Source organism: Cryptomeria japonica, chromosome 11 (assembly GCF_030272615.1).
Source record: "Cryptomeria japonica chromosome 11, Sugi_1.0, whole genome shotgun sequence".
NCBI classification, from domain to species: Eukaryota; Viridiplantae; Streptophyta; class Pinopsida; order Cupressales; family Cupressaceae; genus Cryptomeria; species Cryptomeria japonica.
This window is the reverse complement of record NC_081415.1, coordinates 519,824,917-519,897,005: the sequence shown is the minus strand read 5'-3', so window position 1 is coordinate 519,897,005 and position 72,089 is coordinate 519,824,917.

The window sequence follows — 72,089 nt, the reverse complement described above, 5'->3', positions numbered from 1 at the left end:
TTGAAGGATCAACAATGGATAGGTCCTTCCACTGTCCTAAATTTCAATAGTCAGCCACAGTGGTACCAAATTTTTCCTTACACTGATCCTTAAACTTGCCCCAATCAAGATTGTCACTAATGGGAGAGTCTAACAACCAAGTGTCTTCCCAAAATTTAATAAAAATGCCCCTCCCCACCTTCCATTTAACTCCTTTGAGTATTATGTCTCTAGTTCTTGTGACATTTTTCCAGATGTTGGATCCAATCAAAATATCTCCAGCCTTGAGGAAACTATGAAGGGTCGGAATCTGTCTTTTGTAATTATTATCCCATATCAGATTCCATTCTCCCTTAGTTTTACAACCTCTCCATATCTTCTTAGCCATGAGAAACTCATTCATATCCCTGATTCTTCTAAGACCAACTCCACCTTTTCTTATAGGTTTGCACACCTTATCCCATGCAATCAAATTCATTCTCTTCTTTTCCTCAACCCCAGTCCAAAGAAAGGTTCTTTGGATTTTTTCAATTGCCTCTTCAAACTTAATAGGAATTATAAAAAGACTAATGGCATAAAGAGGAATACTCTGGAGGGTAGATTTCATAAGTTGAACCTTTCCCGCTTGACTGAGCAACGAGCCTTTCCATCCAGCTAACTTCTTATGAAATTTATCCACCAGAGCACCCCAAAAGGTACCAAGAGGAACCTAACATAAAGGGAGGCCAAGATAGGAAGCAGGGAGATTCCCAATTTGGCTGCCTAAAATAGCACTAATCTTTGTCTGTCTTCTCTCTGGAGTATTTATGAAATAAACAAAACTTTTAGACCATTTAATCAATTGACTAGTTGCACTCCCATATCTATCCAAAGCTTTCTTTAGGCTTCTAGAATCTTTCACAGAAGAATTGCCCATAATAATTGAATCATCCACAAATTACCCTAACTATTTCACATTGAATGCACTTAGGTTTTTAATATATTTTTACAATTTTTTGATATCAGGCTCCATAATCATTCAACAAAAATTTGCAAGAAGAGTATCTACTCTTGAATTTTGACCAAACATCATAATACCACTAGCCAATCATATAAATGTCATCATTAACTATTATGCTAAAGGTTTTCAGAATTATTTGCTTCACAGGAGTTTGAAAGGTCTAGAATTATAGCTTCCCTTGAACTAATACTTTCATTTAGTTTTTGGAAGATCCATTTGCACCATCTAGAGGTACAGATCTATCATTACTTCACTTTCTTCTTTCTTCCAAACTTTATCCATCTCCTTTTTCTGAACCATATCAACCTTCTTTTGTGGAGTAGATCTTACATTCCTTCCTATATAAAACCTAGCAATGTGTCATGGTTTATTGCAATTATAGTATGGACTCTTGCCTTGCAATACCCATGGCCTCAAGTACAAATCAGAGTTATCCTTCAAGGTCTACTTCACAATCATTTGGATCAATGTCCCAACCTTCAAGTTTCATTTTCTCTAGATTTGATTTGGGATATATTATATCTTTAGCCATTGCTTCAAACCCCATGTATTCAAATATAGGATCTACCCTAGTTTTTAGATTATCTTAGGAACCTTTCTTTGATACTAATTGTTGAACACACCCAGATGTTGAGAGGGGGTTGTGAATCAACATTAACTGAAACTTAAACATCCATTTGCAATTTAAACATTAATTTTATCTACCAAAAGAAAGAACTAAAAACAAACATGCACCACACAAGAACACCAAGATTTTTATGTGGAAAACCCAAGAGGGAAAAACCATAGTGAGAGCTAGCTCACAATATAAATGAACAAGTTACAATGTTTGTTTTAAAGCTCATTGCTCCCTAATGGACTTACTAAGAAAGATACAAAGAAATATGGACCTACTGAGTATACACACTATCTGCTATCATGATACATGAAATATTGAATGAGAAAAACATAAACTGTACTCCCTGACGGTGACTCAGATTTGGTCGCTATCGTTGCACCTGATCATACTGGAGTCTCCTGGACGTCGGTGGCTACTGAGGGTCATGGCCTTGGCTCTTCTCGAGTGTCGCAGGATCCGTCTAATGCCTCTCATTTTCGTAGAGGGGGAGGCAGGGGGTTATCCCTGTCTCCTGTGCCGTCTCTGTCAATGTGAATAAGGATACCAATCAGGAAATAGAGAACAATGTGAAGGTTTTTATGGAGGATAGTGCTATCTGCAGATTCAAGGGGATTTGGCCTAGGCTCATGGAGCTGCATAATTGGATCTCTCAACACTGGGATCCTCTCATTTCTGGTACTGTTCACATATACCCTATGGCTAAAGATTTCTTTGTTTCTAAATTTGAGAATGCTAAGGATAGAAGAAAAATTTTGTGTGAAAGTTTTTCCTATGAGAAAGATAATATGTTACTTTTGGCCAAACCCTGGCACTCTGATTTTGACCCCCTTTCACTTGCCTATCCATTTGTGGGTTGATTCTCTCTTTGAGGAAATAGGTGATGCTATTGAGAATTTCATTATGATGGATACTGAATCCTTTGAGCTTTATCACACTACTTTTTCTCGCATTTTGGTGGAGCTAGATGTGTCTAAGGGACTACCGGCTGAGATTGTATTAATTCCTCTTTTGGCAGCTAGGTCCAATCTTTGGATTACAAAGGTATTCCTTTCAGGTGTCGTAGATGCTTTAAAACCGATCATGCGGCTAGGAATTGTGGGTTGGAGAAGAAAAATCCAGTGGCTTCATGGTGGTCAGGGGCCTCATACCTACATTATACGATCGTAAAGAAATCTTTGGACTCTTCTAAAGAGTCACATGATGCTAGGGTTTTTACTATGGCCGGTTCAAATTCTTTAATGGTGAAAAAAGATTCTTCGGATGCCACAAAGGATGTTTCTGTGATACATGATGTTGTTGTCTCTACTATTGAAAATGGTTTGTTGTCTCTTACCCCACCAGTTGCTTCACCATGTGTTGATACAACTATTTTTCCATTTGCTGGATCTGGTCCTGTGTCCACGACAATTTTTTTCCCTCTACTGATACTCTTTCTCCCAATCCATATAGATTGGTGTTGGGTTCTTTTGATTGGTCTATTGTGGTAGCTAAAGTTGAAGAAGGATGGATTACTGTAAAGGGGAAGCATTCAAAGACATCCAAGCCTTCTTTTGATATGACTCTTCGTTCCCACAAGGCCAATTGTAAATCTTGAGGGCCCTTGTGGTTGGTTGTTTGGGCTGGTTTTTCTGGCCCTATCTTTGGTTGGGTTGCATGTTGTCTTTTGGGATAGACTATTTTTTGGTTGTGGCTCTCTCCACTTTGTTGAACAACCTAGTTCTATTCCTTGTTTGATTTGTAAAGGATTTCGGGTCCCTTCAAAGCCTGTTTTTCACATAATCAAAAACATAAACTGTACTATTATAAGAGAAACATTTGTCATATGTGGATATTACAATACCTTTTTTGCAGAATTACTCCATCATACTAACTTTGCACACTTCATACTTAACTGATGTAATCATTACTTGGTACCTTTCACAAATTATATGTTATTCTATAAATACAATCTACAACAAACCAAAACACCAATTAGGTTGGATCCAAAAAAGAAATTTAGATGAAACATGGAGTATTACATAGGTCGGATTCAAAACATATAAAAAATGAAATAGAATGAGTTGTAGATTAACTCAAACCATAACTAAACCCAAAAACATCACAACACATCCTCAAAGGAAAATGGAATAGGTCAAAATCAATCACAAATGAGGGAAACAATGTTGTCAGCCTAAACTACAACAAAACCACCAAAAATTCTAATTGTTTACCTCTATGCCACTGGGGAGAAACCAAAAATATCATGCAGACCAAGAAGTGAACCATGAAGACAATCCACAATGTCCCTACAACCATCTCCTGAAGCAATTGATTATTATGTGTTATCACAAACAAAGAAACCCACTGAATTTGTAGATATAGATCATCCCTAATAGATTGTGACACATTAACTTTTAAGATATAACATTGCAAAGCACCAATTCATCTAAAACACACATGGATGTACCCATAAACCTTACTGATCACATCTCAAAGTTTTCAGAACAAAATCTATCCAACCAAAAGAATGCAAAGCATTTTGGTAAACCATCTCTCTCAAATATCAAACCATCTCTTTCAAATGTCAAACCATCTCTCTCAAATATCTCATGTTGATCACACATCTTTTCTCAGCCTCTTCAACTATATCCATACATTTGTATACAAATATGAAAGGACATCAATTTATCCTCAAGTTGACATCATTGACAACACATGCAAGTTGACACCAATGACAACAACTTGTTGCATATATTGCCAATAGTTTTGATTGTTTTGAGAAACTTGATGTTTGGCATAACATGTGATAAGATACACCACGATGACATTTGTGCTATAAAATATAATAAGAAGAAATATGACAGATGATACCATGATATGAAATACCATGATGTTGTTATAAAATGTCTCAAGGACTAACACAATTGGAAAACAAAACAAGAAACCAAATGTAAGAATCTAAAAAGAAAACAAGATTGTTCCCTAAGTTAAGCTAAAAACTTGTTATCAATTGAAGATGATGACAACAACATAGATTAGAAATGATATATCCCCATTAAAAAAACATTGTGCCTCCAAACAATGATATATGCAAGGGAGGTGAATTGGGAATGATATAGTTTTCCAAAAGTTGTAATGACTTAAATACTTTTTCAGGATGTTGCTTTGGAGAATAACTCATTATCTTCATTGAGATGGTTGATTGTTCTCTTATATTTATTGTTACACATGGACCTATAGTTGATTTCTACATGGTTTTGAGGACTTGGATTTTATCTTTCATTCAAATAACATGTAATTCAATTGGGTTTATCAAGATATTTTTCTCAAAGCATGTATCAATGCTCTTTCTAGGTACTAGTCAAGGTCAAAGTAGGAAGGCTATTGAAATAATGTATATAGAAATGGAGGATTAGTAGGGAATTACAAAGAATGATTGGACCTAATTGGCAAATAGCCAAAGGTAGGTGGAACAAGCCTATCCCTAAGTGTAACATTCTTGTAGACAATAGATAACAAGGTTGCATATGACTCATGTGAATGAGATCTAATTATAGTATTTGCCCAAAATGTCATAGGAACAATTTTTACCATTGGGCAAAAAGTCTCTTTACTCTTGATTTTTTTAATTTTTTTTCTTGTATTTTCTCTATTTTTGAATTTTCTTTAATTTTTATCTTTAATTTTTTTAAGCTACTACTACATTAGGTATAAAAATGCTTGAGATGCATAATGTTCATTGGATCTTATAGCTCTTGACCACCTAATGTAGTCAACTTATATGCTTTTGATCCATATTAAGTAGTGATGATATAGGGCCTAACTTATTAGGCTTGAACTTACCTTTCTTATCACAATATTGATTGATGTTTCTTTATTCTCTTTCAAGACAATATCACCAGCTTCAAATTCTTTGATATTGAATAATTTATTATAAATTTTGCATAGCCTATTCTAATAAGCTTGTAAGTGATTTAGAGGATGGATCCATTTCTCATCAAGGATTTCAAGATTGTGAATATGTGCAATCTTATATTCTTCATCTTCAATCAAAGTCTATGGGGAGATACATAAGGAAGGGTAACTCAATCTCAATTGTCGAGATAAATTTGGTGTCAAATACAAGGGAAAAAGGGGTTTCCCTTATAGGTGACAAAAATTTGGTTTGATAAGCCTATAAATTATGATAGATTTTGTTGGATGAAATTTTTTTAATCAGGGAATGATTACAAAATATGCTTTTTAGCCGAATCTCTCCTCACAAAAGGGGAGGTTGCCTTCTTATTGCAATCTAATAACTAGTATCTATTCAGATTTTTATTTCCTATACTATCTTCAAGGGTGTCACAATCACTTTATTCTCTTTTTTCCAGAATAAGTGTACATCCAACTCTCTTTCTTCAAAATGCTTCTTCTTCTTTAAAAACAGAACATAAATTACAAGATACTAACTTAAGCACTAATGACCGATATAAATTTCAGCCAAACAAAAAGAGTGACTTGAGGATGTACTAGTGAATCTATACTAAGAAACCTTTGTAAGCCCAAAGTCTTATACAGTCTCTTTAATTGATTTTTGAGATTTAAATTGTAATATATAGATATCTCTAAGTCTTTCACATATATCACAATCTTCTCTACTCTAAACAGATAACTTGGTGTAGCACAAAGTATCCACCTTATTATCAATCATTGATGAAAGATTCAAACTAAAGTACCATAACACAAAATCTATAATACTCCACATTTATACATTTTAATCCAATAACTTCTCACAATGCAGAATTCAATCTTCAAAGATAATATGCTAAGAATGACATAATAACACTCTCACCATATAATAAAGTACTTCCAAGGAAAATATTGGAAGACAACTCTACTTATTTATTGATAGAATTTTCAGATTTTCACTACAAGCACAAAGTCTTTGATATCTCTACAATCCAAGAAAGTTTCGATACATTAGCAAAAAGATGAATATTTACAATGAGGTCTCTCATTTATGTAGAGGAGATCCTTGAGAAAATCTAGGAATTATACAACTAATTTTGATTTATTCAAAGTACATCCTGATTTGATTTAGGACTTGTACTTTAATTACATGAAAACTACATATGTACAAGTAGGAATGTAAAATATCAAAACAAAAATGCAAATCACAATGAAAAAAATTAATAAAAACTACCAAGTTCTGAGGGACACTTATTCTTCTTCATCAGAATGCTTCTTCAAAAATTGCTCAAATTCATTGAGGTCTTCTTTCATTGGAGATTTATCAAGGCCATTAATGTGACTAGAAATAACATGAGATTAAGTGTCTGAATCACCAATGCTGACATTCTACTTCTTATGTTTCTTCGGAAGAGATTCCAGATTATCCAAGATTACCTGAAAGTCTATCAACTTGTCAATAGAAGGAATTGCAAATTCTTCTTTGTCCATTTTTGTGCTAACCAGTATATTGAATTATTGGAAAATAGAGTCAATATGCAGAAGCTTCTGATCATCATCCACTAACCTTCACGAAAAATCAGAAACTTTGTCGATAATGTCAACCCTTTTCTCATTGTAGTCCTTCTAATATTTATGACGATCTTCAATTAACTTTTCAAATGCATCCATTTTGTACTCCAGGGCTTCCCTTTGTTCAATGTACATTTGATGGGTAGGAATGACTTCACTGTCAATAGGAATATCCAGTTCAAAATCCCCAATCTTGAGCCAAGCGTGAAGGTCTTTTTCCTGTACTGGTAATTCTCGTGACAACAGATCGAGTGTTTGATCTAATTGAGATCCCACACTATTCAGGTTATTCAATAATTAAATTGAGGAATTCAAAAGGTGTGTTCCTTGGGGTAGCATCCTATCTGCCCATGGAACAACAACTCTTCCATGAACTACAATTCATTTTTCCTTTTTCACAACTTCTTCATCAACAAAAGAACCAACTAGTTCAATCACTTATGAGGAGTGAGTAATTTCATGCAATACAGTTCAAGTAAGTTGCTTCAATTGAAGTTTGAGCTTGTATTTGGTCTCTTTATCTTTATTGCACCTTTTGATCAAAGCTTCAAGTGTTTATTGAGAATCTTCTTTGGCATTCTCATGAGTCTGCTTCCCAAGGTCAATCCTCCTCACTTCATAATTTTTTTTCTTAAATCTCATCAATTGCTTTTCCTTGAGAAGGGATTGCCGTTTTTGCATATTTATTCCTTGACTCATATACTTTTATCCTTGAAAGAGTTTTTTCTTTCTTAATACTCTTTGGTTTAGGAGGAGCCAATTGCTCGAAGTGAAAGTCATTTAGGGAGATGGCTTGCTTGTTTCTTTTTGGGGTCATTGATTGCAACCATGGGGGATGAGTAGAAACTCTTCTTGTACAAACTATTGTAGTTTGGATGGGCATGGTTTGCTGTGGCATAGTGGTAGTTACAATGGGCTCAAAATGAGTCATGATTGTGGGTGGAACTTCTATAGTTATGGTGCTTGGTAGAGCATTAGACATAAACTTATCAAATTCAATGTAAGACTCATCAATAATTGAGGTAGTAACTCTGAACAGGGTTGGGAAATAAGAAAGGAAACAAAAAAATATTTGGTACATTATCCTGAGGTGTATCTAACATTGATTCCATTGAAGTGGACGAATGAATGGAAATGACATGAGTAACACTAGGAATAGTGGAAACAATAGGAGTAGACACCACAATAGAAATAACATGCAAAGAGGAAACAATAGGAGTGGAAGTAGAACATTTCACACTTGTAGTAGCACAACGAGTTGAAGCCTTTGGAGCTTCTTCAGAAGTGAACACTTGCTACTTTGTCATCGTGGGAGGTTCTGAAAGATTTTATTCATGTGAGCCTTCTTCATGTCTCTGTTCTTGGATAGGTTCAACAAGATCAATTTTTTTTTGTTCTTGAAGATGTATTTCATCTTTATCCTTTTTTTTTTTTTTTTTTTAACTATTTACCTACTATGAACTTGAGCTTGGGAACCTTCTTTGGAGTAGAGAGATTCTCTCTATTTTTGGTTTTGAGTTCAAAACTTTTCCCAAGAGGTCCTACGATATCTACTTCGGATCTTGTCTTGAAAGGTTTCAATCTGATTCCTTTCTTTTGTAACCAAATATTTGTATTAGCAAGAATGTATTGGAATCTTTCTTTGATGGAGGTAGATTCCTTTTGAGACAATTGGATCCTATGGAGTGGAGTCTCAACTATGAGATTTTGCCAAGATCTGGAGGCAATGGAAAGCACAAATAAGAGAGATCAAAATAGATGATAGGAATAAACTATATTCTATCAGGATAAAAAATATGATCAACTGGATCATTACAAGATGTTGAATTGATTGCCCGTACAAACAATGTAGATGAGCCTGCTTATATAGGCAAGGCTAATGGATATGTGAGCACACAAACATGACATGTGGCTCAATAAGAAACAAGGATAGGTAGGAAATAGGTGTGGGTAGATAGGAGAAACAATATAATATTCCACACGAGGTGGAATGTAACAACAAGATAAGATCAACACCATAAAAGGTGGAAATTCTCCTACACACACTATCCCAATGTGGCACAAACACCCAAGTGTCTCATACCCAAACTACTATTAAATGCATGTACCTAAGTAAACTTAAGTAAAGTGTAATAATATCCAAGATGAATAATTATTTACACAAACATCAACAATCTTACCTTGTGCATATTTAGGATCCATTACATCATCTTCATCCTTCATGGTGTTAGGGATACCTTCCAGATCAAAATTTTCAATTTGCTCAAGTGTAAGCTGACTATAATCCAATCTACTTACATCTTCATCAATATTGCATTTTGCCTAGATATTAATCTTGTGTATATGTGTACAACTCTTTTTGAGTTTGTCCTTCATGCCACAGTAATCAAATTCTTCTCTCCTCTTCAATGTTTTCATGGTTACCCATTGCATTTCACTCTTCATTTGTTTAGCCTTGTAAGATATAATCACTAAACAATGACCAATTGCAAGAGTAAATTTGAAGCCTTCTTTCCGTGCTTCGGACTACTGACCATGAACAATTATGATCAATTGTTTCAGCTCCATCAGAAAATATTATCACTGGAATACTTGGGAAACATGAAGGGTTATCCTTCATAGAAACCAATCTTGATGTAAAAAAAAGTGGGAAACTGAAGAAAACAACATCCATACTTCTTCACTATGTTCCAAGCCTTCTCTAAAACTCTTCTGTTTTCTAGGATTTGATCAAGTGAGCACATCAATGCTCCAAAGAAAGCATCATCAACTCTTCAAAAATGATCCAAGCTCTGTTTGTAGTTCAACTGAGGGTAATGCTTATAAACAAGGTGTCTGGGAGAAAAAGTGACACTAAGCAAACATGCCCTAATCTCACTTTCAATCACACATTTGCGGAATACGAAAGAGCCTAGAGGTATCACACAATTGGCTACTTCTTCTTGTGGAAGAGAGAGCCACGGGCTACCTATTAGGATCTCTATTCCCTTGTTGTAATTGAAAGATAAAATAACGCAAGTTCAATCCCTAACCCCAAAGTGCAAGTATGAACTAATAACAAGATTACAGAATTGAACTTAAATGATCGAAAGCTGTAAACACAAGGATAAGACAAGAATGTAAATGCGTACCCAGAGTTAAAATCTGACTGAAAATGTTCGGGACGGGGGCGCGGGCGCCACTGTCCTGATTCTGCCCCTGAAACTGCTCTGGAAACTGCTGTTTTGCAACCTGGAAAAGCTGTCAAAATGCTGAAAATGTTGTCTGTCAGGAGGACCAGGGCGCCCAGCGCCCCTGTCCCAGGGACCAGGGCGCCCAGCGCCCCTGTCCTGGCAGGACCAGGGCACCCCACGCCCCTGTCCTGGTCTTTTGCTCTGAAATTTGGTGGGCAGGTCGGTCTCAGTCTGCTTCTTCCGGATCTGCAATTTGCGGCGTCGTCCGAGTCCCGAAACCTGCACTTATATCTGAAAAGGTGTTTGGGTGGCTATATAGGGTTTTGCCTTAGTCAAACCCCCGCTTCGGTGATTTCCACCTCCACGAATAGCCAAGTTGTATTGTAAAATGTATTGTGTGTGCAGACCTAGTGTGTGTGCAAGGTCCTAAAATGCAAGAAAGCAAACTAGAGCAACCTAGAAAGTAAACCCTAATTGCTTGTAAATGATAATGTAAATGCTCTAAATCAAGATGCAAAGTGATCTAAAGCATGAATAAAGGATATATTGAAGCTTATGCAAAGACATGAAAACAACATGAAATCATACCCAACCCTCAAGGGAGGAGTACAAGCCAATCTTCAGTCGGTAATCTCCTATTGTTCTTCAATGTCTTCCAAGCCCTAAATGGATGAATGAAATTGATAAATGCTTGATAGAAAGATGTTGGATGTTGTTGAAGTCTTCAAAGATCTGCTCTTTCGCTGCATATGAAGTTCCTCAAAACAAAAATCGGATCCTTTCAAATGAAGAAAGAGAGCTCTTATATATGAAACCCTAGGTCGTAATTCCATCTTTTGGCCGACCTAGAGATTGAATATCCCGCCAATTTCTTGGGGTTAAGCTTTATTTTATGATTGGATCGTGCTCCCAAAATTTCGGGAAAAATGTCCGGGACCATGTGCACGGGCGCCATGGTCCCGACAACTTTTCACCAAATTTTCAAGGCCGTCGGATATGATGATTTTAGAGAGAATCCCGAAGTTACAGGTGATTTTGAGATGTTTTGACCCCCGAAACCAAGCCCCCAAGCTCAAAATAGGACTTAATTAGGGTTTTTGATTAAATGATGTATTGGAAGAATAAAATGAAAAGGGCACACTTTAATGAAAGGGCCCAACTTTATGATATGGGAGATGATAAAATAGAACCTTAGACCTAATTAATTTAATTAATTAAGTGCTAAAGGGGAAATGCAATGCAAGATGCAAAATGCACCAAGGCGGGTGCTAAACTAGGTGTGAAATTTTACCACCCTAGCAAGTGCGTACAATTTACGACGCTACATTTAGCCCCCACTTTAGCGGTCATATGAACACTACGTGCATATGCAAGCTAAAGTACATAAAAGTAAACATTATTTGAAAAAGGATATATCCATAAGTCGTCGGACGAAGCCCCCAGCGGTATCTGCAGTACATAGTTAGGAACCGCACCCTACAAAACACATGTTAGATCACAAAATCACCTAATGCTTACTAAGGAAGGTGATGAAAATTCGAGGGTAGCTATATGCCCCCCCCTGTTTCGGCTTGCTAATTTTAGTGAGTTGAAATAGGGTATCATGTTTACCACTTCGAATTGTTAAAGAAAATTGATGACAAATGCTCACAAGAAGATTTGATATGAGATCAAAAACTAATGGAGAATCATTTGGTAAGAAAGAGGACTAAATCTCAATTCCAACACAACAAAGAGTGTGAGGATTTGAGAGTTCTCTAACACAAGATGAAGGATGTAAATGGAAAGAAAATGCAAAGAGAAGAAAAGAAAGGAAAAAAGCATGAATACACACATTGGTGATCCATGAGAAGAATAGTGAAAGAGAAAACATGGACTTCTCGCCCCTAGATCTTGTCTAGGTGATCCATGGAAAAGAGGACATGGAAAACTAGCTCCTAGAGTCTGTCTAGGTGATCCATGCAAGGGAGGAGAGTGAGAAAGTCTAGCCTTATGCTGCTAGTTCCACTCAACCTCGTGCATGTGTGTGTAAGTGAGGTTAGAAGCATCTCATAGGAGTCTATGCCCGAGTATGCTACAACCTGTATATGTATAGTACAAAAGCGTGACATCTCGCTCTAAGAGTCTGTGCTCTTGTTTCGAGAATGACCCATTGCTCAAAAAGTGTAATGTTTATGTCATAAGCAAAGGAGAACAAGGATACCTACCTTCATCACAAAAGAAGATACCCCAAAAATGCAACAATGTCATAGATCCAAGCAAGAGAGTTCTGCACTCCTTAAGCAAGGATAAGATAGTTGAAAAGGGATATCTTGTAGTATGTGTAAAGGAGATCCATAGAGGAGAAGAGATCTTTGTACAAAAGCCACCTATCCCCGAGAGGAATTGTGTTAGACAAATATAACATCTTCTAGAATAAGACAAAGAAGAGAATAAGAATGCAATACTTCCTTCTTTTGCGAAGTGAAAGTGATTCTTAATGAAGGATGACGCTTTTTTTAACCCAATTGGGACAATGAATTCATTATGGATGTAGTTTACCAAGTGCAAAAGAGGTTGTAGTCAAGGACTTACACCTCTTGTAAGAGAGAATCCTTGAACAAACAACAACCAATGCATACAAGGAATAACATCAAGTAATAAATTTCACACCATCCACGAAATAGGAAAAAGTGGACCCTTAGATAAAAATAAGGAAAGATCATTGCCTCAATGAGGACTTACACAATCTTCTAGGAAGAGATTTGGACAAAAAAAAGAAGAGATGTATGAAATCACTCTTGTCCCCATAGGAACAAGAGATAACATAGAAAATTAGGCTATTATGTTGCTTCAAAAAATATGATTGCACTTGAAATTGTACCATCATGAATGACAATGAGCCCCCAGTAAATGAGCTACCAATGTCACATAATGATGAGCAACATAACAGCCATTAATGTTATTTAAAGACATGATAGATTGAATGAGGTATTTGAATATGACATGTTAAATGCTCAACTATAAGTGAGATCAAAAACATGTATAAAGTGACAAAAATTGAAGAAGAAAAGTCACAAGAAATATTAGAAGAGGGATGAGTGTAATTTATTAGAGCCTTATCCCTGGAGGAAAGGACTTTATGATGAATAGGAGATAAAGATTCATAAGTGGATTTAGAAATTTGAGTAGAGTCATAAAGAGATTTGTTCATCGCCAAGATTTCCTTATGAGGGGAATGAGAGATGATAGAAGTAGAAGATGATTTAGTTGAAGTGAGATCATCATCACTACTAAATATAGCATTCACATTGAGAGATGGTCTTTTAGATGCTTTGGTACGTTTGCAGGGATTATAGCCGAGTCCAAAGGCATAATTGTGAAAATTAGTCTCTAGAGGAACTTTTATCCCTTGTTCATGAGCACCACAACCATTTCCATGATACCCATGCTTAGCAAAAATGCGAAAACCACGACCATAACGATCAGCCATTTCAGGAAGAGAAGGTTGTTTTTCATAAGACAAAGAATCAAATTCTTTAGAATTAAAGGTGTGAGGAGAAGAAGTTTGAGAAGCGGCCACAAAATTATTACTCATAGGTTCAAGTAAGACTGATTGATCTCTAATTTCTTCCTTCTTTTTACCTTTAAGATCTCTAGGAGGAACCCTATACTCACCTACAAAGGTGGGATTAAAGTCAAGGAATCCCCAATCATCTTCTGCGAGAACCTTCTCAGGATCAAAAGCCTTTTCATGTGTAAACTCAAGTCGAGAAGGATCTTCTTTAGGAGCTTTAGACTCACCCAAAGAATTTTGATTATTAGAGGGTGATGATTCATCCATAAGTATCTTGTTTAACGAGTCATCACTAGAAGAGGAAGGCTTAGAAGAACTCCCTTTGGAAGTAGAAGTTTGCAAACAAGCCTGAAGTTTAGTATCACCTATCAAGGTATATGTCTTATTGTTATAAATGAATTTAACTTGTCTATGCAATGTAGAGGGGACAGCTTGCATACTGTGAATCCAAGGTCTCCCTAATAACAAGTTGTATGATAGATTTCCCGACATAACATGGATAGGAGTAGGCAAAGTAACAGGTCCCACTGTGATGGGTAAGGTGATAATACCTAATGAAGACTTAGCCACATTATCAAAGCCTCGAATGGGACGAGAGTCAGGCTCAATAAGGGATGTATCCACATTCATCTTATGCAATAGATTAATGCTACACACATTAAGGCCAGAGCCATTATCTACCAGTGTTCGTCTTATAGCAGTGTCATTTATGATAACCACAATCATCAAGGGATCATATTGATGTTGAATTTCACTAGTAGGCAACTCATCTTGGGTAAACACAATTTGAGCTTTAGGATTCATCACAGAGTTAACTAAAGATGCTATATTACTAGATGTATTTGGTGGAGGAACATTCAAATCTTTCAAGGCATCTTGTAACATTCCATGATGAGCGGAAGAAGTTTGAATCAAATCCCAAAGGGATATCTTAGCAGGGGTGGTTTTAAGTTGTTCTATGAGATCATAGTCCTTACTAAGAACTTGTGAAATACGTGGAGCTTGAGGAAGAATAGGTTGGGAAGGAGGAAGTGAAGTTGGAATAACTAGAGGAGGATTAGGTTGCTTATTGTTTCTTGTGTTATGAGTATGGGCAACCGCATGATAACTCTCTCTAGTTAGTTGCTTAGCATACTCATAAGGGCTCTTAGAAGAATAACCTCCTTGCACAGTAATAATAGGTTTCTTAGGAGTGCAAAAAGAATCATTAGCATAACCACCTTGAACCACTAAGATAGGCTTATTTAAAGGTTGAGAATTTTGAGAAGGACAAGCACCTTGGACAGTGAAGAGAGGTTTGTTAGGTGTCTCATTCACATGTATCAAATTGATTGAGGATGGTTTAGAGGAAAGAACAAAAGTGTTGGAAGAATTATTGATAGTCTTCTCTTGCACTAAAATCTTATCATGGATTAAATCAATTTTAGGAGAGAGACAAGGGGTAGGCATTGATGTTCTAGTAGGAAAAGTAATACTAGGAAAGGTCATATCATCCTTTATCATCAAAGGATCTACATGGGGAATAAACTCTCTAGGAGAAGGCTCAACATTACTCTCTAAAGTCTCACTTTTGAGAGGGAGATCTTTGAAAGAGATGTTAACCATCTTGCTTTGAACTAGGGTATCCTTATGAGTAGAACCAAGTTGAGGAGAGGGAGATGCTTTATTTTTAGAGGGAGAATAATTGATATTCAAGGAAGGTGAGAAACTATCAAGGGAGAGAGAATAATCTACACCTTCTTCTAATGGTTCATCCCAAATAGTGAGGTTGTTGAAAGGAATGTTTGAAGTATTGTCAATTTCGGGAGAGGAGATAACATTGTTTATTAATTCCTCATCCTTAGGAGGAAGAGCATCAATAGATGTGTTAAACTCATCCTCTTTCCTCAAAATATGTTCAATATGATCTTTAGGGGAGAGAGAATTAAGGAAATTGCTTATTATTTCATCTTCTTTCTCTAAGGGATGCTTATGGGTAAGACAAACTTTAGGAGAAGGGTAAGCATTTATCATTAATTCATCATCTCTAGTGAGAATTTTGTTGGAAAAGGAAATGCCATCAATAGGAAATGTAGGGATAATGTCATCTTCTTGCACAAAAGGATCCTCATGAAGGGAGTGTTTTTTAGGAGGAACATGAACATATTTCTCCAAAGATTCATGATTAGGAAGGAGATCTTTGAAAGAAGTGTTCATAACCTCCTGTTGCACTAACATGCCCCCATTGGAAGGACCAACTTTAGGAGAAAATAAATCAATATCCATCAATTCCTTTTCACTTAGAGAGGCATCATGTAGGGAAGGTGAAGTAACATTAAGAAAGGTGTTTATGATATCATTCTCTTCCTCTAGTATAGCTAAATAGGAAGGGCACATTTTAGGAGAATTGTCAAGATCACTCTTAAAGTCTTCATCCTTAGAGCATGGGAGAGTCTCAAAGGGATTGGTAGCAACTCTTTTAGGCACTAAAATGTTGTTATAGATGGGTGGAGGTTCTTTAGGAGAAGGAAAAATTGAAACAAGGGAAGCCAACCCATTATCACATCTATGAAATGAATGCATCATGACAACAATTTTCTTCTTTCAAATGATAACACATGCAAAATAGAAGGAAATGTTTAATTTCAACCAATGCAAGCACTTAGAATGTAGATTTAGAAAATGAAATTTATGATTCAAATGAGTTCCTAAATCAGATTTAAAATTATTGATCCAAATTAAGCTATCCACAAGTTCAACTTTGAATTGAAAAATTAGGGTTTTAGCAAAAATTTTCTCTAAATTTTTTTGAATCTTGCAAGAAATTGAAACTTGTGAATACAAATTTGAATTTGAAATAGCATAAACACTCAAATTTGAAAACATAAATCAAAATTAGAGAAGATTGGAGTTCACGTCGGGTTCACCAAAATGTGTGAGAGAAAAAGTGACACTAAGCAAACATGCCCTAATCTCACTTTCAATCACACATTTGCGGAATACGAAAGAGCCTAGAGGTATCACACAATTGGCTACTTCTTCTTGTGGAAGAGAGATCCATGGGCTACCTATTAGGATTTCTATTCCCTTGTTGTAATTGAAAGATAAAATAATGCAAGTTCAATCCCTAACCCCAAAGTGCAAGTATGAACTAATAACAAGATTACAGAATTGAACTTAAATGATGGAAAGCTGTAAACACAAGGATAAGACAAGAATGTAAATGCGTACCCAGAGTTAAAATCTGACTGAAAATGTTCGGGACGGGGGCGCGGGCGCCACTATCCTGATTCTGCCCCTGAAACTGCTCTGGAAACTGCTGTTTTGCAACCTGGAAAAGCTGTCAAAATGCTGAAAATGTTGTCTGTCAGGAGGACCAGGGCGCCCAGCGCCCCTGTCCCAGGGACCAGGGCGCCCAGCGCCCCTGTCCTGGCAGGACCAGGGCGCCCCACGCCCCTGTCCTGGTCTTTTGCTCTGAAATTTGGTGGGCAGGTCGGTCTCAGTCTGCTTCTTCCGGATCTGCAATTTGCGGCGTCGTCCGAGTCCCGAAACCTGCACTTATATTTGAAAAGGTGTTTGGGCGGCTATATAGGGTTTTGCCTTAGTCAAACCCCCACTTCGGTGATTTCCACCTCCACGAATAGCCAAGTTGTATTGTAAAATGTATTGTGTGTGCAGACCTAGTGTGTGTGCAAGGTCCTAAAATGCAAGAAAGCAAACTAGAACAACCTAGAAAGTAAACCCTAATTGCTTGTAAATGATAATGTAAATGCTCTAAATCAAGATGCAAAGTGATCTAAAGCATGAATAAAGGATATATTGAAGCTTATGCAAAGACATGAAAACAACATGAAATCATACCCAACCCTCAAGGGAGGAGTACAAGCCAATCTTCAGTCGGTAATCTCCTATTGTTCTTCAATGTCTTCCAAGCCCTAAATGGATGAATGAAATTGATAAATGCTTGATAGAAAGATGTTGGATGTTGTTGAAGTCTTCAAAGATCTGCTCTTTCGCTGCATATGAAGTTCCTCAAAACAAAAATCGGATCCTTTCAAATGAAGAAAGAGAGCTCTTATATATGAAACCCTAGGTCGTAATTCCGTCTTTTGGCCGACCTAGAGATTGAATATCCCGCCAATTTCTTGGGGTTAAGCTTTATTTTATGATTGGATCGTGCTCCCAAAATTTCGGGAAAAATTTCCGGGACCATGTGCACGGGCGCCATGGTCCCGACAACTTTTCACCAAATTTTCAGGGCCGTCGGATATGATGATTTTAGAGAGAATCCCGAAGTTACAGGTGATTTTGAGATGTTTTGACCCCCGAAACCAAGCCCCCAAGCTCAAAATAGGACTTAATTAGGGTTTTTGATTAAATGATGTATTGGAAGAATAAAATGAAAAGGGCACACTTTAATGAAAGGGCCCAACTTTATGATATGGGAGATGATAAAATAGAACCTTAGACCTAATTAATTTAATTAATTAAGTGCTAAAGGGGAAATGCAATGCAAGATGCAAAATGCACCAAGGCGGGTGCTAAACTAGGTGTGAAATTGTACCACCCTAGAAAGTGCGTACAATTTACGACGCTACACAAGGACAACATTCATGTCTCCCTCTATAGTAAGGCTTGGGAAATGTCTCATAGATGCAACAACATATACCAAGTAAGAAGTCATATAGAATTTCAGGGTAGTAGTCACGTGGGACAACTGCTCACAAATTGAGTCACTGATTAGCTGTTCCAATAGATCATATCTCTACCCTTCTTGATTATTTGGATGAATTGATACATCCAATCCTGAAATACATTTGATGCAGGCAGGCCTTTGACCTTTCTTAGGAGAGTTATCATATCTCCTATTTCCTCTCTAAAGTCACACCTGTTTAGGAACTTAGGCCATATAGTATTTGTATCTCTCGATGCATCCAACAAATTAGTGTTTATGTTCTTACATTTTCCTGTGTTCTTATCATAATATTCTTAAGCCATCTAAAAGGAAACATCTGCATACTCCTCTACATCTCGACATTTGAATATTTTGTCAAAGAATTCTGCATCTAGTCTAATAACCATCTTCCTATTTGAATCTTTGATGCTTGTTTTTTTTGTCAAAGCGAGCTATTACTGCTAGGATGAAATCAAGATCATGAGCCACAATAGGAAAATATGTGACTAAGTGAAGAACATTGTTGATGAGCACAAGCATATTGAAGCTTTGCGTCAATTTCTCTATTCATTGCAATAATTCAGACATGTCCACATGTTGAATTTTAGTGTCCTTGACATTTGGGGAGACTAAAATCTCTGAGAACATGTTCAAGTATCCTTGATATTTATACTTCATACTCTTGCTTGGTGATGGCTTTGACATCTGATGTGAGATTGCATGACAAAATCTCACTAGAGTTAGAAAAACTTATCAAGTGAGAAAACTTGTAAATAGAGTTTTAAAACCTAATTTACCACAAGATATGGTTGCAAACTTGCAAATCGGGTTTGGAAACCCCATTTGCAAGTTTGGTAAAACCAATTGAGGGTGCTCATTGAGTTTTAAAACCTGATAATCAAGTTGGCAAAAGTGAAAACATAAGATGTGTTCATCGAGTTTTAAAACCCAATGAACAAAAATGGTGAAGTTTGAATTGTTCATTGAGTTTTAAAATTTGATGAACACATTTAGGGAAGGTTGAGCTATGTTGGTTGGGGTTTAAAATATGACCAACACCTTGCACATGTTGGTTGGGTTTCAAACCTTGAACAACATGTATTATAAATATTGGTATTTTGATGTTAAGACCTCTATTGTTGGTCGGGGTTTGAAACCCGACCAACAAAGGCGAAAGAGCATGGTAATATAGTATGGGATGAGGTTAAAACCTCATCCAATACCTAAAAATGTATTGGACTCCGACCCATGCAAAAAATGATACGAAAGCTAATGGTGCATCCAAATAGGTGTTGAACATGACTTGTTCCTCTGTGTTGATCGGGATACAAATTTTGTTCGATAAGCTAATGCAAATAGGTGATTGGGAATGTGATTCAGGTATAAAAACCCCAATCACATCCAAGAAAAGGTGAAAATGAACAAACAAAAACTCCAAACAATCATGGAATAAAACATGCTCGCTAAAAACAACCCGAAAACCCTGCGCTAAGATGCTATTCTAAACTCACACTATAAATGCACAACAAGAGATTCAAAGCCATGAATAAAAAGAGAGAGCAGAGGGTAATGAGAGTGAAACAAAATAAATACACAAAAGAAAAGAAATTAATAAAAAGAGTGTAAACAAAACTCAAAAACCCAACTCATAAGTGCATGTTCATGTGTCATAAATGAGATGCACTTCAAATTTTGAAACTTGAAGTGCACTTAATCTGCAAGGACAAAAAAAATTGTAATTCAGGTTTCAAAACCTAGATTACAAGCAACACTAGCTAAAGTGTAATTTGGGCTTTGAAACCCAAGTTACAATTTAAAGCAAAAATGACCAATCTCACAAAGAAACCCAAAGGAAAACCAAAAAATGACAAACATGATTTTTGAGGTGATGATTAAAAGATCAAAAATGCCTCAAAATTATCTTAGAGACTTTAGGCCACAATCTGGGGAAAAATTTAGGAGGTCCTCAATTCCGAGCCTACTCAGAATTTAGGATAACAGATTTGGGAATTCCAATGTCGACCTATATCATTAATAATTTTTTTAATTATTTTAATTAGAGTTTGGTTGGATGCTTTGGTGTATAAAAATTGTGTTCGATATGAAATTAATCATAGAAGACTTTGATTTGTTGATTTTTGAAGGAATTACTATTATTAGTAAAGATGGAAAAGGGGACACCGTAATGACAAATGACATGATTTATAATGAAGTTGTATGTTTCGATAACAATTGTACAAACCTTTCTGGGAAAATGGTAATGGAAAATATGGGGATTCATCTATTCCCACATTCCTTACTTACCCAAATACCATCCCGATAAGAGCAAAAGAACGCAAGCCTGATGAACTTGAAGGAGTAAAGAAGAGTTTGTAGAACACTCTTTCGTTCCCCAACAACATAGCATTGAGATCTCTCTTCAAACCAAATAGATAGTACCTGAAGGGCTTTGGTCTTCCTGCATCATCTCATGCAAATTAGGGAAGAAACAAGTTGCAGAAATCAAGAGAAATACTTAAAACCTAGGCCAAAAAGACGAATAAGAACGTTACTCAGTCAGAGCCTCCTCAAAAACCTACCAATATTGGCAGAGGTAATGATGAAGGCGTGCATAAGATTATAGTCTTGGAGGAGCATTTATCTTCCCAGATCAAAATCATGAGAGGGCGACATTAATAGGCAAAGTCACTGTTAAACCGCTTCCTATTGATACTTTACACAAATGGGCATTCCAAGAATGGTCAGGGCTGCAAGATATTTTCTACATAGATCATGGTAAGGGATTCTTTATTGATTATTTTTCTACCCAAAAGGATTGAGATAGAGTGCATAAACATAAACACTGGTTTTGTCAAGGAATCACTCTTTCAACTTTGCTCTGGATGCCTAACTTCAATCCCACAGAGGAGGTTATAAAGTTCTTCCCAGTTTGGATCCCATTCTCTTCAATCCCTCTTGAATATAGAGACCTTGAGCTAATAGAATCATTTGGCAACTAGTTGGGAATCTTTATGCAACATGACCTAGTCCCCTTTGAGCATATAGATAAATCAGTTGAAGTATGCATTCTTTTGGATACCTCAAAGTCCACCCCTCAGAAGACTATCATTGATTCAAGATTTGACTCCTTTGCTCAAGAAGTTGTAATAGATGGTCCTGAGACTGTAAGTTAGCATAGGCCTCATCTAGGTCACTTCTCCTCCCAATGTTCGAAGGCAGAGCATGCATATATTAGTATCTATGAGGATCTTTGTTCAAATCCTACAGATTGCAGCAGGTATTCAGAGCCATCAAATTCTTTGCATTCCAAGGTACTTGAAGTTCTTTTCTTCTTTTACTCTGTACACTTGCTCCATTGTTTTAGCAAGTGTGAACAACATACTTTTTTTCTTAAGCATGCAACATCAAATTTATCATTCTGCATTTATCCCAATGTTATCTATACTATTCTTATTGTGCCTAAATGCCCCTACTCTCATTTGATTCAATTAGTACAACTCACCCCAAGGGGACCAATGTCATCTGGGTTGTTAAAGACATCAAGGATATCCCCTATTTCTTCAAAAGAATCTAACTCAATAAATGGTTCAGGATGGAATCCTTACTATTCCTTGGAAACAAGCTCATGGCATGATCATTATGTTAACTACTTACGGGTCCTTCCTAGACCTAACCAACTTCATTCCTATTTTGATGATTTCATGAGGAAGATAATGTTTGATAAACACATCATAAATTTTAAGGTAAATCCCCAAAAGAAACTAAATAACAAGATGAGAGTTCAATTAAAAGCACACCTGATCTAAATAAGATGGCGAAAGAACTGTTGGATTCAACTGTATCCCAACTATTTGATGAAATTGCAGAACAAATTCTAAATGAGGATAATCAAGATATAAAGGCACAACACTCACCACATATGGATAAAAATTTGATGATTGCAGAGTCTGAAATAGAGGGTCCAATTGATAGGGAATCAAAGGACATCCTCACTGGCAAGTTAACTTCAGCAACCCAAATTAACAAAGTTTGCTTTGGACTATCTGAAGATGGAGAACTTATGCTCTTAAACCCCCCCCTCTTGACAAAAGGTCACACCTCACAACAGTTACCCATCATTAACTCAATGGAGTTAGAGCTAGACAATGGCCAACAAAATACCAATGAACAATCATCTGATTTGATCTTTGATTACTCCTAAACTCTCTCCATCATGCAGATTGTTGGCAATTGACACTCAATTGATTGGTTTTAATATGTTTTCATTGATGTCAACATGTTCCGGCTTCATATTTTGGTTTAGTAGTGTACCGACAGACACTTCACCGACATGGACACCGACAGGTATCTTCACCGGTTGGAAAGAATTTTTTTGGTTATCAGTATTGCAGGCCGACATGGTTTATATTCAGGTTATCGGTATTGGATGCCAACATCATTTGGGAGATCCATCATTAGCAATTGATTTTGATATTCATGTATTTATGTTATTGAGCCGACATGTATATTCATATTGTAATTATCTTTGTAAGCCGATATAAGGCATGATGGATTGTAAAGGGTATATTAGATCATTTTGTAAGAAGTAAGGACATGAATATGTAAGGTTATGGAATGTAATGAAGATGTGAAATATATGAGAGAGATCATGTATGTGAGGACATTTATGTAAGAGGGTATCCCGGTAAGGGTTTAGGGTTTCAGACCAGAACAGATAGAGCTTAACCAGAACTGTATTCAGGCATAGGAGATGCTATCATTGCAGTTAAATCATTTCTCCGGATTGTAGTATGGATTTGTATGTAGTCAATGAGACTCCTTTTGTGACTGAGAAGTGTGCTCTAGGTTGTAAGCCTTCTCGCAAGTGCAGACCCCTATCTTTTGTAATATCTCTTCATATGGCCAGTGGATTGATATTGTGGGTCACATATCTCACCGTGGTTTTTCCTCTTTGAAGTTTTTCACGTATAATTCTCTGTGTTATGATATTCATTTGTGTGATTGGATTATTGGTTTCTTTACTTCTTTCAATTCTATATGTACCGATATACCGATTGGTGAATGCATGTTTTAATAAGGTTAAAATTGATCATTCTGGTAGAACATTGATTCACCCCCCCCTCTCTGTGTTCTTCGATTCCAACACAGACCCATTCCCAAACTCAAAATCCAAAGAAAAAAAGAATGGGCAAAAAGTCTAATAAAACCAAAACAAAGGAGGAAATAGAGGCTGGCATATAGACTACACTAGATGGGAAATTTTCTACCTCTAAAAGACCAAGGAGGACATGTTGCCCTCCCAGACAATAATGAATATTATTTCCTGGAATGTCGGAGGCATCAATGCCTCTGACAAGAGAAAGAGAGTCAAGAAACAAATTGACTCACTAGGGGCAGATATAGTTATGTTACAAGAAACAAAAATTTCTCAAGAAACCTTTCTTGAGACAGTTCCCAAATGGAACAAATGGAAATCAGCACATGTTCCATCAGCATGAGCATCTGGTGGATTACTAACATTATGTAATCCACAAATAGTACATGCAAAACCTCTACATGAAGGACAGAATTGGCAAATTATTAGCATTCAAAAGTTTAATCTATCTTTTAAGTTGATTAATGTTTATGGACCAACTTCCACTCATGAAAAAAGGAGATTATGGGATACCCTAACAAACTTCATACAACAATATGCATATCATAATATCATCATGGGAGGAGAATTCAATGAAATAAATTCTAGCCAGGAAAAAAAAGGGTGGTATCTATCCTCCAGAAAAAAAAAACAATTCAAGATTTTGTTTAATGACCTGAAAGATGTAATTCCTACCAAAGGCCAATTTATTTGGACAAACAAAAGAAAGAACTTCCTTCAAATTGCAGAGCGACTTGATAGATTTCTCATTTCTCATCAATGGCCTCTTCAAAATGTCAATATAGTTTCTGATATACTTCCCCTTGTATGGTCTGATTATTTTGCCATCTCATTACAAATTATGAAGGGTCAATAGCCATGTTCACATCATCCATCTTTCAAATTTGAAAAAATGTGGTTCAGGCATCCAAATTTTTCCCCACTCTTGAGACAATGGTGGGTAAGTGCTCCTCAACAAAAGGGTACCAAAATGTTCCAATTACATAAGAAAATGCAATAGGTTAAAAGTAGAATTAAAGTATGGAATGTTGAAGTCTTTAAGAACATCTTTGCTGAAAAAAGTTTAGTAGAAAAGAAATTATCAGATATTCAAGAGAAAATAATCGCACATGGACTTGACTCAACCACATATGAGAAACATAACTAGCTTCAAGAAACTTGGGAAGAATTGTGCAAGAGAGAGGAAATATATTGGAGGAATAAATCGAGGGAGTTATGGCTAAAAGAAGGAGACAAGAATACAAATTGTTTTCATGCATCTGCTAAGTCTAGGCGAGCAACCTCAACAATATTCACTATTAATGATATTAATATAGGATGTACATTAACAAATGTAGCATAAATCCAAAATGAAGGGGTTAATTTCTTCAAAAATCTCTTAGCTCGAGCCAATACAACTTGCTCAGTCCCTAATAAAGATGTAACATAAATTTTGAATGACATTCCACAATTGATCACACATCAAGATAATGCAAATCTAATGAAGGCTTTTACAATTGAGGTAGTTGAAAATGTAGTTTTCTCATTAGTTGCAGATAAAGCCCCAGGACCAGATGACTTAACTGCCCTATTCTTCCAGAAATGTTAGGATGTTTTAGGCCTAGACCTACTAGCAGCAATTGAAGAGTTAAGGAAAAGCAAAGTAGTACTAAAAAAATTCAATACCACCAACATTGCCATTCTACCAAAAGTGAAGGAACCCAAAACATTTGCTGAATTGAGGCCTATCTCCTTGTGCAATACTATTTACAAGATCATCACCAAGTCCATGTACATGATATTACAACATTTAATACCAAAAAATATTTCTTCATAACAAGGTGGTTTTGTACCCGGGAAGAAAATAGTTGAAGGGGCATTAATCACACATGAGGTCCTACATTTAGTGAACACCTCAAATCTACCAGATTTCATTGCAAAAATTGATATGATGAAAGCTTATGATAAAGTAAATTGGAGTTTCCTACTAAAGGTTTTAGATAAGTTTGGGTTTTCGGATAGCTGGTGCAAACGGATAAAAGCATGTATCTCAGGAGCTCATTTTTCAGTAATCATAAATGGATCTCTAGCAGACTTCTTTGTAGCTACTCAAGGAGTAAGACAAGGAGATATCCTATCTCCATTCCTATTTATCATTATGGAAGAATCCTTTAGCATGTTGATCAAATCTAATAATAACAAGGGTCTTTGGTAGGGGATACATCTACCAAACACACCCATTTGTGTAACACACTCTCTCTTTGTTGATGATACATTGTGGTGCAAGAGCACCTAGTTTTGAGTATAATTTCTTCATTTTGGTGTGTTAGTCTTTAGATTGATTTTTTCTAGTGAATAATAGTCTTCTCATAGGTCCTCACATGTTTGTGAGATGCTTTGGTAGGTTGGATGTCCATAGGATCATGCATTTGCTCAATTTTGGCTTGTAAGCCCTTGTAAGCCTAAAATGGCATAATCATGCATTTTGATGTGAAATGTCTTAAAAATCCTTGTTTGGAATTGGGACATGTTATGGTAGTAGTTTTAAGTCATCCTAGATGGTTTGGAAAAGGAAACAAAGCATGTAATTCCAAAATGCACTTTTTGGCAAAAGTTGTCAAAGTTGCTTGACAACATTTTGCAACTTTGAGAAAAGGGTTGGTTAGGAAATTGATGGAGAGTTAGTTAGACAAAAAATGGCATATAAATGACCTGAGCATGAATGTAATGAGGTTGGTGAATGCCTGGAGCAGATTTGAAGATAATTTGAAGACCATTTTCAAGTTTTTACCTTGTGTTTTCTCTAATTTGGAGCAGAAGTCCGTACTTCATGGATTGATTGCATTGTTGTTCTTTGATCATTATTTTGTACATGTTCTTGTAGTGCTCAGGAAGCATTTTGGTTAGTTTTATTGCAGGTTTGAATTGAGTTGTTGAATTTGTAAGCTCTTGGCCTGAGCAAGGGTTTGAGGGGCCCAAACATGGTTCCAGCTTGAAGTCCTTTGAGTTCTTATCAATAACCCTTGGGACTCGAGACATGGAACCTTTTTATAGTGTATATAGTTTTTGTTTTCATTTGGAGGTCATTGAAAGGCTATTGAGCATCATTTCCTAGGCGAGCTCAGTCATAGCCTGATTAGGAAATGAATGAAATTATGCAAGTGCTTGCAGGGATGAGTAGGGTTGGAGTTGCCAAGTGTTTGGCATGAGCAAGTTGTTGGTATTATGGATATGTTGCATTGGTTTTGTCATTGATGTCAACACTTATCAACACTTATCCTTCTGGAGATCTTTGGTTATGTTCATCGACAAGTTCAACGACATGCACAGTCACTCGTATTTGGTTCATCGATAGGTTATATTATTCACCGATACTGAGGATGACTTGTTATCATCTGGAGATCACTTGGTTATGTCGAAGACATGGTTTGGACACTAGGTTTTGGAGATTTAGTTATTGGTCTAATCGGGTTGACATATTTGCTGTTATTGGCAAATTGGTCTAAGATGTGCAGACTCCATTTGTATACACATACTATCTACAGTAGTATCATTTGATTGTGGGTAAGGTTTCCCACCATGATTTTTCCCCTTACAGGGTTTCCACTTACAAATCTCTGTGTTATGTGTTATGGATATTGTTTCTCTTTCTGTTTCATGCATTAAGTTTCACCGGTATTGTTATTAACTATTAATCTGTTTATCGACATTAAGTTTTGTTTACTGGTATTAAGTATCAAGTTTGGTTAAAGTATATTTGGGTTGAAATTAATAGACAACTGATTCACCCCCCCCCCCCCTCAGTTGCCTCTGGGTCCTAACAATTGGTATCAGAGCCTAGTCCTCTTTTTGCAGAAGTTTAACAACTTGAGGAGATTCTATGGCAACTAACTATTTCAGGAAGGACAGTCTGAAACTTGATGGAACTAACTATGGTATATGGAAGATCAGAATGGAGACTCATCTAAATTGCATTGGAAGAGACATATGGGATGTTACATAGAATGGTTATGTTGGTCCTACACCAAATCAACCTAATCCACCTATATTGGGTAAGGATCAAGAGAATGATTGCAAAGCAAGAGAAGCACTTTTGAGCGCCTTGTCAGATCAGCAAATCATGAGATTATTAGACCGATCTACTGCTAAATCTATTTGGGATAAATTGGAGACATTGAATGAAGGAGATACCACTGTCAAAATTGCAAAACTAGAATGCTTCCGGGTCAGGTATGAAAATTTGAAAATGGAAGAAGATGAAAGAATTTTTGCTCTTATGGAAAGAGTTAATGAAAGTGTTTTGGGAATACAATGTTGTGGAGGTTCCTTAAGTGAAGATGAAATTGTTTCTAAATTTTTAAGAGCATTGCCACCAGCATACAAAATGAAAGTAACTGCTATTAATGAGTTGAGAAACATTCCTAATACATCAGTGTCTAGAGATACCTTGGTTGGAAAACTTTCAGCATTTGAACTTGAGAAATTTGGTCCTGTTGCTACAATTAAGACAGATTTAGCTTTCAAAGCATCATCATCTATAGCATTTTCATCATCAACTGACAAATCTGATTGGAAAGCACTTTATGCAAGAGAACTTGAAGACATCGGGAGAGAAAATGAAGAACTTGAAGAGCTTGAAGCGCTATTTGCAAGGAAAATGCCTAAAGGTCCTATTGGAAGTAAGTATGAAGGTAAAGCACCTTTCAAATGTTTTAACTATAATAAAATTGGTCATATGGCATCTAGATGTCCGGATAGACATGCAAGATTAAGAGAAGAAGCTAAAAGAACATACAAGCCTAACCCTGAATATCAGAGATACAAATTCAAGAAAAATAGAGACAAATCTTGTTACTATGTTGATGAAGGAGTTACTGATGATTCTGATGAAGAACCAGGAGACAATGGATGGGATTTTGTTGCAATAACAGAAGATCACCCGACACCTACTGTTCCACCTGTAGAGCAGACCCTGGCAACTAAAATTGAAGAAAAGGGTGAATGGATTATAGATTTCGAATGTTCACGTCATATGACTGGTGATAAAAGTAAATTCTTATCTTTTCAGGAATACAGTGGAGGTCTAGTAAGATTTGGAGATGACAAAGCTTGTTTGATCAGAGGAAAAGACACTATATCCTTTGATGGTAAGCACAATACTAACAATGTTTATTATATTGAAGGTTTGAAGCACAATATTTTGAGTGTTGGTCAATTAGTTGAAAAAGGATTTCAGTTACAATTCAAGAATGGTAAATGCAAAATCATGAATAGAACTGGTTTGGAAATTGCAACCGGTAATCAGACTAGACATAATATCTTCCATTTGAATAACATTGAAAAGACATGCTTGATTGCACACATTGATGAAAGTTGGTTATGGCACAAAAGACTTTGTCATGTAAATTTTGATTGCATTGTGAAGATTAGTTAATCTAAGGCAGTAAGGGATTTACCCAAGATTGTAAAACTTCATAATCTAGTATGTAAGGAATGTCAAATGGGAAAGCAAGTTAGAACAAATTTTAAAAGTATTTCTAAGAAAACCAATGATGTTCTTGATTTAATTCATACTGACTTATGTGGTCCGGCAAGAACAAGAAGTCTAGAGGGAGATAGATACTTTATGCTAATCATTGATGATATTCTAGAATGTATTGGGTTACTTTTCTTAGGGAGAAATCAGAAGATTTTGGGAAATTCAAATTATTCAAGGCACTTGTAGAGAATGAAACTGACAAGAAAATCAAATGTTTAAGATCAGATCAAGGAGGTGAATTTACATCTAAGGAGTTCAATACATTTTGTGAAGTGAATGAAATAAGAAGACAACTATCAGCACCTCAGGCACCTCAGCAAAATGGAGTTGTGGAAAGGAAGAATAAAAATATTTTGGATGCAGCTATAAGCATGATATCAGAAGCAAATCTACCTCATGTTTATTGGAGACAAGTAGTGAATACAATGGTTTACACTTTCAACAGAGTTCACATCAAAGATGAAACTGGTAAGACACCCTATGAACTATGGTTTGGTAATATTCCTACTCTTAAGTACTTCAAAATATTTGGAAGCAAATGTTACATTAGGAGAGATGAGTATATTGGTAAATTTGATCCTAGAAGTGATGAAGGAATATTTCTTGGGTATTCATCTAAAAGCAAAGCATATAGATGTTTTAATAAGAGATTGCAGAAAATCATTGAGAGTGCAAATGTGAAGATTGATAAACATTTTAGAACAAATTCAAGGTCTATGTATTTTGAACCGACAGTTGAGATAATCAGAAATGAACCTATACCAAGTGCACCGGTATAGAATGTTGATCCAGTCACACCGACATCATCAAAGAATTCCACAGTGAGTAAAGAACAACAACAAGTGAACACACCCAGGTATGTAAGATTGAATCACTCTGAAAGTAAGATAATTGGGAATAAGTATCAAGGAGTTATGACAAGAGGAAGACTCGAAAATGAAGAGGTATGTTTAATTTCTCAAATTGAACCAGCATCTGTCATTGAGGCATGTGAAGATATACATTGGATTAAGGCTATGGAAGATGAATTGGAACAAATTGAAAAGAACAATACATGGACATTGGTTCCCTGACCTAAAAATAAAAATGTAATTGGAACTAAATGGGTATTTAGAAATAAACTAAATGAAGATGGTAAGGTAATCAGAAACAAAGAAAGACTAGTGTGTAAGGGATATTCACAGAAAGAGGGAATTGATTACAATGAAACCTTTCCACTGGTAGCTAGAATTGAGGCATTCAGATTATTTCTTGTATTTGCAGCACACAAGAACTATAAAGTATATCAAATGGATGTTAAATGTGCATTTCTGAATGGTGATCTTGAAGAGGAAGTTTACATTGAACAACCTAATAGATTTTCATTGACAAATGATAAGGATATGGTTTGTAGGTTAAGGAAAGCTTTATATGGATTGAAGAAAGCTCCTAGAGCTTGGTATGCTAGATTGGACAAATATCTTATGAAACTTGGTTACACTAAAAGTAATGCTGACAACAACTTATATTTCAAAGTGACTAATGAAGACATTTTGGTTATTTAAGTTTTTGTTGATGACATCATTTTTGGAGGAGAAGATGGATTTTGTAAAGACTTTTCTAACAAGATGCAGGAAGAATTTGAAATTTCCATGATTGGGGAGATAAAATTCTTTTTAAGATTACAGATTTTTCAAACTGATAGGGAGCTACTCAATCAAAGTATTTGAAGAAATTACTGAAGAAATTTGGTATGGAAAACTCTAAACCGATAAGTACTCCTATGACTACAACTAATAAACTATCATTGAAAGATGATTCAACTCCTGTTAATCTGACAAGATACAAATCTATGATTGGAGGTTTATTATATTTGACACAAACAAGACCTGATATGATGAATGCAGTGTGTATTGTTTCAAGATTTCAGAGTAATCCTAGAGAAAATCATGAATCAACTGTAAAATGGATTTTCCGGTATTTACAAGACACAACAAATCTTGGTTTATGGTATCATAAAGATAAAAATTTTGATTTATGTGCATACACCGATGCTAATTGGATAGGAGATGTAGATGACAGAAAGAGAACCACCGACGGGGCATTATTTCTTAGTAGCAGATTGATTTCATGGTTGAGCAAGAAATAGAGTTGTACATCATTATCAACAGCAGAATCAGAATATGTTGCAGCGGCAACCAATTGTACTCAGGTATTATGGATTAAACAAATGCTGAAGGACATAAAGTTAAAAATGCAAAGAACCTATAATCATCTATTCTGATAATTCAACAGCAATTGATATATCTAAGAATGTGGTATTTCACTCTAAAACTAAACATGTTTCTATCAAATACAATTTTCTGAAAGAGAATGTAGAAGCAAAAGAAGTAAGATTGGTTTATGTGAATACTAAAGAGCAGATTGCAGATATCTTTAGTAAGCCTTTGCCTAAGGAAACTTTTGAATATCTCAGAGAGAAACCTGGGGTCATACCCTCACTGGTAGAGACTTAGACAATTGATGCTTAGCATCAAATCGACAGAAATTACAGAGAAACCTTTTTCTGAATTTGATGGAGGAGAGCTACTTCTCAGGGGGAGTAGTTGGATAGGTTGGTATTTGTAGATTGGTTCTATGAACTAGTTTTATCTGGTATTTGTTTTTCTTTGGCATTTGATGTCAAAGGGGGAGAGATATCTATGGAAAAAATTTGTATTTAGGAATCATTATCTTAAGGGGAGAGATATTCTGTATTTTGATTTCTAGTATTGATCTATTCCAAAGATTGTTGGTTTTTGGTTTTTGATATTTTTGCTTTGGCACTTAGATGGTTTTTCCATCTTCTGTTGCAATCAATGCCAAAGGGGGAGATTGTTGGTATTATGGATATGTTGCATTAGTTTTGTCATTGATGTCAACACTTATCAACACTTATCCTTCTGGAGATCTTTGGTTATGTTCACCGGCAAGTTTAGTGACATGCACAGTCACCCATATCTGGTTCACCGACAGGTTATATTGTTCACCAGCATTGAGGATGACTTGTTATAATCTGGTGATCACTGTTGGTATTTTGGTATGGTTTTGTCATTGATGTCAACACCTACTAAAACACTAGCACTTTGGAGATCCAGCAACATTCACCGGAAAGCAAGTAACTATTGCACAGTTACTGGTATATGGTTCACCGGCAGGATATAATGATCACCGACACTTGAAATGATATGGAAGACACTTGGTAATATCGAAGACATCATGTGGACATCTTATCTTAATGAATTAATCATTGGTATATTCATATTTGCATATTTGCTTTTATCGACAAATAGGTCCAGGGTTACCTAGGGTTACACCGGCAGGTTTATCTTTTCCAGATCAGCATGGCACACTATGGAAATGATTAATTATTGTTCTAAATGTATTAAGCCGACATATTCAATCGGTTATTACATCAGATATTATATTATTTGTAAAATATTTTTATTGTAATATCTTGTAGAGCCAACCTACTAAAATTGGTCTTAGGTTATGGTATAAAGGAAAGATCTTATTTGTAAGATCAAGTGTGGAATGCAAAAAAGAATTGTGTGAAGGTATATGCAAGATTAAGCAGTCCAATACATGCAGACATCATTTGAAGGTGAAACTAGGTTTTTGTGAAAGTATATCAGCATTACACTGGTACTGAATCCAACATATGAAGATGCTATTTTGTGCAGTACATTCTTATTGGATTTAACCATCCAACTATAGTCAATGTGACTCCCATTTTGTGATTGAGCAATGAGCTCTAGGCTATTAGCCTTTCTGCATGTGCAGACCTCATTTATGTACACTTACTATCTACAGTAGTATCATCTGATTGTGGGTAAGGTTTCCCACCATGGTTTTTCCCCTTACAGGGTTTCCACATACAAATATTGGTGTCATGTGTTGTGGATGACTTTGTGTTTATGTTTCATGCATTAATCTTTATCGGTATAGTAATTAACTGTTAAAACTGTCTACCGACATACTTAACTGGTTTATCGGTATTAAGCATTAAGTTGGTTAAGTTGTTTTTGGTTTGAATTTATTTGACAACTGATTCAGCCCCCCCTCTCAGTTGTCTCCTGGACCTAATAATTGGTATCAGAGCCTAGTCTTCTTTTGCAGAAGTTTAACAACTTGAGGGGATCCAATGTCTACTAATTATTTCAGGAAGGACAATCCTAAACTTGATGGAACCAACTATGGTATATGGAAGATCAGAATGGAGACACATCTAAATTGCATTGGTAAAGACGTCTGGGAAGTTACAAAGAAAGGTTACACTGCTGCTGTACCTGGTCAGCCCAGTCCAACTACCTTGGCTAAAGATGAGGAAAATGATTGCAAAGCAAGAGAAGCACTTTTGAGCGTATTATTAGATCAACAAATCATGGGATTATCAGATAGGTCTACTGCTAAAGCTATTTGGAATCATTTGGAAACACTGAATGAAGGAGATTCCATAGTCAAAATTTCAAAACTTGAAAGCTTCCAGGTCAGGTATGAACATCTAAAAATGGAAGAAGATGAAAGGATTTTTGCTTTTATGGAAAGAGTAAATGAAATTGTTTTGGGTATTAAATGTTGTGGAGGAACCTTAAGTGAGGATGAAATTGTTTCAAAAGTTTTAAGAGGATTGCCACCAGCCTATAAAATGAAGGTTACTGCTATAAATGAGTTAAGAAAAATGCCTAATACAATAGTAACTAGGGATACATTGATTGGGAAACTTTTAGCTTTTGAAATTGAAGAATTTGGTCCTATTGCTACTATTAAGATAGATTTAGCCTTTAAAGCATCAACATCATCTGCTTCATCATTTGACAAATTTAATTGGAAAGCCTTTTATGCAAGAGAACTTGAAGAAAGCAGGAAAGAAAATGAAGAACTTGAAGGGCTTGAAGCACTATTTGCAAGGAAAATGCCTAAAACACCTTTTAAATGTTTTAACTGCAATAGGATTGGTCATATGGCTTTGAGATGCCCTGAAAGACATGCTAGACTAAGAGAAGAAGCTAGAAGAACATACAAGCCTAATCCTGAATATCAAAGATACAGATTTAAGAAGAACAAAGACAAATCTTGTTACATTGCTGATGAAGGTGTGATTGATGATTATGATGAGGATCTAACAGACAATGGATGGGTTTTTGTTGCTATAACAGAAGATCAATCGACACCTACTGTTCAACCAGTAGAACAAGCCCTACCAGCTAAAGTTGAAATAAAGAATAAATGGATCGTTGACTTAGGATGCTCACATCATATGACAAGAGACAAAGGTTAGTTCTTGAACTTTCAATAATACAATGGAGGTTTAGTAAGATTTGGAGATGACAAAGCCGGTTCAATCAAAGGTAAGGGTACAATATCTCTTGATGGTAAGCATAACACAGACAATGTTTACTATGTTGAAGGATTAAAGCATAATCTTTTAAGTGTTGGTCAATTAGTTGAGAAAGGATTTCAATTACAATTTAAAAATGAAAAATGCAAAATCATGAATAGAACTGGTTTGGAAATTGCAACCGGTAATCAAACTAGAGGTAATATCTTTCATTTGAATAACAGTGAAAAGACATGCTTGATTGCACATATAGATGAAAGTTGGTTATGGCATAAGAGACTCTGTCATGTAAACTTTGATTGCATGGTAAAGATCAGTACTACTAAGGTAGTTAGAGATCTACCTAAAATTGTCAAACCTCAAAATACAATACGTAAGGAATGTCAATTTGGAAAACAATTTAGAGCTTGCTTCAAAAGTATTCAAGAAAAATCCAATAATTCTCTTGATTTGATTCACACTGATTTATGTGGTCTAGCTAGAACTAAAAGCTTACAAAGTGATAGATATTTCATGCTAATCATTGATGACTATTCTAGAATGTGTTGGGTTACTTTTCTCAGAGAAAAATCAGAAGCACTTGGAAAGTTCAAACTATTCAAAGCAATGGTTGAAAATGAAACCGATAAGAAAATCAAATGCTTAAGATCAGATCAAGGAGGAGAATTCACATCTAAGGACTTTAATACATTCTGTGAAGTGAATGGAATCAGAAGACAGCTATCAGCACCTCAGACACCATAGCAGAATGGAGTTGTTGAAAGGAAAAACAGAACTATCTTGGATGCAGCAAAAAGTATGTTATCAGAAGCAAATTTACCACATGTGTATTGGAGAGAAGCAGTCAACACAATAGTCTATACATTCAACAAAGTTCACATCAAAGGTGAAACCGGTAAGACCCTTCATGAACTATGGTTTGGTAATACTCCTACTCTTAAATATTTCAGAATTTTTGGAAGTAAATGTTATATTAGAAGAGATGAGTATATTGACAAATTTGATCCTAGAAGCGATGAAGGAATATTTCTTGGTTATTCATCTAAGAGCAAGGCATATAGATGTTTTAACAAGAGATTGCAGAAAATTATTGAGAGTACAAATATAAAAATTGATGAACAATTCAGAGGAACTTCAAGGTATATAGACTCTGAACCGACAACAGAAATTGTGACAAATGAACCTACACCAAATCCACTGATACAGAATGAAGATCTAGTTACCCCGGTACCATCTAAGAATTCCACAATAATTGAAGAACAACAACAAACAAAGACACCCCGATATGTAAGATTGAATCATTCTGAAGATCAGATAATTGGAAATAAATTTAAAGGAGTGATGACAAGAGGAAGATTGACAAATGGAGAGGTATGTCTTATTTCTCAAATTGAACCATCATCTGTTAATGAGGCATGTGAAGATAAATTTTGGATTAAAGCTATGGAAGAAGAATTAGAACAAATTGAGAAAAATAACACTTGGACATTAGTTCCTCGGCCTAAAGATAAAAATGTAATTGGAACCAAATGGGTATTCAGAAACAAACTTAATGAAGATGGTAAGGTTGTCAGAAATAAAGAAAGACTAGTATGTAAGGGATATTCTCAGAAATAAGGAGTTGATTACAATGAAACCTTTGCACTGGTAGCTAGAATTGAGGCAGTCAGATTATTCTTGGCTTTTGCAGCTCACAAGAACTACAAAGTTTATCAAATCAATATTAAATGTGTATTTTTGAATGGAGATCTTGAAGAGGAAGTATACATTGAACAACTTGATGGATTTTCTTTGATAGATGACAATGATATGATTTGTAGGTTAAGGAAAACTCTGTATGGATTAAAACAAGCTCCAAGAGCTTGGTATGCAAGATTGGATAAATATTTTTTAAAGATTGGTTTTACTAAAGGAAATGCAGACAACAATTTATATTACAAAATAACTAATGATGACATCTTGATTATAGAAGTATTTGTTGATGATATAATCTTTGGAGGAGAAGATGGTTTATGTAAGGAATTTTCTACTAAAATGCAATAAGAATTTGAAATGTCTATGATTGGAGAAATAAAATTCTTTTTAGGATTGCAGATTTCACAGACTGATAAAGGTATATTCTTGAGTCAATCCAAATACTTGAAAGAGTTACTAAAGAAATTTGGGATGAACTCTAAACCGGTAAGCACACCTATGACTACAAATGACAAATTATCTCAAAGGGATGAATCTACACCTGTTAATCCAACTAGTTACAAATCTATGATAGGAGGTTTACTGTATTTGACACAAACCAGACCTGTTATTATGAATGCAATATGTATTATTTCTAGATTTCAAAGTAATCCTAGAGAAAATCATGAATCAGTAGTAAAAAGGATTTTCCGGTACTTACAAGGCACTATAAATCTTGGATTATGGTATCCTAGAGATGAAAACTTTGAATTATGTGCATACACAGATGCAAATTGGGCAGGAGATGTGGTTGATAGAAAAAGTACCACCGGCGGAGCATTCTTTCTTGGAAACAGACTAGTTTCTTGGTTGAGTAAGAAATAGAGTTGTACATCTTTATTAACAACAGAATCAAAATATGTTGCAGCAGTAACTAACTGTACACAGGTACTATGGCTTAAGCAAATGTTGAAAGACATAAAGGTAAAATGCAAGGAACCTATTACCATATATTGTGATAACATTGCAGCAATTGATATATCTAAGAATCCAGTACTACATTCTAAAACAAAACATGTTTCTATCAAACTGAATTTTCTAAGGGAAAAAGTTGAAGAAAAGGAGATAAAACTGGTTTATGTGAATACTAAAGAACAACTTGCAGATATTTTCACAAAACCTTTGCCAAAAGAGACTTTTGAATATCTCAGAGAACAGCTTGGAGTCATACCACCATCGGTAGAGACTTAGACAGTTGATGATTGTCATCAACCGGCAGAATTAAAAGATAAATCTTTTACTCCGGTCTTTGATGAGGAAGCTACTTCTCAGGGGGAGTAGTTGGTATATTAAATTGGTTGGTATTTTGTATATGAACTTGGTTTTATTATAACTTTGGCATTTGATGTCAAAGGGGGAGAGCTATATATGGAAAAACACATTATCTTTTGAAGATATTGATATGGAAACTTTGGATAACACATGTTTCTCCCGAGGGAGAGATTGTTGTTTGGGAGAGACTATTACTCTCTGTATTCTGGTTATGATCTTTTTGGAGATTGTTGGTTTTTGGCATTTCTGTTTTGGCACTGTGATGGTTTTTCCATCTTGTGTTGCCATCAATGCCAAAGGGGGAGATTGTTAGTATTTTGGTATGGTTTTGTCATTGATGTCAACACCTACTAAAACAGCAGCATTCACCGGCAAGCAAGTAACTACTGCACAGTTACTGGTATATGGTTCACCGGCAGGATATAATAATCACCAGCACTTGAAATGATATGGAAGACACTTGGTAATATCGAAGACATCGTGTGGACATCTTATCTTAATGAATTAATCATTTGTATATTCATATTTGCATATTTGCTTTTACCAGCAAATAGGTCCAGGGTTACCTAGGGTTACACTGGCAAATTTATCTTTTCCAGATCAACATGGCACGCTATGGAAATGATTAATTATTGTTGTAAATGCATTAAGATGACATATTCAATCGATTATTGCATCAAATATTATATTATTTGTAAAATGTTTTTATTGTAATATCTTGTAGAGCCGACCTACTAAAATTGGTCTTAGGTTATGGTATAAAGGTAAGATCTTATTTGTAAGATCAAGTGTGGAATGCGAAAAAGAATTGTGTGAAGGTATATGAGAGATTAAGAAGTGCAATACATGCAGACATCATTTGAAGGTGAAGCTAGGTTTTTGTGAAAGCATATCAGCACTACACCGGTACTAAATCTAGCATATGAAGATGTTGTTTTGTGCAGTACATTCTTATTAGATTTAACCATCCAACTGTAGTCAGTGTGACTCCCATTTTGTGATTGAGCAGTGAGCTCTAGGCTGTTGGCCTTTCTGTATGTGCAGACCCCATTTATGTACACTTACTATCTGCAGTAGTATCATCTGATTGTGGGTAAGGTTTCCCACCGTGGTTTTTCCCCTTACAGGGTTTCCACGTACAAATATTGGTGTCATGTGTTGTGGATGACTTTGTGTTTATGTTTCATGCATTAATCTTTACCGGTATAGCAATTAACTATTAAAACTGTCTACCGACATACTTAATTGGTTTACTAGTATTAAGCATTAAGTTGGTTAAGTTGTTTTTGGTTTGAATTTATTTGACAACTGATTCACCCCCCTCTCTCAGTTGTCTCCGGGACCTAACAATCACTTGGTTATGTCGAAGACATGGTTTGGACACTTGGTTTTAGAGATTTAGTTATTGGTCTAATCGAGTTGACATATTTGTTGTTACCGGCAAATTGGTCTAGGCTATGGACCAGCAAGCATTATCTATTTCAGATCAGCATGACACGTTATGGAGATGGTTTAATCAATTAATATTGTTGTTGAGCCAACATGATGCATCACATCTTGACTTGTAATAGATTTTATTATATTATTCTTGGTAAGTCGAGCTACATATTTGGTCTTAGGTTTTGGTATATATGTAAGATCTCAATTGTGAGATTGATATAGAAGATGAGATAAGGTATTATAAGGTTGTGATATTTGGTATATATGAATATAAGCAGAGCTACTCACACAAACATCATTTGAAGATTCAAGGAAGGTTTGAAGGAGACAATCAGATCTTAACCGGTACTGAATCTAGCATTGGAGATGCTACTTTGAGTAGTACATTTTCATTGGATTTAATCATCCAATTGTAGTCAGTGTGACTCTCATTTCATGATTGAGCAGTGAGCTCTAGGCAGCTGGCCTATTTGCACATGCAGACCCCATTTGTATACACATACTATCCGCAATAGTATCATTTGATTGTGGGTAAGGTTTCCCACCGTGGTTTTTCCCCTTAGAAGGTTTCCACGTACAAATCTTTGTGTTATGTGTTGTGGATATTGTTTCTCTTTCTGTTTCATGCATTAAGTTTCACCGATACTATTATTAACTGTTAATTTGTTTACCGACATTAAGTTTTGTTTGTCAATATTAAGTATCAAGTTTGGTTAAAGTATATTTGGGTTGAAATTAATAGACAAATGATTCACCCACCCCTCTAAGTTGCCTCTAGGTCCTAACACAAGTGGGGTGTGGCAGAGCATATGTGAGAGTTTGGAGGTGTGGCAGATCAGGGAAGACACCAAACCCTTGAAAGAAGACCAAAAAAGAGCCTAAAACCCATTAAACAAGCCATTCTCGGGTTCCGTACCTATACGGTCAGACTAGTTTTCTTATTTCATGAATTTTGAATTACTTCCAAAAGGGTACTCGGATCACCAATAAGTTTATTTGGGACTTTGGGAAAATTGTGAAAAAAACCACAAAAACCGGTTAGGTAGGGCTAATTGGGGCTCTAGGGCTACTAGGCCTAGAAAATAGGGAAAGGAAAGAGCGATGGAAAAATGGATCAATCCCAAACTCAAAACTAGTTGATTGGCCATGGAAAACCTCATAGACATCTACTACAACCCCTGCAAGCATTTTTTAGGAATTTTGATAGTGTAAGGTTGGATTTACCCTTATGAATCCTAACCATGTCTGAGGAACTAGTGATCACATCTTGATTGGGAGCACTCTTAGAGAGTTTGGATGTCTAATTTGATTGATAGACCAAAGGATAATGAAGTGAGCCAACTAAGACAATACTTGATTTCCTTTTGATAAAGGATTGACTCTCTTTGAGTATCCCTCCCCATCATAGTGGTATTAGAGCAACCAAGATTTGGGAAGAAGTTAATACATGATTATTACAAGATCAAAGAGGATCAAGAGGAAGAAAATAGGCTCCTCGAGAAAAGATTATTACAATTGGAGAAAAAACTAGATGCAGTTGAAGACAAAACTGAGAAAGTGACAATTAAGGTCAATGAAGGGAAGGGTAAAGAAGTTGTAGAAGAGGATAGAACACCTGAACCAAACCCTATTCTACTTGAATAACCTTTCCTTATAGCAATAAAAGCCTTAGGAGGAAAATCCCTAGAAGGAGTGCCACTTTTTTGTGGAAAAATGGAGCCTGAGGTAGTCTTGGAATGGATAGAGGGATTGGAGAATCACTTTGAATGTGATGGGATCAGTGAGGCACAAAAGGTGAAAGTGGCCAAGTCTAGATTGAGAGGAGAAGCCTTGACTTGGTAGAAATTTATCCAAGAAGAGAGGAAAAAAGAGGGTAAGAACCCAATAGCCACTTGGAAAGGCATGTTAGCCAAGGTGAAAGAAACATACATCCCTGAAGATTATGAGATCCAGTTGCACAAGAGGAGACAAAACTTGAGATAAAGAGACTTGGATGTGAGCAGCTACACTGAGGAATTTCTAAAGTTGTGTCTGAGATCCAAGGTGGTAGAGGATAAAGTATCAAGGTAGCTAGATACCTGAATAGCTTGAGATGGAATATTCAAGAGGAATTAAGTTTGTTATGTCCTAATATCATGCATAAGTGCTATCAATTGGCACTGAAGGTGGAGGAAAAGAGCAATAAGAAATAAGAGAAAAGCAATAGAGGCAGAGGTTAGAGAGGTAGATTTGGTGGAAGAAGTGTATACCAAAGATCCCAAGGGGAATCCAAGTTGGTTGAGCAAAGTGGGGATTCCAGTAGCAAGACCAGCTATAGAGGAAGGTCTAGTGGATCAGGAAGAGGATCCTATTTTGCCACAATGAAGTGCTACAATTACCATCAACCTAGACACCCGACCAATAGATGTCTTGAGAAGTATTCTTCATCCCAAGGAGGTGAGAGGAGAGTAAATTATGCTCAAGAGGATGCAACAAACATGAAAGAAACATTAGTGAGTTTGGATTCAGAGGTTGGAGAGAACCTTATGATAAGAAGAGTCTTGATTAAAGAACCGGTTAAGGAGGAACCTAGCCAAAGGAGATCCTTGTTTAGGATAAACTATAAGATCATGGGAAAGGTATGTAGAGTGGTGGTGGATTCAGGATCCACAGAAAACATAGTGTTATAGGAAGTGACGAGTAAGCTCAATTTGCCAAGAATACCACATAGTGATCCCTATAGAGTTACATGGCTCAACAAGGGGCAACATGTTCTTGTGAATGAGAAAACTTGGGTGGAGTTCACTATAGGAGGCTACAAGGACAAAATCTTGTGTGACATCTTGCCCATGGATGCTTTCCACCTACTCCTAGGTAGGCCATGGCAGTTTGACAGAAAAGCAATACACCATGGAGAGAAGAATGCTTATACCTTTCAAAAGGATGGAACCACTTACAAAATTCAGTCCATAGGAGACCAAGCAGAGGGTAGATCAAAAGGTTCTAATGTGTTGCTAGTTGGTGAGAAAGAGTTCATCAACACACTCAAGGAAGGAGAAGGAGTGGGGTATGCCATTGTAGTAAAGCCAAAAGAAGACAACAAAGAGAAGAAAGTGTGCATTCCTAAAGAAGTGCAGCAGGTCCTAAATTAGTTTAAGGACATCATTAGTGATGGAACACCAGCTACATTGCCTCCTCAACATGCCATAAGTCACCAAATTGATTACATACCCAGAGCTTCATTGCCCAATAAGACAACTTATAAAATGACACCAGATCAGAACAAGGAGATATCCAAGCAAATACAAGAACTCTTAGACAATGGACTAATCAAAAAGAGCATTAGCCCATGTGTAGTACCCACCATTTTGGCTCCAAAGAAGGGAGGTACTTGGAGACTTTGCACTGATTCTAGAGCCATAAACCGGATTACTATCAAGTATAGATTTCCCATCCCAAGAATTGAAGACTTGATAGATTGTTTGGGAGGTGCTGAATAGTTCACCAAGATAGATCTCAAGAGTAGTTACAACCAAATCAAAATAAAGGAGGGTGATGAATGGAAGACAACCTTCAAGACCACAGAAGGACTCTATGAATGGCTTGTTATGCCATTTGGACTCACAAATGCTCCTAGCACATTCATGAGACTCATGAATGAAGTACTCAAGGACTACATTGGTAAATTTTTTGTTGTTTACTTAGATGACATCTTAATTTTTAGCAAGTTTAAAGATAAACATCTTAAGCATATAGAAATTGTATTGAGTAAACTATGTGATGAGCAACTAACCATCAATTTGGAGAAATGTGAGTTTATGAAACAGGAGTTGGTGTATCTTGGGTTTGTAGTTTCAAGAGGTGATTTGAAGATGGATACCTCTAAGGTGGAAGCCATAATCAGTTGGCCTACACCTAAGACAACAAGTGAAGTAAGAATTTTCATGGCTTGGCTCAATTTTATAGAAAGTTCATCAGAGGGTTTAGTGAAATATGTGCACCCATGCTTGAAACAATCAAGGGAGGTATGAGAACCAAGTTTCAATAGACAAAGGAAGCATAAAGAGGATTTGATCTCTTGAAGATAAAGTTGGCTACTCAACCAGTACTCATTCTTCCAAGCTTTGACAAGCTCTTCACCATTGAATGTGATGCAAGCAACATAGCGGTTGGAGCAGTTTTAAGCCAAGACAATAGACTGGTTGCCTTTTTTAGTGAGAAGATCAATGATGTAAAGAAAAGGTATTCCTCTTATGATTTGGAGTTGTATGCACTTGTCCAATCTCTTAGGAAATGGAGGCATTATTTTCTGCCTAAGGAATTTATGGTTTATACTGATAATCAAGCTCTTAGCTTTCTTAATTCTCAAGAAAAGTTAAACCATAGGCATATTAAATGGGTAGAGTATTTACAATCATATACCTTTACCATTAAACACAAGAAAGGACAATGTAATAAGGTAGTTGATACATTGAGTAGGAGGTTACTGACAGTGCAAGAAGTGCAGCTCAAAAGTATTGGAGTGGATAGTTTCAAGAATTTGTATGAAGAAGATGAAGACTTTGATGTTGCCTACATGGTTTGCCAAGGGTTTGGAAACCATTTTCATAGAAAATATGTAGATTACACCTTGCAAGATGGAATTTTTTTCAAAGGAGGACAACTATGTGTGCCTAAAGGGTCTATGAGAGAAAAATTGATGCAAGAGAAGCATAATGGTTGCTTGAGTGGACATTTTGGTTTGAACAAGACTTTGGAACTTGTCCAAAGATTCTACTATTAGCCTAAAATGCAAAGAGATATTAGGAGATATGTGGTACAATGTGTGGTTTGCCATAGAGCTAAGGGTACATCTTCCAATGCTAGTCTTTATCAGCCTTTACCTATCCCCAACCCGCCACGGGAGTGTGTAAGTATGGACTTTATAGTTGGTTTGCCTAAAACCAAATCAGGTTTTGATAGCATCTATGTTGTGGTAGATAGGTTTAGTAAGATGACTCATTTTATTCTATGTAAGGTCACTCATGATGCTAGTCACATTTCTCACTTGTTTTTCAAGGAGGTTATTAGAATCCATGGTTTACCTATCAGCATTGTGTCAGATAGAGATGCAAAGTTTATTGGTCATTTTTGAAAGACTTTGCAGCAGAGATTGGGTACTAATTTGTCTTTTAGTTCAGCCTCTCATCCCCAAATGGATGGCCAAACTGAGGTGATCAATAGAACACTTGGAAACCTTCTTATATGTCTGAGAAAGGAGTATGGACAAGCTTGGGATCAGATCATCCATCAAGCTAAATTTGAGTACAATGATAGTGTGAATAGGTCCACCGATAAAAGCCCTTTTGAGATTGTGTATGACATTAATCCTAGAGGTGTTTTGGAGCTTAGAGATGTGGGAAAGATGGGACAACAGAGTGGACATGCCTTAGACATGGCTCAATCAATGCAAGAGGTTCATGAGTAGGTTAGGACAACCCTATTGGACACTACTCAAAGGATCAAGGAAAGAGTAGATGAGAAAAGAAAAGATATCCAATTTATAGTTGGAGACATGGTAATGGTTCATTTGAACAAGGCTAGGCTTTAGAAAGGTGTCCCTGGTAAGCTATAGATGAGGAGGATAGGTCCATGCAAAATTTTGGCCAAGTATGGCAATAATGCATACAAGTTAGATCTACCTGGTGATATGGCTTTATCCCCCATTTTCAGTGTGGCAGATTTGGTACAGTATAAGGGAACACTTCCAAAAGAAGATAGTAGAGTCTCAAAAGTCTCTCAAGCACTTTCAGACCTGCCCTTACCAGTTGCACCCATTCCCCAAGCCGAAAAGGTGTTAGATTCTAGAGTTTTGAAGAAAACAAGGCATACCACCTATATGGAGCACTTGATCAAATGGAAGAACCTTCCAGCATCTTAGGCTACTTGGATACCTAAGGTAGTATTTTCTAAGCATGGAGTTCCCCTTTCTTTGTTGTCTAAAGCAGTCACTTGACTTCTTTCTAATTGGGGGAGTATGGTGCACGAGAACCTAGTTTTGAGTACAATTTCTTCATTTTGGTGTGTTAGTCCTTAGCTTGGTTTTGGTTGGTGAATAAGAGTCTTCTCATAGGTCCTCATATGTTTGTGAGATGCTTTGGTAGGTTGGATGTCCATAGGATCATGTATTTGCTCAATTTTGGCTTGTAAGCCCTTGTAAGCCAAAAATGGCATAATCATGCATTTTGATGTGAAATGTCTTGAAAAGAATTGTTTGGCATTGGTACATGTTATGGTAGTAGTTATTAGTCATCCTAGATGGTTTGGAAAATGAAACAAAGCATGTAATGCCAAAATGCACTTTTGGCAAAAGTTGTCAAAGTTGCTTGACAACATTTTGCAACGTTGAGCAACTTTTTGCAACTTTGAGAAAAGGGTTGGTTAGGAAACCGATGGAGAGTTAGTTAGACCAAAAATGACATATAAATATCTAGAGCATGAATGTAATGAGGTTGGTGAATGCCTGGAGCAGATTTTAATACAATTTGAAGACAATTTTCAAGTTTTTACCTTGTGTTTTCTCTAATTTGGAGCAGCAGTCCGTACTTCATGGATTGATTGCATTGTTGTTGTTTGATAATTGTTTTTTACATGTTATTTTAGTGCTTAGGAAGCATTTTGGTTATTTTTGTTGCAGGTTTGAATTGAGTTGTTGAATTTGAAAGCTCTCGGCCTGAGCAAGTGTTTGAGGGGCCCAAACATGGTTCTAGCTTGAAGTCCTTTGAGTTCTTCTCAATAACCCTTGAGATTCAAGCCATGGAACCTTTGTACAGTGTATGTAGTGTTTGTTTTAATTTGGAGGTCATTGAAAGGCCATTAAGCATCATTTCCTAGTTGAGCTCAGTCATAGCCCGGTTATGAAAGGAGTGAAATTATGCAAGTGCTTGCAGGGATGAGTAGGGTTGGAGTTGCCAAGTGTTTGGAATGAGCAAGTGGGGTGTGGCAGAGCATATGTGAGAGTTTGGAGGTGTGGCAGATCAGGGAAGACACCAAACCCTTGAAAGAAGACCAAAAAAGAGCCTAAAACCTCTTAAACAAGCCATTCTTGAGTTCCGTACCTATACAGTCATACTGGGTTTTCTCATTACATGAATCTTGAAGTACTTCTAAAAGGTTACTCAGATCACCAATGATTTTGTTTGGGTCTTTGGGAAAATTGTGAACAAATCCACAAAAATCGATTAGGTAGGGCTAATTGGGGCTCTAGGGCTACTAGGCTTAGAAAATAGGGAAAGGAAAGAGCGATGGAGAAATGGATCAATACCAAACTCAAAACTAGTTTATTGGCCTTGGAAAACCTCATAGACATCTACTACAACCCCTGCAAGCATTTGTTATGAATTTTGATAGTGTAAGGTTGGATTTACCCTTGTGAATCCTAACCATGCCTGAGCAACTAGTGAGCACATCCTGATTAGGAGAACTCCTAGAGAGTTTGGATTTCTAATTTGATTGATAGATCAAAGGATAATGAAGTGAGCCCACTAAGAAAATACTTGATTGCCTTTTGATAAAGGATTGACTCTCTTTGAGTATCCCTCCTCGTCACATTGTCATATGCCAAATATTCAATCCAAGAAGCTAGCCAAATGAAGAAAGTTATGGAGTTATACACATCAGTATTCTGGCAACAAATAAACACACAGAGTCCACCTTATATATTCTCAATACCAAGGCTCCCTTGAAGAGAAAAATCATTAAAATCCTTGGCTTCAAGACAAATGACTTACTGAGTACATATCTGGGTATACCTCTCTTCATGGGAACTAATAGGATTTATTACTGGAACAATGTGTTTGAAAGAGTCAAGAACAACATATCCTCTTGGAAGGCTAGATGGCTATCTTTTGCAGGTCGGATCCTACTTGTTAAATCTGTCTTAAGTGCTATTCCCAACTACAACATTTCAGTCCTTAAAGACCCTAAATATGTTATTATACAAATTGAAAAGATCATTAGGTCCTTCCTCTAGAAAGGAAACCTATTTCAAGAAAATAAAATCCCTTTGATTTCATTAAACAATATGGCAACAAAGAAAAAATAAGGGGGGGTGGGGCTGCATGATCTAATTATACGAAATAAGGATTTTGGGGGAAAACTAGTGTGGAGTATGTATAAAAAGCCAAAGTCAAAATGGTGCCAAATCATATAAGCAAAATACTTAGACTCAAACAATCCACTCAGAATCTTCTCCATATCAAACCCACCTGAAGGTTCTGTAATGTGGAATTTTATGATATGCTCCAGGGATCTAGTGACAAAGTATATTTCTTGGCAAATTAATGATGGGGAATCAACTGATTTTTGGTATGATTCATGGAATGGCTATTCTACTCTAGCTCAGAACTTCCATTTACAATGGGTAATCCCAATCTTCACTGAGAAATGGGGACACAAGTTAATTAACTATGTAAGTGGAGAAACTCTTTACTCAAGGAAAATCATTTGGAAGGACATAAATGGAGTTGAAATTGAAAAGAAGCCAAAAAAGATTCTCCACTCGATACTTGCATAAAGAATAGTCTACTTGACAAATAAGAAAGATTAAATCATATGGGCCCCATCTGTGAATGGAAACTACATAGTTCAAAATTGATATTCAACACTACAACATTTGACAAATCAACAACATTACCACATAGCATTCTTCTTTTGTTGGAATAATGCAATCATGCCAAAGGCAGGGTGCTTCTCTTTGTTGGCACTAAAGAAAAGAATCCTCACTAGTGATAAGCTTGCCAAAGTTCAAATAGCGCAAGAATTTACATGTGTTATGTGCGACAAGATATTGAAACTGTGGACCACGTATTTATCCAATGCCCCTTTGCAAATCAATGTTGGTCTTTTGTTATGCAAAAACTAGAACTTTTTATGCCCCTGCCATCTACAATTTGGGAACTTTTCAGACCTAGCCCATTATCCACAAATCATCCTCCTTCTCCTACATATGGATAGTTATACCGACTACAGTCTTATGTTCAATATGGTGGGAATGCAACAAGAGGAGTTTTAGACATCATACCTCAGCAATAGAGAAAGTTTTTCATGAAATGGACAAATTGGTCACTCAACTAGTAAACACGTATGTTTAGAAATACCAACAAAGTGATGCATTATTCACTTCATGGGATGGGGAATTAATGAAAAAAAGGAAGGGTTTATGCCTACCAGTCAAGGGTAATCAGCTCTTAGTTGGTGACTCAAGGATTGCTAGGTTACATATAGTTTGGGAACCCCCTCAAACTGATTTTGTAAAGCTTAACTTTGATGGAGCCTCGACATGTAATCTGAGAGATTCAAGAGCATGAATTAGCATTAGGAATCATTAAAGGGAGCTACTAGCCTTCAAATCCTCTTCACTACCGCATGGAACAAACAATCTAGCAGAAGCCCAAGCTCTCCTACTTGGGGTTTCACTAGCAAAGAAAATGAGGATACAAAGAATTCACATTGAAGGTGACTCCTTAAATATTAGTATATGAAAATCAAGGAGATCCTCAAATTGGCATATTAGTTATGTTCTCCAACAAATTTGGGACATTCTGAACTCCTTTGAATCATATATCATTTCACACACATTTAGAGAGGGAAACAAATTGGTAGATGGGCTAGAAAACATGGGATGTGATCATAATGAGGTCGAGTCAATTAAAGGGAATAATGATATCAAACTATTTCCTTATCTCAACCAAATCCTTACGGAAGACATTGGCAAATAATCTAGAAGATGAGCCAAAATTGACTCGAAGCAAAAGAAATCTCGACACACAATTCTCTCATCAATAAAACATGTCAGAGGTAGGAAAACATGACTCTCACATAAATGTTGACATGTTATAAGATAAAAACAATAGATACATTAGATATTTGATGAGGCAAGTACATTAAATTCAATTTTGATTGCACATAATGGAAAATATTGCCTTTTTAGAGACAGTCTAGATTAGACAAATCATCTGATACTTAATAACTGTGGATTGAGTTCGTACTTGGCAATGATGGTAATCTAATTACAATCAGCTTATACTCTCTGCCATTATACCATGTCATTTATGGTGGCTCATGTGACATACAAAACAAAGCATTTAAATCATTTAAAGATAGGAAGAAGCATACAGGTTTGCAAGGACTTCTATATACATTCATGGCTTATTATCCTCTGTTAGATTATGCCTTATGGAGACTTGTGTTTGCATCATAACTTTACAATCCGAGGTAGGTCCCAATCATTGTTACCAAATAGGTGGCATATGTCCTCAACGTGTACATTCCTCTTTTTATATCCAAACTTTCTTGCTTAAATTCACAGTTCTAGTTCAGCCTGGTATTTCACAAAGAGCGTTGTGAAGTATTCTGTAGAGACCACCGCTTCTGAGAAATGGAGTATCTGCCATGAAACTATAGGATCAACCTCAGGGTTGCTAGCTGCGAAAAGCCATTTTCAAGCCAAGTCTTAGATGATGACCTCGACCAGATCTTCATGGTGGCAAATATGCAGGTACAAAGAAGCATTAAGAGGATAATTGGGGAAGAAGTCCTATTTCCTCAATCAAACATAATCATCTTCCCCTCACAGCTGGTTTCTATCTTCCTATCAAATGCCCTAGATTTATTGCAATCGCTGGATTTGCTAGAGGAAATTTCTCACAGAGTGCTTTGAGAAATCTACATACCAGGAAACAAGTTGTTTAGGGCTATCCAAAGCTATTATCTTTGGAATGGACATGCAGAAGTGGGGGGTTTGTTTGTAAGAAAATTGTTGTTGAACGACCATGCGTATGTATCATTGTATGACAACATCAAAGAAACACTAGAGAAAAGAAGCTAGAACTATCTTCAATTTGCAACTGAGAAGTATCACAAGGTTTTAGGTCTGGATTTGATTGATAGATCATGGAGAAAAGTTGATGCACTATTACTACTCCTCGAGAATATTGAGACCACCCACCTCACTAGCCACCAAATCTCAGGTGCTTCTTCACAGAGTGCATTCCCTGACCTCAACGTCCTCCCCAATTTGGTTGAAGCCCCAGTTGGTGCCATGACTACTGAAGGAGAGCGTACTTCAGATGGCGACCAAGAACTCCAACGCAATATAATTGGAGGTGTATTGTCCAACATGCCAGAGGAAGGGGAAATCTTAGCTATCCTGTGGTAAATGGAAGAATGAAGGCCAAATAGTTTTGTGGGGGATTTTTTTTGCAGTTTTCACATGATCGAAGGTAAACATGTATGTCAAATAGAATTTTGGGGGGTTTTATGGTCTGCATGGGAAAGAGCTCGAGTCTCTCCAAATATTCAGCCTTTGCTATCTCCTTTGACAAGTCTGTTCGAGGTCACTGCCTAGTTACCTTCGACACTACAAGGTAGGTGGGACATTTTGTGGAGCCACCATTTTGAATTTCCCTCTTGTCGAGCACCTATTCCCTGTGGTTTTTGTCGACCATCAACAATTCTTCTTTGACAAGTATGCCTTTCTGAGAAATAGAAAAATTAAAATATTAATTTTTGTTGCTATACGTTGTAATATGTTAATTTAGCTTCTTATGCTAAATTAATATAATGGGTTATGGATAGACATATATGTAATTTCTAGTTTTATAGGCATCGTTTTAGAGATCTTATCTGATATCAAATGTAGAAAGTGCAATATGGAAGATGCTTGTAATTGCACTCATAAGTAGTTGATTAGGCCCTTTACCTAATCTTGTATTTTGTATTTGAGTTGAGAAGGGATATTTTCTTTATTGATTCTTTCCTCATGGGGCTCTTGAATAAGTTTTTATATAAATATAATTTATTAGTGGCTTGCCACTTTCACCAAAAAAAAAAACAATTGTACAAACAAGAGGAATGGATTCAGCCCACTAAATGAAATATTCAGTGATGAAGATGTGTTCATGGCCATTGGAGGAAGGGTTAATCTTACTAATGAGATTGAGATCAAGTATATTTAGCGGGACCATGGAATTTTAATGGGTTGTGATTTTGGGGAAGAAACATGAATGAGATTTCCATATTTTTGGAAAGATACATATTTGTGAGCATATTGATAGTTGCAATTTTCTATGGCAGGGCAATAATATCTTGTTCTACAAAGTTCCTTTTCCTGGACCATGCCACAGATGTGTGCCCCACAAATATGATATTACACTTCCTTGATAGAAAATATGGTTTCACATGAGTTTAAACAATGTAAGAGTCTTGTCATAGTATTTACAATACAAGATGTTGCGAAAGAGAGTAAATGAAAATATTTTTAGATAAAAAATTTATTTTTGTTACATGATAAATTAGATGGTAAAGTTTGACCATGATAGTAGGTATAAATATCATGATACTAGGAGAGTTGGGACCAATGATTTAACATATTATATCAACTTATATTTCATTACATGTTGTGATCAACATCTTCTCAACCAAGAATAAATAGTGTAGAGTATGTGTATCCATTGTTAGAAGAGAACCAATACTAGCCATAACATCTACAAATTTGTTATTGATAGGGGGAACGAACTTAAACTAAATATAGGTGAAATATTTCTTTATGTGATAAGCAAGCATTATTTTTCATAGTGTGTCAAGTTATGATATCAATTTTAGGATTCAACTCCATAGTTTTTTAATAAAAAGGAGGGGTAATGCACAAAAATTCAACAAACCCAACAAGGAACCATAAACCAAGAAATAAATCCAACCATTTAAAGTCCAACAATCTCCACATAACCTCTCATGTGCTTCATAACTAATTCATATAACATCCAAGAATACTTCATGGATAAGTTTCCCCAATCCTCCACATTCCATGTCCTCATTTTGCTCAGAAGCCCATTTTACCAAGTAATCTACCACCCTGTTCCACTTGTAGAAGATGCGACAAAAGGTGACGGAGTCCAAAGAATCACTAAGCTTAGAAATTCGATTGACCACCAAGGGAAATTTTGAATTTTCTCTAGCCCAACACTAATTATTCAACATATCAATCATTACCTGTGAATCATATTCACATATAATATTTTTCCATCCAAGCACACAACCTCTTTTCAAAGCACAAAGAATAGCCAAAGCTTCTATAAATGTTTTAGTTTTTAATCTTTACATCAAGAAAAAGAGTAAGAGAACCTCCAAACTATCCCTTCCAATACCACCAATCCCAGCATGACTAGAATTTTCTCAAATAGACCAATCAGTATTGATTTTCAACACTTTTTGAGGAGAGGGAAACCAACTACCATCCCGTTGAATCTTTCTTTGAGCATTTTGATCCAGTTTGGGAAAGGAAAAATTCCTCACAATCAACCAAACCTAATGTTCAAACAACACCTAGATCCCCAAGAGTAGACAAATCACATTTTTCCCATAGGGTATCCTATAAGGCACTAATAATTCTTAGCCAAAGTTGATGAACTAACAATTTATTATCCAAAAATATCCTTCAATTTATTTCCAACCATATTTTCTACCAAATCAAAGTGGGTCCAATATTCCAGGTGATAAAGTCTTAGCTAGAAAATTCCCCAGATCACTCTAAAATTCACCCAAATATGAGATATGATTTCAAGTCTTGCAACAAAGATGCCAAATCTCCCTAGAAAAGGGACACTAAAAGAACAAGTGCGAAGAACATTCCTCACTATTGTTTCAGATAACGCATATAAAAGGGCCTTGAAATCCTCTTTTGTAAATTCTCCCAATTGAGGCATCTATTTTGCACAACCAACCAGGAGAAAAAAATACATTAGGCCAATGGAACTTGTTCCATATCTATTTCCACCAAGGGACTCCAACTCTCCCATACATCTTCCTATTTGATTCCTGATGGCTCAAAGTATTTGAGAATTTTCTCTTAAGATTTTGGCCCTAGGCAAGAACATCTCTCCCCAATAAATAATTCTAAACTTTTTGTAAATAATATTTTCAAGCTCCTGATGGTCCTCCTCTGAACCCCCAGGTGGCAGATCATGGGGTTCTTTCCATCTGAACACCTCCACTTGACCTAGGTCTTGAGAATTTTTTAAGTCCTTGACTCTAATATAACCAAATTAAAGGAAATTGTTACATAGAGACTGCTAATGGGGGTACATAGATAAGATAGGAGGGTGTCTATTCCAAGAATCAAACTAGAATAGAGCCTCAAAGGCTCTATTGTAGATCCAAAATAGACCTTGTTTGATTAAATTATCTCCCCTTTTAAGAGTGCCCCATATTTAGAACCCTTACACAAAAGTTTGGACTGAGTAGCATTAGTTCTCTCCACCTCTCTCAAATATTTTGAGGTAAAGATCCTAGCCTAGTTCTAATCTTGATTAGTGCACCACCTCCAAGAAACATTTTCTGCCAAAACCTGCCCACTGAAAATTGCCTACCGAAGTCCAAGTTCACCTTCCTATTTTGACCTACAAAAAGCTCCCACTTAACCAAACTCCACTTATTCAAAAGAAGGCTTTCATCCCATTAGAATTTTTGAGAGAGAGCCTTAAAATCTTTAATGAAGCATGATAGAGCTTCTAGAAAAGAAATTCTATATGGGGAGAGCTTGAACCACCAACATCAAAAGAGTGACTCTCCCAACAATCGAGAGGTCTCTATAGGTCTAATGAAAAAATATTGTATGAAACTTATCCAAAAATCCTTCGAGAACCATCTAAGCAAAGACCCCGCAACAAGGGGAATATTGAGATAGATTAATGGAAGGGAGCCAATCTAAAATATAACAATCCAAGAGATCCTAGTTTGAATAAGCTTAGGAATATTAAAGAAATATATCAAATACTTGTCCTCATTAATCCTTTTTCCAAAGGTTGCTAGGTAGACATTTAAAGCCTTTCTCAAGTTAACTACCTCTTCAACTTTGGATAAACCCATCAAAGTTGTGTCATCAACATACTTTTAATGTAGAGGTGTTGGAATCAATGAACATTGAGAGGGTGGTGAATCGGTGTTTTATAATTAGAAAACTTATCAAGCTGATTCTTAAACCACCAGATGCATGAGAAAGTAATCAAAGTGCATAAACATAAAATGAACAACCATACAACCATAACACCAATATTTTTACGTGGAAAACCGGAAAGGGAAAAACCACGGTGGGATTGAGTACCCACAATATTATTATACTATGACCAGTAGTAGAACAATATTACAAAAAGTGGAATGCAGTTGCATTCAGGCTCACTGCCTAGAGCTCACTGCTCAATTACAAAAGGGCTACAACCTGAAGGAAGGCTCACTGCCTTATAGGCTAATACAAAATGATTACAATGTTAACTGAACTAAAGTGTAGCATATAACTATGAAAAATAATAGTTCTGGCTAGGCTTTGATTGTCTCCTACAACTGATATGTCATTCTTCTTTGTAATACTACTCTGTCACATACTAGAGCAACAAAATCTTCACCAAACTTACAAATTCGCTCACATAGACTTCCTTCGCTTATCACACACACCAAAATGATTAACCAAGGCAATCTTATATATCCACATCATCAAAAGTAATCATTTACTAAGTTGGCTTCCAAAAACCGCATAACACGCAACATGAAACATGTTCCACCAAGTCCGCTCAATCCGATCACAAATCCAAATGCGGACCTGATACCCATAAATTTTTTAACTTTTGGTAGGATGTAAATCTTTGTTGATTTTTCCCTTTTTTCCTTCCCTTATCGTGGCTTGTCAGAGATTCTTAACCTCTATCGCGGGATTCTTCACTTATAGAATCTCCTGATCACCCGACAAGCTTAGAGGAGTCTATGGGAATTCGACATCATTAGAAAGTCAGACTTTTGTTTCCCTTTGAAACAAGTTCAAGGGTTGCGATCTTATCTGATCTTCCAACCCTCTAACATCTTTATATGGTGATTAAGGTTGAGGTTTTTCAAAACTTTAAGGGGCATCTCCGATTTCAAAGTAAATGCATTTTGGTGATGTAATTTCAAGTTATTTCTATAACTTGTTTGGGTGGCTACACGAGTAGAGAAAAAATAGAATCATACTCGAATGCCACCAAATTTAAATGAGCCTGTCAAGCCAGGAGAATAACTGCTTCTTGTCATTCCCCTTTTTGTCTCATCGACTGCCACGTCATGCACTACTTCTAGGGAACAAATAAAGGGAAGATTTATAAAGTATCGTCATTAATGGCAATTAAGAAAATAAGGACATGGAAAAGGTGGGGGCATACGTTACTACATTTGATGCTGCCATTTTTGCAGAAAACATTAAAATTAGCTAAAAGGAGGAATTTGTCATGATTTTCCTATATCATAATGGTTTTGCCTTGTGACGGTGAGTTGTCGTTTCATAACCCAAATTTAAATTGGCTAGAGAAGGAGCAGAAGGATACAGTCTGACAGTTATGATCTTTTGCATGGAAAGAACGAACTGATTTCAATGAATATAGGAAGGTTGTCGTCATATTAGAGAAGATTGCAGAGCAAGCTGAAAATCACAAACAACACCTGTAGGGCGAGCTTGCAGCAGGAAGGAACCCAAATAATCATGCTCAACAAGATGGTGCTAAAGGCTAAGAAAGGTCCCTTAATCCATCCAGATGTCGAATATTTGTAGGATGATATTATTCTTGACATGAGTGACTACATCCGGGCAACTATACTTTATGAAGATAAATTTAATGAAGTCCTATGGGTGCTGATTGAAGAAGAAAATAAGGTGGATAGGATTGACCGTTAGATTGCAAGACAAAATGTAGGGCCTGATGAAGAGGAATGAGTGTGAAGTTAATAGTTCATGAATAGGACTTATTGAGTGGTTTTTGTTTTCTTTGAAGCATGTTTAAAAAGTTGTTTTCAAAACTGCTATCTTTGAGAAACCATTTCTTGAAAACGGAAAAGACAGGGGGCAATAGTTATAAATAAGTAGATTAGTAGATCTTTAGGGATCTTTTGGGTGAACTTTGTTTTACTCTTAAGACCAGTCTCTTCTTTAAGCAATAACACCGGTCTAAACCAGATTACTACCGGTTAAGCATAGAGAAAGACATAAACCGGTAACTCAACTTTCCACACAATCTAGCATCTTATTTCCACTTCACCCATATGCATACACTAGTAATACTTTAACAGGAATGTAAAGACTTACAGGTTCAACATGATTTCCTGCTTAACAGAGAATAACAAAGCATCATATGAGAAGCATCACACATAACACACATATTTTTCATGTGGAAACCCAACTGGGAAAAACCACAGTGGGGATGAATACCCACAAGATGTTCTTTGAACCCTTTTGAAGTCTACTCTGTTAGGAGCCTAGTCCGGTTAAAGACTTTACAATAGGTTCTGTTAGGAACCGATCCTGCCAGGGATCACCCAATTAAGGGATGGCTAACATACCCGGTTAAGGGTCAAACCCAGTTAAAGGTTACCTTGTTAGAGGATTTTTAGAACTCAATGATTTTGAGTCACCCTATTAAAGGATTTACAGCAAGCCGGTTAAAGCTACCCTGTTAAAGGATTTTCCAACTGTCGAAGTGGTTAGAGGTCAACAGGTATTGCAATGATCTGGTAACAACACTCAAAGCCAATGCAGATCCGCTTCAGTTCCTTCCTTCTGTACTCACACTCTGCAGGTATCTATTCTCATATCTAGTCTGGCAAGAATCATGTATCTTTGCACTTAGATACACACACAACATTTGCAAACAATCTCAACATGAAAAACAACATCGACCTTATAGGAAACAGATAAGTCGGTAGCACAAACCCAAAACCCTATACATTTAGGTTAAGCAATTCAGTCAGTTTAATCCTGACCATTGAATACTTTGCTTTGAATACAACGGTCTTGAACAGATCTCAAGATGTTCTCCATCATTTATTCTTCACCGCATCTTGGAGGCAATAACCCATCACGCGTTCTCCACCGTTTGCAGAGACTTTGCACATTCCCGAGGTAGATAGGATCAATCTCCTTCATGCAAGATCCTTCACGCGCATAGAGCTGACATGGCAACACAATCTATTCTTCATTACAATGCTAGCACAACACACAATGTCATCGATTGAATCACATAGGCATAGAATACTTCAACCGGAAACCCTGAAGCTAAGACTACCAACCGGTAGTCATACCATATGAAACCTTGATACAAAATATTCCATATACCAATTCACATTCCAACATACCAGTTCTCTTGGAAAAACATACCACTTCACTTGTTCACATATATCGGTTCACATTTTCACATATACCGGTTCACATTTCAACATACCAGTTCACTTTTTCACATCTACCGGTTCTCTTGCAAGTGCTTACTTCAATATACCGGTTCACTCTTCATCATATTAACATCAATGACAACATACAATATCATCATGTCAACATACTTTGCACATATGCCAACAACACAGGAATTGTTCCCTTGATTCCTTCACCCTCATAAAGAGAATTTTTGAAGCTTCTTTGTCTAAAACATCCATGTCATGGGATTAGCAAGAGCAACAAAGAAAAGAAGTACATTTGATGGGAAGTGTAAAGTCGAGCCCGAAGAACTACTGCTAGGTACCTTTAAATAAGAGAAGACATCAGAAGAACTCAAAAGGGCTTATGTTTCAAGTTGGCTCTAGCATTTTGAAGGTGAATTTCGATATGGTATAGTTGATGAAGGTCACATCATTGAGGTTGAAGTGGAAATATTCATAAACCTTTTCGGTGGAGTTGAAAGGAAGGAAACACCACCTCAAGTGACTCTCCAAGATGAGCCCTTGTATGCAAGGGAAGATGAAGTCCTCCCAAGATTTGATCCTATTCTTTTGGAATATGACAATCAAATGTCCTCATGCACCACATGTATGAGTCCTATTCTAAGTTTGGGTAAGCTGAGAAAAAAACCCCTTTTTGATGTCTCTCTATCTGACTTGGTTGGCTTTGTGCGAGGCGTAGCACTCAAAGGGGATTTCCCTTCCTTTTCTAAAGAGAGGTCCCCTACCCAGGGGATAGGGATTGAATGGAATCCTTTAAACCCCCTGTATTACCCTTTATAATCTTATGAGGATGCCAAGGTTAGAGATAACCTTGTTTTTGAAGTAATAAAACCTTAGTCGATAAAAAACCCTCATCCCTCCATAATTCTAATGAACCTGAGAGATGTATCCTTGAAGATAACTCTGATGATGACAAATTACATTCTTCATGCTATCATGTAGAAATGGGAAGCAGAAATGTTCATTTCCCGAGTCTAAATCCCAAGACCCTTGTTGATGACTATTTGCCTAATAATGACATCACTGATAAATCCTCAACTATTGAAACTCTCAAGCCTTCGCCATGTGAAGCCTACATGCAGGGTCATGATAGTTGCACTAATATTTTAAAACAGAGCTAGGAGGTGTATGAACAGATACAAAATGCACTGGTTAAATCTTTTTCGGAAGAATTATTATCAGTTACCCCAAGCAAGTCATGAAGAGGTAAAGGGTCTGGTTCCAGAAGTCTATCATGGAGAGAGATTGTTTGGGAATGAATGCATCTACAAAATTTTGTGTAGCTGTAATCGGAAGCCTAGTCCCAGAGTCATCATCAGACGTCATTCATCTTGTGTCATGTCATATGTTCAAAAGCCTTTGTTTCACACATTAATATATTTCTCTTAGCCCATAAATGGTTTTTCTTGAATAATATTGTGCTCCTTTATCATAAGGCCTTTATGGCCTTGTACATACCTAGGTTCTATTATGGCTTTCCATAGGTGTAATTTGTTTTTCTTTCAAGTTTTGGCTTGCTAATCTTAAATTTTTATCCAGTCACCCCTCCATCCTACTGCCAAGAAGCACCCTTTCCTTCTATTACGCCCGACTCTGTTGCCCAATTTTCCATGCACTTGTCTGAGTTATGGACTTCTCTGCATCCTATTAGTCCTAGTCCCCATTCAGAGCCTATATGTTACCCATAAATTTTTAAAATTTTGGTAGGACGTAAATCTTTGTTGATTTTTCCCTTTTTTCCTTCCCTTGTCATGGCTTGTCCAAGATTCTTCACTTGTAGAATCACCTGATCACCCAAAAAACTTAGAGGAGTCTATGGGAAGTTGACTTCATTAGAAAGTCAAACTTGTGTTTCCCTTTGAAATAAGTTCAAGGGTTGCGAGCTTATCTAATCTTCCAACCCTCTGACATCTTTATATGGTGATTAAGGCTGAGGTTTTTCAAAACTTTAAGGGGCATCTCTGATTTCAAAGTAACTGATTGAAGAAGAAAAAATTGAAGATAAATTTAACAAAGTCCTATGGATGTTGATTGAAGAAGAAAAGAAGGTGGATAGGATTGACCGTCAGTTTGCAGGACAAAATCCAATGCCTAATGAAGATGGAATGAGTATGAAGTTCATAGTTCATGAATAAGACTTATCAAGTAATTTTTGTTTTCTTTAAAGCATGTTTAAAAAGTTGTTTTCAAAACTGTTATCTTTGAGAAACCATTTCTTGAAAACGGAAAAGATGGGGGGCAATAGTTATAAATAAGTAGATTAGTAGATCTTTTGGCCAAACTTTGTTTTACTCTTAAGACCAGTAACTTATTTAAGCATATTTCGGTTTATTGTTTTGAATATAGAAAAATCACTAGTGGCTTCAGATATTCGTATCTTTGAATTATGGTGTGTAAATTCCTTTTGTTCTTTCAAATGGTTATCAATGGGTGCATCTATATTTGAGATGGTGAATGGTTTCATTTTTCTGTTGCTACAAAGATATTATCTGTGAATGATATTTTGTGGTGATCTAGTTGATTCAAAATTTTGAAAAATCCAAAAAAGTGTTTGTATTTTATGCATGCCTTTTTAAAGCTTTCTGATTAAAAGTGTTAGACAACTCAGATAACCAGAGGACAACTAAGAGGGGGGGTGAATTAGTTGTCAATAGATTATAAAAATTTAAGCATTAAAACCTTATTGTCGGAATAGAAGATATATCAGTTAAGCACAAATATAAACCACAGAACATTTACTAACTATCCACAAAAGATAACAACAAGATTTGTATGTGGAAAACCCGGTAAAAGGAAAAACCACGGTGGGAAGCCTACCCACAGTTAGATAATACTTTTGAAATAAGTATGTGATTTGAATAAGAGGGGCCTACAAATGCATGAAGGCCAGCAACCTAGAGCACATTTCTCATCACAAAAGGAGCCTCACCGACTACAAAATAAATTCAGACTACAATCCAGAAGAAGAATGAACTGCAAGGATAGCATCTCCTATGCCTGAGTATAGTTCTGGTTAAGCTCAGTACCAGAGGTCTTAAACCTCTTTAACCAACCCAATTCAATCACCTACGATCAACCAAAAACCTCTACATATGATTACAACTTTATTCGCAAACAGATAATCCCATAATCATAATCCCCTTGATCTACAAAGAGATCTTACATCATATTTATACCAACCCAAGACCTAAAAAATTACGTAGGACACCTAAAAGATAATACAATAAACTCATAACTTAAACCCACAATCTAATGATCAACCAAGTCGGCCTGAGATTGAAACAACATAATCCAATCCATAAATCCAACTGGTAATGCATCAGGATCATCCACCAACACATTGCATAAACCGATCTATAACCTAGCCGAATAAGATAGCATTACGTCCGAACCCAAATCCATCACCATTGATCAACATGAACATGAACAAGATAACCAATGAAATCCCAAAAGCCATCTAGAAGTCACGCCAACACCACTTATCATGTGAATCAAAAGGTATTAAACAAAGCTCTACCCGCAGAACCCTTACCGGTGACCAAAAGGCTTACTAGAACAAATGATATCTCTTGAGTCATCAAATCCAAAACCAACTAATCGTGATACCCATCTGAATAGTATGAATGACAGATCCAAACCAAATATGCAATCCAAAGCATACCAGAGCATACCAAATCAATATCATAAACCAACCACTCTACAGGAACCTACCGGAAGCCAGTAAACAATCAAAACAGTCGGTGTTGCCATCAATGACAAAACATCATTGCAACACATAATCAATTCCTCCAATTGCCAACAATCTCCCCCTTTGGCATTTATGACAACACTAGATGTGCAAAACATTCAAGTGCCAAGAAATGCCAAACAACTCTCCCCCAAAGGAAGACAATCAACAATCTCCCAAAAGATGATGTAACAATGAAGTTGACAAACTCCCCCTATGAATGATATCTCTTTTAATCTCTGATCTCTCCCTTTGACTGATATTCTATTAAGATTTGTTTTTCACATATATATCTCCCCCTTTGACATCAATGCCAGAAATCTGACATGAACATGAAAGAAAAATCATAAATCCACTGAACCACACAACTGACTACTCCTCCTGAGTAGTAGCACCAACACATCAATCTAGAATAAATAGTATCTCTGTAAGTGCATATCAGACTGATGTCAATCAACATAATTCAGGTCTCTACCAGAGGGGCACAAACCCCCAATCTGTCTCTGAAGTACTCAAATGATTTCTTAGGCAAAGGTTTAGTGAACATATCTACAATCTTCTCTTTAGTGTTCACATAAACCATTCTGACTTCATTTGCTTCCACCTTCTCCTTCAAAAAGTTATACTTGATAGATATGTGCTTTGTCTTAGAATGAAATATTGGATTCTTTGATATATCAATAGCAATATAGTTATCACAATGAATAACTACCGGTTCATTACAACCCACCCTTATACCCTTCAAAATTTGCTTCATCCATAGAACTTGTGTACAATTAGTAGCAGCAACAACATACTCAGCTTCAACAGTAGATAAATATGTACATGACTACTTTTTGCTAATCCATGAAACAAGTTTCTTTCCAAGAAATAAAGCACCACCAGATGTACTCTTCCAGTCATCAACATCTCCAGCCCAATCAACATCTATATATGCACATAGGGTAAAGTCATCATTTTTAGGAAACCACAAACCAAATTTAGTTGTTCCTTGCAAATACCTAAAAATCCTTTTCACCGCACTCTCATGATTCTCTCTAGGATCACTCTGATATCTTGATACAATACAAACTGTATTCATTATATTTGGTCTAGTCTAAGTCAGATATAACAAACCTCCAATCATAGACTTGTACCTTGTAGGATTTACCAGTGCCAATGCATCTTTTTTAGTTAGCTTATCACTTGTAACCATAGGTGTACCAACCGGTTTAGAATCTTCCATACCAAATTTCTTCAACAACCCTCTAGCATACATAGTTTGACACATGAAAATACCTTTATTAGTCTGATTAATCTACAAACCTAAGAAAAATTTCATTTTCCCAATCATAGACATCTCAAATTCATTCTTCATATTTTCAAAGAATTCCATACATAACTTATCCTCACCTCCAAAAATGATATCATCAACAAAGACTTCAATAGTCAATATGTCATCATCAGTGATCTTATAGTATAAATTATTGTCAGTATTACCTTTAGTGAAACCAAACTTCAAAATATATTTATCTCATATTGCATACCAAGCTCTCGGGGCTTGTTTCAATCCATATAAAGCTTTCCTTAACCTGCAAACCATGATTTTGTCATCTGAAAGTGAAAATTTATTAGGTTGCTCAATGTAAACTTCCTCTTCAAGATCTCCATTCAGAAATGCACATTTAGCATCCATCAGATAAACCTTGTAGTTCTTATGGGTAACATAAGAAAGAAATAATCTCATAGCTCCAATCCTAGCTAGCGGAGCAAAAGTTTCATCATAATCAATTCCTTCCTTCTGAGAATATCCTTTACAAACCAATCTATCTTTATTCCTCACAACTTGTCCATCTTCATTCAATGTATTCCTAAAAACCCATTTAGTTCCAATAACATCCTTATGTTTAGGTAGGGGAACTAATGTCTATGTATTATTCTTTTCTATCTGATCTAATTCCTCTTCCATAGCTTTCATCCAACATTCGTCTTTACATGCTTCAATTACTGATGCCGGTTCAATTCGAGAAATTAAACATACCTCATCAGCTACCAACCTTCTTCTTGTCACCACTCCTTTGTTCTTGTCTCCAATGATTTGTTCTTCTAAATGATTTAACCTTACATACCGAGGAGTCTTCTGACTTTCTATTCCTCTTCTCTAGTCTTCAATTATTGTTGAAATTTTTTGATATTGTCAGAGTAACTGGTTCAACATTTTGTTCCAGTGCAGGTTTTACTAGTTCAGTTATGATCATCTCCACTGTTGGTTCTCTCTCATAAGTTCTAATTTGATTTTTGTTTTTCTCATCCACCTTGACATTAGTGCTCTCCACAATTCTCTGCAATATTTTGTTATAACATCTATATGCTTTTCTTTCATTAGAATAACCAAGAAATACCCTTTCATCACATCTAGGATCAAACTTTCCAATGGAATCATCTCTTTTGATATAGCATTTACTACCAAAGATTCTAAAATACTTAACTGTAGGTGTATGACCACACCATAACTCATAAGGTGTCTTACCAGTGTCTCCCTTGATATGAACTATCTTGAATGTGTATACCATCGTGCTCATGGCTTCTCTCCAGTAGATATGAGGTAGATTGGCTTCCATCATCATAGTTATAGCCACATCCAAGATAGTTATGTTCTTCCTTTCCACAACTCCATTCTGTTGAGGTGTTCGGGGTGTAGATAACTGTCTCCTTATCCCATTCTTTTCACAATAATGGTTAAATTCATCGGATGTGAATTCTCCACCCCAATCTAACCTTAAGCATCTAATCTTCAATCTTGTCTTTGTCGCAACTTTATCTTTAAAAATTTCAAACTTTTCAAATGCTTCAGATTTCTCCCTTAGAAAAGTAACCCACATCATTCTAGTATAGTCATCAATAATTAGCATAAAATATCTATCACCCTGAAAAATTTTGATTCTAGAAAGACCACACAAATTAGTATGAATAAGATCAAAAACATCATTAGATTTATCTTGTATACTCTTAAAATAAGTTTTGACTTGCTTTCCCATTTGACATTACTTACATACCGGATTATAGGGCTTCACAATCTTAGTTATATCTCTAACTGCCTTAGTAGAAATGATCTTTACAATGCAATCAAAATTCACATGACACAACCTCTTATGCCATAGTTAACTCTCATCAATTTTTGCAATCAAACATGTTTTCTCACTGGAGTTCAAATGAAAGATGTTACCTTTAGTCTGAGTACCGGTTGCAAATCCAGATCTATTAATAATCTTGCATTTTTCATCCTTGAAATGTAACTGAAGTCCCTTATCCACCAACTATCCTACACTCAAAATATTATGCCTTAAACCTTCAACATAATAAACATTATCAGTATCATGCTTACCATCCAGTGATATAGTTCCTCTTCCCTTGATCATGCATGCTTTTTAATCTCCAAATCTAACCAGCCCGCCATCAAATTCTTGCAAAGATAGAAACTCCCTTTTATCTCCAGACATATGATGTGAACATCCATTGTCTTTCATCCATTCATCCTTGCCTTAAATTTTAGAAGAAAGGGCCTTTTCTTCAAGTACCAGATCATCTTCCTTGATAGCCAAAAATACCCATTCCTTTCCATTGTCGGATCCACTAGCTGAATCTTGTGTCGGTTCATCATCAGAATCAGTCACACCTTCCTCATCAACACAGTACCATGATTTATCTTTGTTTCTCCTGTACTTATGCTTGTTCTGATAATCATGGTTAGGCCTAAAAGATCTTCTAACTCTTTCCTCAAATCTTGAATTCCTTTCAGGACATCTAGATGCAAAATGACCCATCTTATTACATGCAAAACATTTAAACGGTGATTTTCCTTCATACTTACTTCCTGCAAGACCTTTAGGTACTCTTCTAGCAAATAGGGCTTCAAGTTTCTCAAACTCTTCATCTTCTTTCTTCATTTCCTCCAGTTCCTTAGCATATAAGGCTTTCCAATCACTCTTGTTGGTAGATGATGTAGATGCATGAAAAGCAGGTTCAGATTTTGCAACTTCAGAAGGACCGAATTCCTCAAGCTCAAAAGAAGATAACTTCCCAACCAAGGTATCCCTATTAACAGAGGTGTTTTCCATTGTCATTAACTCATTAATTGCAGCAACCTTCATCTTATAAGCCGGTGGAAAAACTCTCAATACTTTAGAAACTATTTCATCTTTGCTCAGAGATCCACCACAATACTGAATTCCCATGACAATCTCATTAACTCTCTCCATAAAAGCAGTAATCCTTTCATCTTCTTCCATCTTTAGGTTCTCATATCTCACCCGGTACCTGATGAGTTGAGACATTGTCATATTTTTATCCTTAGAACTCTTAAGCTTTTGTCGTATTTTGATTTACATAGTAGGAATGATGTATCGGAAGTGTACTATATGTATTTAAGATGTTAGCCTTAAAGCATGTTTTGTCTTTGCAAATTTATTCCTGCAGCCATGCGATTTATTCTTGTTACCATGCGGATTGTTTAGGGCAATATCTTGTGTGAAATTAATAGATGTCCTGATTAAATAAAATATGTATGTATGTTCTTGTATGTTATTTCTTTTGAAGTGCAGGGAGTAAATGATGTTGTAGTGGAAGCTCGCCTATCATGCTAGTTGAAGGAAGAGATACTCAAGAAGATGACTGAAGGATTGAATAATGGAAATGCTAAAAAGCGTAAGGAATGACATAGGAGAAGCAATCACGTGATACTAATGATGTCTAACTCAAGTGGACATTGATGTTATAAATACCGCCACAGTATGTTATGACTGTGGTTTGGTTTAAGATCAACATTTTTTGTACCATAACTCCAGCTATCTCCTTTCTCGATCAATTATCCACCTCTTCTCTTCGACGTGATTTGTGTTGTCTAAAGTAGATGATTTCTTTTAAAATAAGCTCTTTATCTCTTCTCTTAGGTTAGATAGAAAAAAGAGAGAAAGCAGAGCAGAGGATTTACACAAGTGTTTTTGAGTTTCTTTTCATATTGAATCATGTAATGACTTCCAAAGAATGATGAATAAAAATATGTTATTCTAAGCATTTAGAGTTGTTTTTTGGGAAGCCTGGAATCACTCACCCAAGGGGGGGCACTTGGTGAGTGTTCCTGTGGATTTGTTAAGATTAGTTTTCTTTCCTTAGTTGCAGTAGACGTTCTTTCATTGACTATGCCTGCAGCCACTGGAAACAGATCCATTGACTATTCGTACAGCCAAATCAAAACGGAGTAATTTCTGTTTATCAGCATTGAACTTAGCCAGTATTGCTTTTATGAATTTATGCAGAAGTTTTCCTTTAGCCTTTCAATATTTCAATTCTTGCTTATCTTTTCCGCATAATGTTAGTTGTTGTAGTAATGCAGAGTAGCTGTTGTAGGAACTTAGTGCATATATAGTGCAGACCCATTTCAAGTATTGCATCCCTGGGTTGACAATCAAATGAACACTAGTTATGGAAATAGTGACTTTACCAAGTGAATGTCCAAACATTGGGTTGAGACTTCAACTAGAGTTATTATTCTTATTGTTAGGTTGAACAATACCCATCAAGTTTAGCAATTTTACTAGTAGGGTCAACTTCATTCAAAGTCTCCAATTTATTCCATATAGCCTTCGCAGTTGATTTGTTGGATAATCCCATAATTTGCTGATCATAAAGTGCACACAAAAGGGCTTCTTTATCTCTACAATCATTTTCAATGTCCTTATCCAAGCCTTCCAGAGGAGGATTTCCAAATGTCATATTATGAGGTGTATGGCCATTCTCAGTGATCTCCCAAATCTCCATGTCAAGACATCTCAGACGAGTCTCCATCTGAATCTTCCATACTCTATAATTTGTTCCATCAAGCCTAGGAATTTCTCTCCAGAAAACAACAGCAGATGAACTCGATGAACTTACACTATTAGATGCCATAGGGTCTTCCTCAAGTGGTTAAGCTTCTGCAGAGAGGACCAGGCTCTGATACCAATTGTTAGACAACTCAGATAACTGGAGGACAACTAAGAGGGGGGGCAGGGGCAGGGACGGGGATGAATCAGTTATCAACAGATTATAGAACTTTAAGCATTAAAACCTTATTACTGGAATACATAAACCAAATACCAGAATAACAGATATAATAATTAAGCACAAATAAAAACTACAGAACATTTACCAACCATCCAGAAAAGATAACACCAATATTTGTATGTGGAAAACCTGGTAAAGGGAAAAAACACGGTGGGAAGCCTACCCACAGTTAGATAATACTTCTGCAGTAAGTTTGTGATTACAATAAGAGGGGCCTGCACATATAGGAAGACCAACACCCTAGAGCATAGTGCTCATCACAAAAGGAGCCTCACTAACTACAAAATAAATCTAGACTACAATCCAGAAGAAGAATGAACTGCAAGAATAACATCTCCTATACCTGAGTACAGTTCCAGTTAAGCTCAGTACCAGAGATCTTAAACCTCTTTCACCAACCCAATTCGATCACCTATGATCAACCAAAAACCTCTGCATATGATTACAACTTTATTCACACACAACTAATCCCATAATCATAATCCCCTTGATCTACAAAGAGATCTTACATCATATTTATACCAACCTGGGACCTAAACAATTAGGTGTCAGCCACCTAAAAGATAATACAATAAACTCATAACTTAAACTCACAATCTAATGATCAACCAAGTCGGCCTGAGATCGAAACAACATAATCCAATCAATAAACCCAATCGGTAACGCATCGGGATCATCCACCAACACATTACATAAACCGGTCCATAACCTAGCCGAATAAGATAGCATTAGGTATGGACCCAAATCCAAGACCACCAATCAACAGGAACACGAACAAGATAACCAACATCATCCCAAAAGCCATCTAGAAGTTGTGCCAACACCACTTATCACGTGCATCAAAAGGTCTTCAACAAAGCTCTACCGATAGAACCCTTATCAGTGATCGAAAGGCTTACTAGAACAAATGATAGCTCCCGAGTCATCAAATCCTGAACCAACTAATTGTGATACCCATTTGAATAGCATGAATGACAGATCCAAACCAAACCTGCAAGCCAAAGCATACCAAAGGATACCAAATCAATATCATAAACCAACCACTCTACCAGAACCTACTGGAAGCCGATAAACAACCAAAATAGTTGGTGTTGCCATCAATGACAAAACATCAATGCAACACATAATCAATTCCTCCAATTGCCAACAAAAATATCTTTCCTTATTTGCTTTCTAGTTAAAAACATTTCAGTTAAATCCTATTCATTGAATATCATTTGAAGGTAGTTGCCACCTTGTAAAATAAGCAAAGAATTATTCAGTAGATAGTTTGTTCAGACTGGTCCAACTATGGTTACATTTGTCACCTTTGTGGGCGTGAGAATATAGAGTTAGGTGATAAATACATTAACCAACATGACTAAAACAAGATGGTAAAATGCTTCCCATAAGTTGGCCCAATCATCTCAAACATGATACTGATCACCAGAATTATCCCAACAAATCCACAACACACGTTACTCCAAAATAGCTCTGCCCTAACTAAATTACTGGATACCGGAGCTCTAAACTTGCACACAATTCAACACCAGATATTAGGATCATGAGATAATCTATCTTGAACCTTGAACCAATTGCCTTGATCACTGCAACCCAAAATACATCACAAAAATCAAGATGTGCACCATGATCTCATGCTCTACCGCTAATTGTGTTCCACCTTCTAGACTTATGTTTGTGAATAAAATATCTTCTGGTAAACCAATTCTATTTACACCGGATGTGATTTGTGAACTGAGTTGCCATCAATGACAACCCCTAAACATCTATCATGCACCAATAATCACCAGAACAGTGTCTCTTGCCAACAATCTCTCCCTTTGGCATTGATGACAACACTGTAAAAAATGAATTATACACTCAATAATGCAAGACTTCAAAATTTTCAAATTTACAAAGACTATACAAGCTCCCCCTAATAATTCACACCATTTTTCACTCTGCTCTCTCCCCCTTTGATAACAATGCCAAAGAAAAATGATCCACCAAAATTGATATACAAGGGTATGTACAACTGCTCACAAAAATTTGAAGATATCTGCAAAAATTGTTCTAAGGGATAGCAAATGATTATCCCATGCCTTCTTCAATCTCTCCAAAATGCTTATCATCCCACTAAAAAGATAGGCATGCATTTTTGCTCCCTATCTGTTTGTTGAAAAAGGTTTGTTTAGTGCATCCTGCATGCTACTCATCAAAGAATATATCTATGTAGTAATGAAAACCCTCACTTGGGACACTCTACCCAAAACTTTATCCTTTTCATGGTTTAGACTCTTGATTTTATTTAGTATACTCCAAACTTGGGGTTCAAAATTGCTAGTCGAAGCAGATTATGGTGTGTATGACTGTGATATGCCTGCTAGCCGATCTTCACATTCTCTTATCTTCTTGTCAATGTCTATAGTGAACTTGGACAAAATCAGACATGACTTTTATATATTACCTCCTTCATCAATTTCATCTTGAATATTATTTAGTGAGTAACTAGACTACCTCTATCATCTTCAATCATCTTCAAAAATTGCTTTAACTTCATTTCATTGAATTGATTCAAAACTTTGACATTTGTTGCCTTCTCTAAAGACTCAAAATGAGAACCAACAACACTTAACAAACCCTTGAGCATACTAGAGGGATCAGATGTATCCATTTTGAAAGATGGCATGATTTTTGCCAACATATCTCCTGCCAATGATATTAATTCCTTGTCTGCAGAATAGGACGTAAGCAAGTCCTCATTGGCTTTGTTTTGAGCTAGAGTTACCAATTTAAGTGTTTGAATAGGAGATAAGGAACTCAAGTCAATCGGCCCTTGACCAAAATCATATGACTCAATAGCAACTTGTTTCCCTTTAACAACACCAGTGTCTCTTGCCATTGTTGTCAGAGCCCGATCTGCCTTTTCCTCTCCTTTCTCCTTATCTGCAACTTTTGCACTCTTACCTTTTCCACCTTTCTCACCATCATCTTTATCTTTCTCAACATTCACTATCTCCCCAGCTGCTTTTTCTGACACAACTTCTATAACCGAAGGTTCCTGTATAACATCACTGGAGGTATCATTTTCTCCATCAACATTATCAACTGGAGTTTGATCGTTAGACTATCCTTTAGGAGTGGCTTTCTCAAACGACTAATCCTTTTTCTTACCGGAGACATCTATATTCACTTACGAAACATATGTGTCTTGAGTGGGTTCTTTCGGATTCACATCAACCCTTTGATCTACCAAAAAAAAAATAGTTTCCTTTATCACCTCATCTTTCTTCCCTACCATAAGCTTATTCACCCTTTTCTTGCTTCAAAATCTGTCCTTGGCAAGTTTCAATAATCTGGTGACTTCATCCCTAGAAATGACTAAAGATGATTTACTAGCACATACTCCTTTATTTTGTCAACTTCTAAGCTAGTTGTATGCCTTCTAGCATCCAAAATGTCATACAGGCCTTTAGGAACCATAGATGCATATTCTAATAGTGCCTTACTATAGACATCTATATATTATACAATTGCTTCTTAAACTACCCTTTGATCCTTATGATCAAAATTTTCATAATATGTTGATACATTATTTAGATTCCCATCCTTAAGAATTTCATCAATTAACTAATTCAAAGTCAATGGGGGTACTATTTCAAATGTTCCTTCAATCTTACCAGATTTCAAAGTGAAATCAATCTCATATTTTTGCTTCTTGCTCGCTCTGGCCTCAATGGATGATTTAGGTTCTGCTCTTGGTTTCTTGGATTGTTGAACTCCATTGGATTGTGGTTTCTTCACCACTCTAGCATAGGTCATTGTCTTTTTCACCTCTCTCACTACTTCATCAGACTATGTTTCTATGTCCTCAGTAGTGGCAATAACGTGTACTCTTTGAGGTTTCTCCTTCTTCCTCTTCTCCGTGCCATCAGTTGATGATGTTGATTGTGATTTGGGTGGAGGAATGGGCTTCTGTACACCAAAAGTAGGTGTGAACTGAGACTGTTTGGGCTTGGCCTACTTCAGAGGGGTGGAAACAAGTTTGGTCTTCTTTGGTTTTTCCATGTCTTCCTCCTTTAGAATATTATATTCTCTTTCCCTTTGTTCAACCTCCTTGGATATGCCCATCTTTTATGCTAGCTACTGTACCTCTTTCCTTACTTTCCTCTTCCTAGAAGGTCCAATAAGCTTCTTGTGCAAATAAAGGTCTTTTTCTTGACAAGTTCTGAACCTCTCTTATCATCTATCGATTGAGTCAACAAATGTTGAGCATATGCATCAAGAGTGGTAGCATCCACCTCATACCCCATGGGCATTATCCATATAGTTCTTGGCTCAACTGTCTCCATGTGGCATTGGTCCATATCAACCATAAAATAGATAGTAATCTCATACTTCTCTACAATTTATTAAGGGATCCTTTCCCTACTGTACATTGTAGCTTGAAAGGATTTGAAGTATCCCCACAAAGCAGATTTTTGAGCAACAATGTCACCTAAACCCTGCAATCCTTCCTTTATCTAAACAACCGGTTTGTCATATCCCCACTGAATCTTTCCAATACTGGGGATTTCATTTAGGAAATACAATTCCAAGCAAACAATCAAGGAGCTGAACTTAAATACATGTTTCTTGTCTTGCTTAAACTTATTCAGGTTGCTTAATAACTCACTGAGAAGCACTGAGAAAAGATCATACCTCTTGCCTTCCTTCAGAATCTCATAAGTTGCAAATATGGTCATGCTAGATACATAATTTTGTCTTCTTGATTGATATACCTTATATCCAGTCACCATCGAGGCAAATCTAACATCGTTCTCTATAATATCATTAATAGTCATCGACCGGCTATCAAACTGAGATCTGGTAATCTTTGTTAGTGTTGTATTCTGATTTTTCCTCAATTCGGGGACCTCACTGGTTACACTTAAATAGGTAACTGCTTCAATGGCTTTCTTGGTAATCTTATGAGGTTGGTCCATCCATATGAATTCATCATGGATTCAGCTCAGAATGTAATAGACCCATTCAAGTTCTTCAAACATCGGGAAGTGAATAAATTGAATGAAACCCTTATCGCGTAGTGACTTGTATT